The following is a 72,089-nucleotide window of genomic DNA, read 5'->3' as shown; positions in this document are numbered from 1 at the left end:
TTTGATTCTGGTGTTTGGCATATTAATTTTCTATGCATTTTTCCCTTGCATTGAACATTCACTGTAACTTTTTTATAGAAAGTTCTATGTGATTTATCAGACAATGAGAACTGAGGAGATAAGTTTTTGTGTAGGTTTGACTAGGACTTGAGCTGTGCTTCCTATTTTCTGTAACTATGCTTTCAGAGGCTAAATTTTTCTCTTGTGTTCTTATCTTTGTCATTATATTGATTCCATTTCTATTCCTACAACTAGTATCTAAATCTTAGACCCTGTCCATTATGCTGAAATGATTGACTAAATGAAAATATCAATAGAATAATTGATTTATCTTTGATCAATCAGCACATGACTTCAGGGTGCTGTTTTATACAAGACATGGAGTTATGTCAGATCTAGTAGAATACTTAATAAGTAAAATTAGAATGATGTCTGTAGCCATTTCAAACAGGCCAAAATGGATGGGAAAGCCTATCTTGATAAAGAATCCTCCTGAAGAGTTATATTCATAAAGTTAGGATGGATGGATCATTGGTCCATACATCATAAAATAGTTATTTCCTGATAACAAATCCTAAATCATTCATCATACTATATGTAATTTTTCTCAAAAGTGAAGGTCATATCTCTCTTGGTCCCCGTTCTATGTTCTGTATTTAGTATATGGAATGGCCTGGATCAGGTGTTCATAACTGTTTCTGAATCAGATAAGTAGGGAACTCTGTTTTATCCAATCAGAATCACAAGAATATTAGCCTGATGACAGAGGCACAGAATTCAAGAAGTCACAGTAGAATGTTAGCACCTATGTTCCTACAGCCACTTCATTTGGAATGAAAAAAAATTAGAAGGGGATAAATTGAAGCAATGAATTTTCATTGTTCATATCATAGGATGTCCCAGAGTCACTGACCAGGATTTTAGTAGAGTAAAAAGGGCACTGATAGTTTGTGAGGAGTTAGGAAATAATAAAATCTATGAATCCCACAGCTAACATATGCCTAGCGGTCATCATGAGCTGAAGCAGATGAGCGCAATATGTATTATCCGCTCTCAGAGACCTCACTCACTTATTCTGGGGTCATGGATTAGCTTCAGCGATCCTTGAGTCCCCAGATACTTTGTACACATGTATTTATGTGAGAAGAGTCATGGCTTTCATTATCATAATGAGATAATACTGTAATGTGGAAGAATAAGCAGGCAAATAACCCAATATCCTGTCCCTATTTGCAAAGGTCCCCCCTTCTTCCAGTTAGCAGATAAAAGATATACACTGTGAGGAAGAAAGCCAGACAGAGAGACAGAGCACTGATCTGACTCCTGGGGAGGAGGTAGAACAGAACCAATCATTAGCATGGGAAATTCTTAGTTTTCAATTTCTTTGAACTGCATCACTAGGTCCTATTTATATAACACAGAAATGATTGATCCTTCCTTCTATTTTTGTTTTGACATAAAATATCTACATAATGTAATAAATTATAAATTATCAACTAAAGTGTAATCATTGTCATTAAACACCTGCATCACAGAAATAATACAAAATATTTGAACTCTATAGAATTTTTTTTCATGGTCGACTTAGGAACTTGTGCAGATCTTAAAACTGGCATTTTAAATAATATTTCATGGAAGTGGATTCCTCCCTGCTTTCTAAATTTCAGACAATTTTCCCCACCACTCCCTCTTCCTTTACCTTTACTTACACTCTGGAGCAAAAAAAAAAGAAAAAAGAAAATATCCTGGCTGGGGGAAACCAAACTCTCTGGATCCCCTTTACCTGGAAAAGGGCAAGACTGCAAAAAGAATCGGCTATTACAGACTTTAAGCCTACAATTCAAGGCACCAGCAGAGAGTGTGTTTTTTCAAAGTCAGAGAGAGGTGGAAAATCATCATGAAGGAAAGGTCAGCAACTTCCCTGACCATGGCAGCCAAGTGTTGCTCACTAATTGGACCATTTACCTCCCAGAACTGTGACAGGGCTGTTCACCACAGTTCTCAGACCTTTAAACACCTCCACTGATAGGGTGGGTTATAAAAACAGAAAGATTCTGTTAATTAGTGCTAATTGATTCCACCTGGCATGACTTTCTACTTAACCATCTACAGGATGCCCTTCTCTTGGGAAGGTGGGAACATTTTGTATATTTTGTAAATAGCAAAAAGGCCTAAAGTAGTTAGGAAAAAATACATAATTTTAACAAGAAAAAACAATGACCCCTGGGCTTTTGTGTGGTGCTCTGACTCCTTGAATTTCACAGCCACTTATTTATTGGGACAGTTTCTCTATGCAGAATCCTTAGCAATTGCTAAGTGAAGTCAGGTTCTTTCTTAAAGGTAAGGGTAACCACAGAGTTTGTAAGAAGCTTCTAACACTTTTCTTATTAGACAATGCTGTTTTCTGGGAATGTAAAAGTCACATGCTATACATATCATATACTATTATGCATTACATTCTCCTACCTGGAATGCAGTATTTTTAAGTCAATAGTTTAATGCATGTTATAAAACTTCTGTTAATTATAATCCTGATTTTTCCTTCATATGTGACTGAAGGCACAAGTGCCAAATTCTATTATTCTTGTTCTAATTTCCACATTCATTAGTAGTACTTTCGCCCCCAGCAAGACATCACATTAGCAGGATGAATTTCATATATTTGGCAAAGGCATCCCTCTAGCTTGACTAGAAGTACTTGAAGAGAACATAATAAGTGAATAGCATTTGAATAGACATTCTAGAGAAAATTAATGTGGAAACAAGTTTCTGTACCTACAACATTAAAAGAAGTTAAAAGCTCATTAGGGAGCTAGCAACTTGTCAAAAAAAAAAATCCACCCAGATGTAATTTCTTTCTTCTCACTATTCTATCATGTGGGTGATAGTGTCTCAGATGTAGAAAATGACTATAAATTCATAGGATATAAAGTCTTCATCTTAGTTATTTTGCATCAAGTCCATGTACAAGTGCATCATAAGTCAGTTTGGGAGGAATTTTCTTTTTTACTAATGCTCAATTATTTAAAAAAGTGATAGATAATACTTGCCTAAATATGTTCTAAGAATAAATTGGTACATTTTTCTAAAAGGCAATTGACAGTGAAATGTATGCGTTTATCTGTATATATATACATACTATAATATATATCATAAACACATGCAAAATATGTCGTATCCTTTTTGACCTACTTGGAAGAAGATATTCTCTAATAGTACTATTATAGTATTATAGATCCTATACTGGGATATGTGTTCCCAAAGGTCCATGTGTCAAAGTTTGGTCCCCACCTATGGTACTCTTCGAAGATGGTGGACTTTTTAAAACCTGGGGTCTCATGGGAAGTCTTTAGGGTATTGCCCACATAGGTGATAGTGAGACATTGTTCCCGTCTACACTTTTTTTCCCTTTTATAGCATATTAGTTATACATAATTATTGGGTTCATTTTGACAAAATCATACATGCATGGAATTTGATTTACTCCATTTCAATCCCTGGTAACCCCCCCTTTCACTCACCTCTTCCCTCCCCTATTCTCCTTCTATTCTACTGGTCTTCCTTTCACTTGTTTATTTCTTTCTCTTTGGATTGGTGCTTTATAGATATGCATAAAGGTAGAATTCACAGTGGTATATTTATACATGAATATAGCATAATTTTGTTAAATTCCTTTCAAGTATCCTCTCCTTTCCTGTCCCTCCAAAATATCCAAATAACCCAATTAATAAATGGGCAAAAAACCTAAACGGACACTTCTCAAAATAAGAAATACAAATTGTCAACAAATATATGAAAACCTGTTCAACATCTCTAGCAATCAGGATAGTGTAAATCAAAACTTCACTAAGATTTTATCTTATTCTGCTCAGAATGGGAATCATCAAGAATACAAATAATAGGGGGCGATCAGCTAATAATAATAGGGGCAGGGCAGCTAGAGTCATCCACAGGCAGCCCTGCGCACTCCGGCGGTGGGCCCCGCCCACACAGCCAGCTTCTCCAGGTTCTCGGAACGGAACTGGCCCGCTGGTGAGAGCCTTTCTGACCAGAACAAGCTCCGAGTCCCGGAGCCAGTGCAGCTCAGCGTACACTGGCACGCAAGCAGATTCAGGGTCCAGACAGGGCAGCCAGAGACTTCCCCAAGTAGTCTGGACCCCTGCGGTGGGAGGTGCCGTTCAAGGCTAGCCTCTCGGAGCTGACCGCCCAGTGAGAGACTTTCTACATAGAACCAGCCACAAGCCCCCGAACCAACGTAGAGCCTCGATCCGCAAACAGCCTCTGGGATCAGGGCAGGGCAGCCAGACACCTCTTCAGGCGGCTCTGCCCACTCCGGCTGCAGGCTCTCTTCTCTGGGCGATCCAAGATGGCGGCCTAGAGGGAGACTGCACCCCCTGTCGCTCCAGAACCCAGGAGTTAAGAAGGGGAGGCACTGAGAGACTCGGACTGAAATAGAGCCACGGGTGAGTCTGCCCACTGGGTAAGGCTCGGCCTGGGGGGCAGGCCCAGATAGAGGTGGCTTATTGGAGCCGGGCAGGGCAGCTAGAGTCTTCCCAAGGTAGCCTTCCACACTCCGGCAGTGAGCTCCTCCCACACGGCCAGCTGCACGGTGCAGGCCCACAGTGAGAGCCTTTCCGCACAGAGCCAGTTCCAAATCGTGGAACCAGTAGGGGGCTAGGGGCAGTTTTCTTCGGATATGCTGCTTTATCAGATTCCTCCAAGACATCAGGCTACTGAAGGCTGGGAGGTGATACACTGGAAATCTACCGGGACACTATAAGCCAATAGCGGAAAACTGCAATATCTCAGGGTCCCACTGACAACTGACCAATATGAGAAAACAAGGGAAGAAAATGTCCCAAACAAACCTAGATACTACATCAATAAAACCCAATGACAGCACAGCAGAAGAAATGTCAGAAAGGGAGTTCAGAATGTACGTAATTAAAACGATCAGGGAAGCAAATGAGGAGATGAAAGAGCAAATGCAGGCATTGAAGGAGGAGATGAAAGAGCAAATGCAGGCATTAAATGATCGCACCAATCAACAGTTAAAAGACCAAATACGGGAAGCAAGAGATCATTTCAATAAAGAGTTAGAGATACTGAAAAAAAACCAAACTGAAATACTTGAAATGAAGGAAACAATAAACCAAGTTAAAAACTCCATAGAAAGCATAACCAATAGAATGGAGCACCTGGAAGACAGAACCTCAGACATTGAAGACAAATTATTTAATCTTGAAAGCAAAGTTGGCCAAACAGAAAAGATGGTAAGAAATCATGAACAGAATCTACAAGAATTATGGGATATCATGAAAAAGCCAAATTTAAGAATTATTGGGATTGAGGAAGGCTTAGAGAAACAAACCAAACGAATGAACAATCTATTCAATGAAATAATATCAGAAAATTTCCCAAATCTGAAGAATGAAATGGAAAACCTAATACAAGAGGCTTATAGAACTCCAAACATACAAAATTACAACAGACCCACACCAAGGCACATTATTATGAAAATACCTAACATACAAAATAAAGACAGAATTTTAAAGGCCGCGAGAGAAAAGAATCAAATTACATTCAGAGGGAAACCAATAAGAATATCAGCAGATTTTTCAATCCAGACCCTAAAAGCCAGAAGGGCCTGGAACAACATTTACCAAACCCTGAAAGAAAACGGATGCCAACCAAGAATCTTATACCCAGCAAAACTTACCTTCAAATTTGACGATGAAATAAGATCCTTCCATGATAAACAAAAGCTAAAGGAATTTACAAAAAGAAAGCCAGCATTACAGAACATTCTCAGCAAAATATTCCATGAGGAAGAGATGAAAACCAATGATGCAAATCAGCAACAGGAGGCGCTAGCCTAAAGGAATAGCCAAATAAAGGAGAAACTAAATCATGCCAAAAACAAATATGAGTCAATTGACTGGGAATACAAATCATATCACAATAATAACACTGAATGTTAATGGCCTGAATTCATCAATCAAAAGACACAGACTGGCAGATTGGATTCAAAAGAAAAATCCAACAATATGCTGCCTGCAAGAGACTCATCTCATAGAAAGAGACACCCATAGACTAAAGGTGAAAGGATGGGGAAAAACATACCATGCACACGGACACAGCAAAAAAGCTGGAGTATCCATCCTCATCTCAGATAATGTGGACTTCAAACCAAAACTAGTCAGAAGGGATAAAGAAGGACATTACATGCTGCTTAAGGGAAGCATAAATCAGCAAGACTTAACAATCATAAATATCTATGCCCCAAACATTGACTCATCCACGTACGTCAAACAAATCCTTCTCAATTCCAGAAATCAAATAGACCACAACACAATCATACTAGGCGATTTTAACACACCTCTCTCACCACTGGATAGATCGTCCAAACAAAAATTGAATAAAGAAACCATAGATCTCAATAACACAATCAACTATTTAGACTTAACAGACATATATAGAATATACCATCCAACAAAGAACAAATACACATTCTCCTCAGCAGCACATGGATCCTTCTCTAAAATAGACCATATTTTATGCCACAAAGCTACTGTTAGCAAATACAAGAAGAAAGAGATACTACCTTGTACTCTATCAGATCATAATGGATTGAAATTAGAAATAAATGACAGAATAAAAAACAGAAACTTCTCCAATACTTGGAGACTAAATAATACACTATTATACGATGAATGGATAACAGAAGACATCAGGAGGGAAATAAAAAAATTCTTAGAAGTAAACGAGAACAAAGACACATCATATCAAAATCTCTGGGACACTATGAAAGCAGTACTTAGAGGAAGATTTATTTCATGGGGCACATTCAGAAAAAGAAGTAGAAATCAACAAATAAACGACTTAACACTACAGCTCAAAACCATAGAAAAAGAAGAGCAGATCAATACCAAAAGTAGTAGAAGACAGGAAATAGTTAAAATCAGAGCCGAAATCAACGAAATCGAAACAAAAGAAACAATTGGAAAAATTAACAAAATAAATAGTTGGTTCTTTGAAAAAATAAATAAAATTGATAAACCCTTAGCCACACTAACAAAGAGAAAGAGGAAGAAAACTCAAATTACTAAAATTCGGAATGAACAAGGAAACATCACAACAGACACGAGTGAAATACAAAACATAATTAGAAGCTATTTCGAAAATCTATACTCCAACAAAACAGAAAACCTCAAAGACATCAACAAATTTCTAGAGACATATGAACTACCTAAACTGAACGAGGAGGACATACACAACTTAAATAAACCAATTTCAAGCAATGAAATAGAAGAGGTCATCAAAAGCCTACCAACAAAGAAAAGTCCAGGACCAGATGGGTTCTCAGCCGAGTTCTACAAAACCTTTAAAGAAGAGCTCATTCCAATACTCCTCAAACTATTCCATGAAATAGAAGAGGAGGGAACCCTCCCAAACTCGTTCTATGAAGCCAATATCACCCTGATACCTAAACCAGACAGAGACACATCGAGGAAGGAAAATTTCAGACCAATATCCTTAATGAACATCGATGCAAAAATTCTCAACAAAATTTTAGCAAATCGCATACAAATATATATTAAAAAGATAGTGCACCACGATCAAGTGGGTTTTATCCCAGGGATGCAAGGTTGGTTCAACATTCGGAAATCAATAAATGTCATTCACCATATCAACAGACTTAAAGTTAAGAATCACATGATTATTTCAATAGATGCAGAAAAAGCATTCGATAAAATACAGCATCCCTTCATGCTCAAAACACTAGAAAAAATTGGGGTAGTGGGAACATTCCTAAACATTATAAAGGCAATCTACGCTAAGCCCATGGCTAATATCATTCTAAATGGTGAAAAACTGAAAGCGTTCCCCCTAAAAACTGGAACAAGGCAGGGATGCCCTCGTTCACCACTTCTATTCAACATCGTCCTTGAGACTCTAGCCAGAGCAATCAGACAAACCAAAGAAATTAAAGGGATACGAATAGGAAAAGAAGAACTCAAACTATCCCTGTTCCCTGATGACATGATTATATATTTAGAGGAACCTGGAAATTCCACCAGAAAACTTTTAGAACTCATAAGTGAATTCAGTAAAGTAGGAGGTTACAAGATCAATGCTCATAAATCCAATGCATTTTTATACATAAGTGATGAATCTTCAGAAAGAGAAATTAGGAAAACTACCCCATTCACAATAGCATCGAAAAAAGTAAAATACTTGGGAATCAATCTCACAAAAGAGGTGAAAGACCTCTACAATGAGAACTACAGAACACTAAAGAAAGAAATTAAAGAAAACCCTAGAAGATGGAAAGATCTCCCATGTTCCTGGATAGGCAGAATTAATATCGTCAAAATGGCTATACTACCTAAAGTGCTATACAGATTCAATGCAATTCCAATTAAAATCCCAATGATGTACCTTGCAGAAATAGAGCAAGCAATTATGAAATTCATCTGGAAGAATAAAAAACCTAGAATAGCTAAAGTAATCCTCAGTAGCAAGAGCGAAGCAGGGGGTATTGCAATACCAGATCTTCAACTCTACTACAAAGCAATAGTAACAAAAACGGCATGGTATTGGTACCAAAATAGACAGGTAGATCAATGGTACAGAATAGAGGACATGGACACAAACCCAAATAAATACAATTTTCTCATACTAGACAAAGGGTCCAAAAATATGCAATGGAGAAAAGATAGCCTCTTCAACAAATGGTGCTGGGAAAACTGGAAAACCATATGCAACAGAATGAAATTAAACCCCTATCTCTCACCCTACACAAAACTCAACTCAAAATGGATCAAGGACCTTGGAATCAGACCAGAGACCCTGCATCTTATAGAAGAAAAAGTAGGTACAAATCTTCAACTTGTTGGCTTAGGATCAGACTTCCTTAACAGGACTCCCATAGCACAAGAAATAAAAGCAAGAATCAACAACTGGGATAGATTCAAACTAAAAAGCTTTCTCTCAGCAAAGGAAACTATCAGAAATGTGAAGAGAGAGCCTACAGAGTGGGAGAATATTTTTGCCAACCATACCTCAGATAGAGCGCTAATTTCCAGAATCTATAAGGAACTCAAAAAACTCTACACGAAGAATACAAATAATCCAATCAACAAATGGGCTAAGGAAATGAACAGACACTTCACAGAAGAAGATGTACAAGTAATCAACAGATATATGAAAAAATGTTCAACATCCCTAGTAATAAGAGAAATGCAAATCAAAACTACCCTAAGATTTCATCTCACCCCAATTAGAATGGCGATTATCAAGAACACAAGCAACAATAGGTGTTGGCGAGGATGTGGTGAAAAAGGAACACTCATACATTGCTGGTGGGGTTGCAAATTAGTGCAGCCACTCTGGAAAGCAGTGTGGAGATTCCTCAGAAACCTTGGAATGGAAACACCATTTGACCCAGCTATCCCACTCCTTGGCCTATACCCAAAGGACTTAAAATCAGCATACTACAGAGATACAGCCACATCAATGTTCATTGCTGCTCAATTCACCATAGCCAGATTGTGGAACCAACCTAGAAGCCCTTCAGTTGATGAATGGATAAAGAAACTGTGGCATATTTATACAATGGAATATTACTCCGCAATGAAGAATGATAAAATTATGGCATTTGTAGGCAAATGGATGAAATTGGAGAATATCATGCTAAGTGAGATAAGCCAATCTCAAAAAACTAAAGGACGAATGATCTCGCTGATAAGCGGATGAGGACATATAATGGGGGTGGGAGGGGTTAGCATTAGGTTTAGGGTTAGGTTTAGAGTTAGGCTAGGGAGAGCGGTAAGAATGAAGGAAAGAAGGACTGTATAAAGGGAAAAGGGTGGGAGGGGTGGGGGGGAAGGGAAAAAAAAGAAACATCATTACCCTATGTAAACGTAAAAAAATAAAAAAAAAAAGAATACAAATAATAATAAATGCTGATGAGGATTTGAGAAACCAAACACTCATACATTGTTGATAGTACTGCAAATTAATACGATCACTGTGGAAAGCAGTATGGAGATTTCTTTTAAAACTAGGAATGGAATCACCATTGGCTCAGCTATCCCACTCCTTGGTATTTATTCAAAAGAACTAAAATCAGCATATTACAGTGATACGGTCACATCAATATTTATAGCAGCACCATTCACAACAGCCAAGTTATGGAACCATCCAGGTAACCATCAATAGATGAATGGTTTAAGAAAATGTGATAGGTATACACAACGAAGTTTACTCAGCCAAACAGAAGAATGAAATTATGACATTTTCTGGTAAATGGATGGAACTGGAGAACCTCATACTAAGTGAAATAAGACAGAATGTCAGGGGTCAAGGGTTATTTTTGTTTGTTTGTTTTTCTTTCATATGTGGACACTTCTTTTCTTTCCTTTTGCTTCCTAAACATGAAGTAAAGTAGTCTTGCTTCACCATATGCTCCCTGCCTTTGTGGTCCCGTCACAATCAGTTGTTAGAAGCAACTAATCATGTAACTGGAATCTGCAAATCTGTGATCCAAAACAAACTTTTCTCTCTATAAGTTGATTATCTCAAGTGTTTGCTTTAGTGATAGAAAGTTAACACTATTGGCACAACTATTGGGCAACATACCCACATTAACATAGAAAGAAGTATATTTAAGTTATTATATAAGCCCAAACAATGCAAAAACTATCTCCCTTAATAAAAATAAATTAGGGAAATTAATGAATCATGTCAATTCTATCCAAAATAATATGTTTTATGTAGCAGAAATGATGATGCAAACTTATTTATACACATGAGGAGAAATCCAGAAAATTTTGTTCTAAAGAAAAAATAGTTTAAAATCATTATTTGTAATAATGTGTGTGCTGTATGTGTTGAGGGAGAAAAATAGAAAAACACATCTGAAAGAAACATTGTCAAAATGGTACTCACTGAAAGGAGATTGCTTTACTACCAAAAGCTAATATTTTAAATTTTTATTTACTATTTTAAGTTTAAAAAAAAATCTCTTTTTGTTCTACAGAGGAAATTCCACATGTAAGAAGCATGCACAGCTCAAAATAGTAAAATAATGGGGAAAAAAACGGTCTATGTAAGATTCTAAGTGTTATCCAAGATCAGATCCTGCAGTCTAGCAGCATGACACGCACAAAGATCCTTTCAGTCCTAATCAAGCCAGACTCATCACAATCAGTTGCTTCATACTCTGTTTGGAGCAGTCAGTTCCCTCCAGAGCTATACAGGCATTGAAACTTCCTTTTCAGGTTTGCAGTTTGGCAACCATTGTTAAGCAGTGCTCTCCTCCTTCACATTTCACCTATGTCTAATGACTCATTCAAACACCTGGGAAATGCCCTATTCATATAGAAATTATATATACTCAAATAAATAGATGGATTAGGATAAAGAATCTCCCAGTAAGGTAGCAGGGTAGACACAAGTCTAATTCCTGTCTTCCCAGATTCCCATTGAGAAAACAGAAAAAAAAATATAAAGTCAATCTCTGCCTCCAACAAATCTGGAAACTGGGGAAGTGAGATGGTCAAAACAAGGAAACATAAGAAATGTTTACTGCAAATGGGCAGATGGATAAACTGAAGGGAGGACAAAATATCATTTCTAAGAAGGAAATAAAGCCCATCAATATTCCCACTTGGAGGAGAAATGAATTAGAAGTAAGGGGTTCACGCAGCACATCTGGACACACAGGTGACTCAAAGCACTCAGTCTGGACCTCATGGACGTGACCTGGAGGGATAGGGATACTTCCAGCTCTTATGTTATTCCAAGGTCTGTACTTGGAGAGGATAAAAGAAGATGCCTATACCAGCTTTGTGGGACAGTAGCAAAGATGCAGAAGCAGCCCATTGAAAATGAAGAGTCTAAATTGAAAATGTAGTTTACATTAAATGTAAACCTTTCCTTACTAATAACCAATCTAGACAGAATCATTCTGAATCAGTTTTTTCAAAGCATTGACTTTCTTCTCTGTAATGCACATTAAAAAGGGTTACCCATGAAATAGAGGCAACTTGGAAAAATCAATAGATTTTCTTTTTAACAAGAAGTGTTATATGACAAATTCCTGAATAACATCTTCCACAGAATTCAAGAATGTGTGGTGCATGTGAGGCCATCAAAGAAAGTCATAAAGATACAACAGTCTGAGGTCAAGAAAGATCAAATGGAAACAAAAAGTTTAGTTGCCTAATTTAAAATTGTAATAGACACAAGGACTATACAACTGCATTGCCAGGAGCTGAAATAGAAAAGTAGAACACAAATAAAAGAAATTAGAAATTGTTCTGTAGCATAGAAGGGTAAATGAAGCTTAATAGGCAAAAGTAAAAACAAAAAAACACATAAAATAAATTGAATATATTCCATGCTTGTATGACTACATCAAAATGGATTCTACTGTCCCGTGTAAGTAAAAACAACCAATAAAAATATTGGAAGAGAAAGCTAGAAAAACTCTTCTACTTAAATTACAGATCCAAGAAATCAAGAAAAGGAAAAGAGACAATAATCTTTCAGTAATTTGTTAACAATCAGAAACAATAATCTATGGATCATCTAAGGAATGATAGTTCAACTCTCTTAATCCAAGGCCATTCATTACTTCTCACTTGGGAAAAACTCCTGGACCAGCCCACGAGATCATTCAAAATACAGCTGCTGCTTCCTCCTTGACCTACATCCAATCGCTGACACTCACCGTCATTCCTGGATTCACCCTCTCTGCTCAGCATATCCCCTTGCCCACAGTCTCTGCCAGACTCTGATCTCTCATTGGTACACATGTTCCTATTCCCCCATGAGCCTCTTGTGTTCTCCCATTTCTTTTCTTCCTGTTTCCACAGCACGACTTTTCAGAGAACACATTATTGTATTAATATATTTGCTTATTTTATGTTTCTTCTCAGTTGCTCCCCCAGGGCAGAGACATTGTGTTTTATTCTCTAATGGAGTACTTCTCTAGTAACATAATTTTTCTTTCCAAGAGGCATTAGGCAATGTCTGGAGCATCTTTTGATTAATATAATTTCATAGGAGAAAAGATGGTATTGACATACAGGAGGCAAGGGCCAGAAATACAGCTAACATCCTGCAATAGCCAGGAAAGATTTCCTCAACAAAGAAGAAATGCCCATCCCAAGTGTCCATGGTGCTGGGGTTGAGATACCCTGATGGAACCTCCAGCAACCAAGCAACCAGATCTCCAGCATTGTGTGTGTGTGTGTGTGTGTGTGTGTGTGTGTGTACATGCACACACAACCTTGGTATACCTTAAACATTAAAAATAAAACTTTTGAAAAAAAAATTTTTAAGTTGAGTATCTCAGAGGAAGGCTGAATAGAGGAAATAAATGCACACATAAATTCAAATGACTAATAAATATTCTTAAAGTGCTCAACATCTACTAGTAATAATTACACTATTTTCCTATACTATTTTTCCTACATAGGTAAAAACCTTAATAACAATTGAAATAATATTTATTCTCCATTTCATAGAACACACAGAATTGGAAATAGACACTCTCATATCCTTGTTGTGAAAAAGTGAGTATAAACTGTCTAGAGGGTAATTAGGTAGCACAAGGAGAAAGCTTCAAAAAACAGTGTATACTTTGATAAAGGGGATTTATTTCTAGCTATGTGTCCTAAGGAATCAATCACAGACGTTTAAAAAGATGCATGTTCAATGCTGTTCTTTACAGCATGATTTATAATAGTGAAAAATTGGAAACAATCTAAAGAACTGTCAATAAGAAATTAGTTTTTAAAATAAGAAACATATAAACTATGATGAAATTCAAGAGAGTGATTAGCAGACATACAAGAATTCCAAATCAAATTGGGAAAATGATCAGAGGGAAAAATAGACTCAAATTAATATACAATGTGACCTAAATTTGGTTAAAATATGTAAAGATAGGATGTTAAATTATACACATATGTATAGGAAAAGAAAATATATGCAAAGAAAAGGGCTAAAGTTCAAAGTAAAATTATATTACTGTAAACTAAGTCAATATTACAAAATAAGATCAAAGTGAATCAACTTTCCCTGACAGACATTAGAGCATTTTACCAAGTGGTGGTAAAATAATACATCTGTTGGGCCTCAGGAACAATCTAATAGAACTAAGGAACTGGATGGATATGCCAGAAATGAAATAAACTTATATGGATACAAAAATTCCACATTATCTGCAAATGCCTCTAGAATTAAATGAAGAAAGAATGGATAATTTATTAAGATAGTGTTGAGAAAATGGACTTATTGAATAGAAAAAAATAAAGAACATTGCTTTCCAAATATGTATAAAAGTTAATGCTGGCTAAATTAAATAAGTAAATGTAAAATTGTATTTTCAAAGTTAATAGGAAATATTGTTGATAAAAATTTTTCTGACATAGATAGGAAAAGAACTAAAACAAAACTTCAAAAGTGTACACTCCAAACTAAACAATTAGTTTAGTGAATTTGATTATATAAAATTTAACAGGTTTTGTCCATTCTTTAACAGCTTTTGGGGGGTATAATTGATATACAAAGAACTGCACATATTCGATGTATTCAGTTTGGTGCATTTATACAATTGCAAGCACCCTGTAACAGTGTCACCACAATCAAGATGATAAACATACTCAATACCTCCCTAAGTTACCTTGAATTCTTCATTTGTCTTTGTTTTTGAAACAAGAACACTTTACATGAGAACAACCCACTTACAAATTTTGAAGTGCACTATACCACATTTTCAAATGGAGGCACTGTGTTGTAGAGTAAATCTCTAGAATTTACTCATATAGGATAACCATTCAACAAAGTTTGTAGAAAAAATTCAGACTGGAAGAGAATATTTGTAATGTTCCAAATTCAAAGGATTAATAGAATAAGCACTAGAATTTTGGGAATGATTTTTTAAAAATTGCACTAATTTAAAAATAGGTAAATGATAGGAAAATAATCCACAAATAAGAAAACCTAAAAGTCAAACAAAATAGGAAAAAGTGCTCAAATTAAAAAGTAGTCAGTCATTCAGGAGTTCCACATCCAGGGATTTCACTAACCATAGATCAAAAATGTTCTTTAAAAAATTGCTTCCCTGCTAACCATGTAAAGATCTTGTTTTCTTATTATTATTTCCATGCAATATGGTATAACAGTTATTTACACAGCACTTAGATTGCAATATGTATTATAAATCACCTAGAGATGATTTAAATATACGGGAGGATGTACATAGGTTATATGCAAATGTTGTACTATTTTGTAGAAGGAATTTGAGCATTTTTTGATTTTGGTATCTGCTGTGGTGAGGAGTAGCAGAAGAGGAGATGTCTAGGAAAAAATTTCCTGAGGATGCCAAAGAAAGACTGTAATCAGAAAAATACAAATTACAGCAAATTGCACACCACAATACAAAAATTAGAGTCACAAAATTTAGAAAGCTGGAAAATGCCAAGTGTCAGCAAATGCATTTGCACTTCTGGTGAGAATGTAGACTTCCAACAGCAATTGGTAATATTGAATCAAATTTAAAATATTTGTGACAAAAATCTTCAAAGCTTTTACTGTTCGGTATAGTTCCTGAAATATTCGCAAACAAATGAATGAGAAAATATTTAAATAAAGCTAGAGAAGAGATTTCACAAGTAGCCCAGGGTACTTAATAAATTTGGTACCCAAATTTATCGAACAGATACAAACTGTTTGAAGGTAAAATGATGGAGAAATATTTAGGTAAAAATAACCTAAATAATACTCCTACAGCAATGGTAAGATCAAATTGAAGAGGGCTCAAGACAAAGTGAATTTCTAAACATAAAGTGTCAGTACATAACGAGAAAAGTTTCATAAAATGGTTGAACAACTGCAAACTTGTGTGCATGGGGGAATATCATCAAAATATAAAACCAAAAATGACAAACTATGAGCAGGAATTGACAAGCTAAACTAGGAGGGAAGAAGATTTTAACACAACTTTCCTAGTATTTTATAAATCAAGTAAACTAACAAAAACAATAACAACTTCACTGAAGTTACAGAAGATTAGAAAAACTTTAGCATGTGTTTTATCTAATATATATATTTAGGGCAATGTATCCATAACTTAAAGAATACACACTATTTTTAGGCATACCTGCACTATTTATGCAAATATGACAAAACCTAAGGATATAAATCAAAATTTATCAAAATAATCCCAAAGAAAATAGAAGAAAAAAAGAGTTAAATGAAAGAATAAATAATATGGAATATATTATACTAGAGTAGATGTAGTTTATAATATTCAATGTAGAATATATACAGAATATATTACATAGTAATAGCGAATATATAGTAAACATTATATATTGTAAATTTTTAATATGCATTTTATGTAATCTTACAGAATATCTAATTTATAGAGTATATTACAGAAGATCTAAATGACATAATATGTTCTTTGAAACAGGAGTACAAAATTGTGGCAATAAATGAGTAAGCAAAATTTGTCAGCACAATAAACGTATTATGAATGAAAAAATATAGATGCTACAGTGATAAAGATTAAGAAGAAAGAGTGAAATAGCACATCTGCTCTTCTTAGTTCCTGCTTTTCTCTATGGCATCCTGGCATTGTCACTTGGTCAAGATAACTCTTGATATATTCAGAAAGTTAGTGATTAGCAGGTTACTCTGTATGCCCCAGTCAGTGACCAGGTTGTATTCAACTGCCAGCCTTATTAAAAAAAGAAATTAAAACAAAATTTATGGAGTGTGTCTGGTTTGAGGTTAACACCATAATTGGTCATACTGCTACTCAAGACATTTTAAGAACTCTAGACTACAAAATGCAAATGGGTTTCCCTAGATGAGAATATATCTTTTGCCCATCTTTGGGATTTTTAGCCAAAGAGACCATGCAAGGCTCACAGGAAGGGAGGACCTGGAAGTCTGGATCTGACCTTCTATCCCTTGTTTTGTGTGTATTTTCCCTGCTATCCCTACAATGCATCTTTTGTTTTAATAAATCCTATTTGTGAGTATAATTTTATGTGGAGGTTCATGAGTTCTTCCAGTGAATCACTGAACTAGAGGATGGTCGTAGGACCCCTGAAAAAATTATAAACAGTTTGATGATAATAAATATGAAAATCTGAAGAAGTAAATTTTTAGACATTGTAGCTTAGAAAAACTAACACAGAAAGAGACAAAGAAACAAAATAGTTATACGGTTCTTTAAAAAAAAATAAGTCTTTAAATATCCAACCAATAAAACATTAACCCAGATATTTTTGCAAGTGATTTTATCAAAGCTTCAAGGAAAAGATAAATTTGGAAACTAGAAAAGTGAGACTATTCCAAATTATTTCAGGTTATTTGGATATGGTGTCAGCCAGACCTAGGTTTAGGTCTGAAGTCTGCCAAATTGCAATTCTGGAGTAATTATTCTAAACTGTATGACTCCTTCATCATCCATGCAACAAATATTTATTGGGCACAAAATATTTATTTGGCACCTGCTATGTGCCAAGCACATTTCTAGGTAGTTGGCGTATATTGGAGAACAAAACAGATGAAAACCCTTATCTTCAAGGAATTGGTGAGGGAGAATCATATGGAATGAGGATCCAGGTAATGACACATATGTGAAAGCTCTGGAAGGGGAACCAGGCAGAAGCAAGCATGAAGCAAGCATGATCACGAAAGGGAATAACAAGAGAATATTTGGAGTCCATGTCTTGGAAGGTTTGGCGTTGTAGGTCACTTGGTCTTTCATTTGTATGTAAATGTAATTATCATCTCCTGGAGAATATAAGCACACAAAAAGCACGACCTGACTTGTTTTGCAACAGGATCATGCTGGCATCTGTGTTTTTGGCAGACTGCAGAGGGATAAGGATGGAAGCAGAGAGACCAGTGATCCAAGCAGGTAATGGTGGTGGCTTGGAGGAGGGTGAGAGCTGAGCAGGTGGCAAGGCCGTTAGATGCTGAATATATTTACACAGTGTGGCTGATTGGATTCAGTGGTGGATCACTTGTTCAGTAGGTATGACACAAAGGAGTTCATCATGACCCCAATGTTTTTGACATGTGCAGTGAAGTTACTTTTAAGTGATGAGGAAAAGAGTGAGTGGAGTAGTTTAATGAAAACGCCCTAGATGTGAATGTTTTGAGAGGTCTATTGCATGTCCAAGTAGAGGTCTAAGTAGCTTTTGGTTATAGAATTCTAATATAAATTTGAAAAGTCATTTATAAATAGCATTTATAGATGGTTCTCTTTTGGGTTCTTTTTAGTTGTACTTGACAATAGAATCCATTTTGATTGAATTATGCAAGCATGGAATATATATTTTTTTCAATTAGAATCCCATTCTTGTGGATGTACGGGACAGTGGGATTCACTTAGATATTTTCATATACGTATTTAGGAAAATTATAAAGTCATGAGGCTATATGAGAGTATTGAGAAGGAAAATATAATCAATAAGAAAAGGAATCTAAGAACTGAGCCCTAGGGTACTCCAGCATTTAGAAGTCTGTAAATGGAAACAGCTAATTTGATCCTAGTGGAAGAGACCACAAGGTAAGTAGAAAAACACTTGTAAAGGTAAAAAGTGTACTAGTAAATTGAAAAAGGATAATGTCATCTAATTTGAGGCATTATGAAAACTGTAAGACATGTGGAGGATAAAATGACCTTCCCCATTTCTTTTTTTTTTTTTTTATAATTGTATACAAACGGGATACATGTTGTTTCTCTATTTGTACATGGAGTCAAGGCATACCATTTGTGTAATCATACGTTTACATAGGGCAATGATGTTTGATTCATTATTTTTTTTCCCTTCACCCCCACCCTCTCACCCCTCTTTTCCCTCTATACAGTCCTTCTTTCCTTCATTCTTACCACACTCCTTATCCCTAACCCTAAACCTAACTCTAACCCTAATGCTAACCCCTCCCACCCCCCATTATATGTCCTCATCCGCTTATCAGCGAGATCATTCGTCCTTTAGTATTTTGAGATTGGCTTATCTCACTTAGCATGATATTCTCCAATTTCATCCATTTGCCTGCAAATGCCATAATTTTATCATTCTTCATTGCGGAGTAATATTCCATTGTATATATATGCCACAGTTTCTTTATCCATTCATCAACTGAAGGGCATCTAGGTTGGTTCCACAATCTGGCTATGGTGAATTGAGCAGCAGTGAACATTGATGTGGCTGTATCTCTGTAGTATGCTCATTTTAAGTCCTTTGGGTATAGGCCAAGGAGTGGGATAGCTGGGTCAAATGGTGGTTCCTTTCCAAGCTTTCTGAGGAATCTCCATACTGCTTTCCAGAGTAGCTGCACTAATTTGCAACCCCACCAGCAATGTATGAGTGTTCCTTTTTCACCACATCCTCGCCAACACCTATTGTTGCTTGTGTTCTTGATAATCGCCATTCTAATTGGGGTGAGATGAAATCTTAGGGTAGTTTTGATTTGCATTTCCCTTATTACTAGGGATGTTGAACATTTTTTCATATATCTGTTGATTGCTTGTAGATCTTCTTCTGTAAAGTGTCTGATCATTTCCTTAGCCCATTTGTTGATTGGGTTATTTGTATTCTTGGTGTAGAGTTTTTTGAGTTCTTTATAGATTCTGGAAATTAGCACTCTATCTGAAGTATGGTTGGCAAAGATATTCTCCCACTCTGTAGGCTCTCTCTTCACATTGCTGATAGTTTCCTTTGCTGAGAGAAAGCTATTTAGTTTGAATCTATCCCACTTGTTGATTCTTGCTTTTATTTCTTGTGCTATGGGAGCCCTGTTGAGGAAGTCTGGTCCTAAGCCGACATGTTGAAGCTCTGGACCTACTATTTCTTCTATACGATGCAGGATCTCTGGTCTGATTGCGAGGTCCTTGATCCATTTTGAGTTGAGTTTTGTGTAGGGTGAGAGATAGGGGTTTAATTTCATTCTGTTGCATATGGTTTTCCAGTTTTCCCAGCACCATTTGTTGAAGAGGCTATCTTTTCTCCATTGCATATTTTTGGACCCTTTGTCTAGTATGAGAAAATTGTATTTATTTGGGTTTGTGTCCATGTCCTCTATTCTGTACCATTGATCTACCTGTCTATTTTGGTACCAATACCATGCCGTTTTTGTTACTATTGCTTTGTAGTAGAGTTGAAGATCTGGTATTGCGATACCCCCTGCTTCGCTCTTGCTACTGAGGATTACTTTAGCTATTCTACGTTTTTTATTCTTCCAGATGAATTTCATAATTGCTTGCTCTATTTCTGCAAGGTACATCATTGGGATTTTCATTGGAATTGCATTGAATCTGTATAGCACTTTAGGTAGTATGGCCATTTTGACAATATTAATTCTGCCTATCCAGGAACATGGGAGATCTTTCCATCTTCTAAGGTTTTCTTTAATTTCTTTCTTTAGTGTTCTGTAGTTCTCATTGTAGAGGTCTTTCACCTCTTTTGTGAGATTGATTCCCAAGTATTTTACTTTTTTCGATGCTATTGTGAATGGGGTAGTTTTCCAAATTTCTCTTTCTGAAGATTCATCACTTATGTACCTTCCCCATTTCTTTTACTTCTTTTATTTCACTTACATGTCCATACAGAGATTTTAATACAAATATATGTATACATACATGTTTATACATATGCATAACACCTATATATGTGTGTGCATATATATATACATATATAATGAACAATTAAAGATAGTGCAATATTGAATACACAGTGAATAAATGAGAGGAAAGGTAAGTGCTGTTCAAAATTGTTTTAAAAATTGTTTTCGGGGGCGATCCAAGATGGCGGACTAGAGGGGGACTGCATCCCCAGTGGCTCCAGAACCCAGGAGTTAAGAAGGGGAGGCATTGAGAGACTCGGACCAAAATAGAGCCACGGGTGAGTCTGCCCATTGGGTAAAGCTCGGCCCAGGTGGCAGGCCCAGATAGAGGTGGCTTATTGGAGCAGGGGAGGGCAGCTTAGAGTCTTCCACAGGCAGCCCTGCGCACTCCGGCGCTGGGCCCTTCCCACACAGCCAGCTTCTCCAGGTTCTCGGAGCAGGCCCCCTACTGAGAGCCTTTCTGATCAGAACAAGCTCCAAGTCCCGGAGCCAGCACTGCATACTCTGGCCGCAAGCGGCTTCAGGGACCAGGACAGGGCAGTCAGTGACCTCCACAAGCAGCCTGGACCCCTACGGTGGGAGGTGCCTTTCAAGGCTAGCTTCTTGGAACAAACCACCCAGTGAGAGCCTTTCTACATAGAGACAGCCACGAGTCCCCGAGCCAATGGAGAGCTTTGATCCACAAGCAGACTCTGGGATCAGGGCAGGGCAGCCAGAGACTTCTTCAGGCAGCTCTGCCCACTCCGGCGGCAGGTTCTTTCCACGGGGCGATCCAAGATGGCGGCCTAGAGTGTGACTGCATCTCCAGTCGCTCCAGAACACAGGTTCAAGAAGGGGAGGCATTGAGAGACTTGGACAAAAATAGAGTCACGGGGTGAGTGTCCCCCACTGGGCGAAACTTGGCCCGGGACCAGGCACAGATAGGGATGGCTTATCATAGCAGGATAGGGCAGCTAGAGTCTTCCCAAGGTAGCCTTCCACATTCTGGTGGTGGGATCCCCCCACACGACCAGCTGCATGGTGCAGGCCCCAGTGAGAGCCTTTCTGCACAGAGCCAGCTCCAAGCCCTGGAACCAGTAGTGGTAGGGGCAGCTTTCTTTGGAAGCACAGCATTATCAAGTTCCTCCAAGACTTCAGGCTACTGAAGGCTGGGAGGTGATACACTGCAAATCTACAGGGACACTATAAGCCAATAGAGGAAATCTGCAATATCTCAGGGTCCCACTGACATCTGACCAATATGAGAAAACAAGGGAGGAAAATGTCCCAAAAAAACCTAGATACTATATCAATAAAACCCAATGACAGCACAGCAGAAGAAATGTCAGAAAGGGAGTTCAGAATGTACATAATAAAAACAATCAGGGAAGCAAATGAGGAGATGAAAGAGCAAATGCAGGCATTAAATGATCGCACCAATCAACAGTTAAAAGACCAAATACGGGAAGCAAGAGATCATTTCAATAAAGAGTTAGAGATACTGAAAAAAAAACAAACTGAAATACTTGAAATGAAGGAAACAATAAACCAAGTTAAAAACTCCATAGAAAGCATAACCAATAGGATAGAACACCTGGAAGACCAGAACCTCAGACATTGAAGATGAAATATTTAATCTTGAAAACAAAGTTGGCCAAACAGAGAAGGTGGTAAGAAATCATGAACAGAATCTACAAGAATTATGGGATATCATGAAAAGGCCAAATTTGAGAATTATTGGTATTGAGGAAGGCTTAGAGAAACAAACCAAAGGAATGAACAATCTATTCAATGAAATAATATCAGAAAAATTCCCAAATCTGAAGAATGAAATGGAAAACCAAGTACAAGAAGCTTATAGGACTCCAAATACACAAAAATACAACAGACCCACACCAAGGCACATTATTATGAAAATACCTAACATATAAATAAAGACAGAATTTTAAAGGCCGCGAGAGAAAAGAATCAAATTACATTCAGAGGAAAACCAATAAGAATATCAGCAGGTTTTTCAATCCAGACCCTAAAAGCTAGAAGGGCCTGGAACAACATATACCAAGCCCTGAAAGAAAATGGATGCCAACCAAGAATCTTATACCCAGCAAAACTTACCTTCAAATTTGACGATAAAATAAGATCCTTCCATGATAAACAAAAGCTAAAGGAATTTACAAAAAGAAAGCCAGCATTACAGAACATTCTCAGCAAAATATTCCATGAGGAAGAGATGAAAAACAACGATGCAAATCAGCAATAGGAGGCGCTAGCCTAATGCAATAGCCAAATAAAGGAGAAACCAAATCATTTCAAAAAACAAATATGAGTCATATGACTGGGAATACAAATCATATCACAATAATAACCCTGAATGTTAATGGCCTGAACTCCTCAATCAAAAGACACAGACTGGCAGATTGGATTAAAAAGAAAAATCCAACAATATGCTGCCTGCAAGAGACTCATCTTATAGAAAGAGATACCCATAGACTAAAGGTAAAAGGATGGGGAAAAACATAACATGAACACAGACACAGCAAAAAAGCTGGAGTATCCATCCTCATTTCAGATAATGTGGACTTCAAACCAAAACTAGTCAGAAGGGATAAAGAAGGACATTACATGCTGCTTAAGGGAAGCATAAATCAGCAAGACATAACAATCATAAATATCTATGCCCCAAACATTGGCTCATCCACGTACGTCAAACAAATCCTTCTCAATTCCAGAAATCAAATAGACCAGAACACAATAATACTAGGCGATTTTAACACACCTCTCTCACCACTGGATAGATCGTCCAAACAAAAATTGAATAAAGAAACCATAGATCTTATTTCATTGAATGAAACTAAACCCATACCTCTCACCATGCACGAAACTAAACTCAAAATGGATTAAGGATCTCAGAATGAGACCAGTGACCTTGCATCTTATAGAAGAAAAAGTAGGTCCAGAGCTTCAACATGTCGGCTTAGGACCAGACTTCCTCAATAGGACTCCCATAGCACAAGAAATAAAAGCAAGAATTAATAACTGGGATAGATTCAAACTAAAAAGCTTTCTCTCAGCAAAGGAAACTATCAGCAATGCGAAGAAAGCCTACAGAGTGGGAGAAAATCTTTGCCAATCATACTTCAGACAGAGCACTAATCTCCAGAATCTATAAAAACTCAAAAAACTCTACACCAAGAATTCAAATAATCCAATCGACAAATGGGCTAAGGAAATGAATAGACACTTCACAGAAGAAGATCTACAAACAATCAACAAACGTATGGAAAAATGTTCAACATCTCTAGTAATAAAAGAAATGCAAATCAAAACCACCCTAAGATTCCATCTCACCCCAATTAGAATGGCAATTATCAAGAATACGAGCAACAACAGGTGTTGGGGAGGATGTGGGGAGAAAGGTACACTCATGCATTGCTGGTGGGGCTGCAAATTAGTGCAGCCACTCTGGAAAGCAGTGTGGAGACTCCTTAGAAAACTTGGAATGGAACCACCATTTGACCCAGCTATCCCACTCCTTGGCCTATACCCAAAGGACTTAAAATCAGCATATTACAGAGATACAGCCACATCAATGTTCATAGCTGCTCAGTTCACAATAGCCAGATTGTGGAATCAACCTAGATGTCCTTCAATTGATGAATGGATAAAGAAAATGTGGTATATATATACAATGGAATATTACTCAGCCATAAAGAATGATAAAATTATGGCATTTGCAGGCAAATGAATGAAACTGGAGAATATCATGCTAAGTGAGATAAGCCAATCTCAAAAAACCTAAGGAAGAATGATATCGCTAATAATTGGATGATGACACATAATGAGGGGTGGGAGGGGTTAGTGTTAGGGTTAGAGTTAGGTTTAGGGAGGGGGGCAAGAATGGAGGAAGGAAGGACTGTATAGAGGGAAAAGAGGGGTGGGAGGGATGGGGGGAGGGAAAAAATAACAGAATGAATCAAACAACATTACCCTATGTAAATTTATGATTACACAAATGGTATGCTTTTACGCCATGTACAGAGAAACAACATGTATCCCATTTGTTTACAATAATCAAAAAAAAAACAGTGAGAAATTAAAATAAAGCCTGTCACAAAAAAAAAAGGAAACCATAGATCTCCATAACACAATCAACAATTTAGACTTAACTGACATATAGAATATACCATCCAACAAGAACGAATCCACTTTCTTCTCAGCAGCACATGGATCCTTCTCTAAAATAGACCATATTTTATGCCACAAAGCTACTGTTAGCAAATACAAGAAGATAGAGATACTACCTTGTATTCTATCAGATCATAATGGATTGAAATTAGAAATAAATGACAGAATAAAAAACAGAAACTTCTCCAATACCTGGAGATTAAATAATACACTATTATATGATGAATGGATAACAGAAGATATCAGGAGGGAAATAAAAAAATTCTTAGAAGTAAACGAGAACAAAGACACATCATATCAAAATCTCTGGGACACTATGAAAGCAGTACTTAGAGGAAGATTTATTTCATGGGGCACATTCAGAAAAAGAAGTAGAAATCAACAAATAAATGTCTTAACACTACAGCTCAAAGCCCTAGAAAAAGAAGAGCAGACCAATACCAATAGTAGTAGAAGACAGGAAATAGTTAAAATCAGAGCCGAAATCAACGAAATTGAAACAAAAGAAACAATTGGAAAAATTAACAAAGTAAACAGTTGGTTCTTTGAAAAAATAAACAAAATTGATAAACCCTTAGCCACACTAACAAAGAGAAAGAGGGAGAAAACTCAAATTACTAAAATTCGGAATGAACAAGGAAACATCACAACAGACACGAGTGAAATACAAAACATAATTAGAAGCTATTTTGAAAATCTATACTCCAACAAAACAGAAAACCTCGAAGACTTCAACAAATTTCTAGAGACATATGAATTACCTAAACTGAACGGGGAGGACATACACAACTTAAATAAACCAATTTCAAGCAATGAAATAGAAGAGGTCATCAAAAGCCTACCAACAAAGAAAAGTCCAGGACCAGATGGGTTCTCAGCCGAGTTCTACAAAACCTTTAAAGAAGAGCTCATTCCAATACTCCTCAAACTATTCCATGAAATAGAAGAGGAGGGGACCTTCCCAAACTCATTCTATGAAGCCAATATCACCCTGATACCTAAACCAGACAGAGGCACATCGAGGAAAGAAAATTTCAGACCAACATCCTTAATGAACATCGACGCAAAAATTCTCAACAAAATTTTAGCAAAACGCATACAAATATATATTAAAAAGATAGTGCACCATGATCAAGTGGGTTTTATCCCAGGGATGCAAGGTTGGTTCAACATTCGGAAATCAATAAATGTCATTCACCATATCAACAGACTTAAAGTTAAGAATCACATGATTATTTCAATAGATGCATAAAAAGCATTCGATAAAATACAGCATCCCTTCATGCTCAAAACACTAGAAAAAATTGGGGTAGTGGGAACATTCCTTAACATTATAAAGGCAATCTACGCTAAGCCCATGGCTAATATCATTCTAAATGGTGAAAAACTGAAAGCGTTCCCCCTAAAAACTGGAACAAGGCAGGGATGCCCTCTTTCACCGCTTCTATTCAACATCGTCCTTGAGACTCTAGCCAGAGCAATTAGACAGACCAAAGAAATTAAAGGGATACGAATTGGAAAAGAAGAACTCAAACTATCCCTGTTCGCTGACGACATGATTATATATTTAGAGGAACCTGGAAATTCCACCAGAAAACTTTTAGAACTCATAAGTGAATTCAGTAAAGTAGCAGGTTACAAGATCAATGCTCATAAATCCAATGCATTTTTGTACATAAGTGATGAATCTTCAGAAAGAGAAATTAGGAAAACTACCCCATTCACAATAGCATCAAAAAAAATAAAATACTTGGGAATCAATCTCACAAAAGAGGTGAAAGACCTCTACAATGAGAACTACAGAACACTAAAGAAAGAAATTAAAAAAAACCTTAGAAGATGGAAAGATCTCCCATGTTCCTGGATAGGCAGAATTAATATTGTCAAAATGGCCATACTACCTAAAGTGCTATACAGATTCAATGCAATTCCAATTAAAATCCCAATGATGTACCTTGCAGAAATAGAGCAAGCAATTATGAAATTCATCTGGAAGAATAAAAAACGTAGAATAGCTAAAGTAATCCTCAGTAGCAAGAGCGAATCAGGGGGTATTGCAATACCAGATCTTCAACTCTACTACAAAGCAATAGTAACAAAAACGGCATGGTATTGGTACCAAAATAGACAGGTAGATCAATGGTACAGAATAGAGGACATGGACACAAACCCAAATAAATACAATTTTCTCATACTAGACAAAGGGTCCAAAAATATGCAATGGAGAAAAGATAGCCTCTTCAACAAATGGTGCTGGGAAAACTGGAAAACCATATGCAACAGAATGAAATTAAACCCCTATCTCTCACCCTACACAAAACTCAACTCAAAATGGATCAAGGACCTCGCAATCAGACCAGAGATCCTGCATCGTATAGAAGAAATAGTAGGTCCAAATCTTCAACATGTCGGCTTAGGACCAGACTTCCTCAACAGGGCTCCCATAGCACAAGAAATAAAATCAAGAATCAACAAGTGGGATAGATTCAAACTAAAAAACTTTCTCTCAGCAAAGGAAACTATCAGCAATGTGAAGAGAGAGCCTACAGAGTGGGAGAATATCTTTGCCAACCATACTTCAGATAGAGTGCTAATTTCCAGAATCTATAAAGAACTCAAAAAACTCTACACCAAGAATACAAATAACCCAATCAACAAATGGGCTAAGGAAATGATCAGACACTTTACAGAAGAAGATCTACAAGCAATCAACAGATATATGAAAAAATGTTCAACATCCCTAGTAATAAGGGAAATGCAAATCAAAACTACCCTAAGATTTCATCTCACCCCAATTAGAATGGCGATTATCAAGAACACAAGCAACAATAGGTGTTGGCGAGGATGTGGTGAAAAAGGAACACTCATACATTGCTGGTGGGGTTGCAAATTAGTGCAGCTACTCTGGAAAGCAGTATGGAGATTCCTCAGAAAGCTTGGAAAGGAACCACCATTTGACCCAGCTATCCCACTCCTTGGCCTATACCCAAAGGACTTAAAATCAGCGTACTACAGAGATACAGCCACATCAATGTTCACTGCTGCTCAATTCACCATAGCCAGATTGTGGAACCAACCTAGATGCCCTTCAGTTGATGAATGGATAAAGAAACTGTGGCATATATATACAATGGAATATTACTCTGCAATGAAGAATGATAAAATTATGGCATTTGCAGGCAAATGGATGAAATTGGAGAATATCATGCTAAGTGAGATAAGCCAATCTCAAAAAACTAAAGGACAAATGATCTCGCTGATAAGCGGATGAGGACATATAATGGGGGGTGGGAAGGGTTAGCATTAGATTTAGGGTTAGGTTTAGGGTTAGGGATAAGGAGTGTGGTAAGAATGAAGGAAAGAAGGACTGTATAGAGGGAAAAGAGGGGTGGGAGGGGTGGGAGGGAAGGGGAAAAAATAATGAATCAAACATCATTGCCCTATGTAAACATATGATTACACAAATGGTATGCCTTGACTCCTTGTACAAATAGAGAAACAACATGTATCCCATTTGTATACAATAATAATAAAAAATAAATAAATAAATAAATGAATAATAAGATTGTTATCATTTATTGGCAGTATATATCTAGGAAAACAAAGTAATTCATATATTTGAAAAATTCCTTATACTTCTCAGAAGTGGTTCATATTATGGAGAATAAGTACATGGACAATATTTTCATTTAAGTTTTATGTATCTTATTCAAACAAGAATAAGTGACCAAAAATGAAAGAATGCTTAAATGAATGAAAGATATTTACTCACTTGAATTAAGGTGGATTTTTGTTAAGTTTGTACCATATAGGGAAAACTGGTTTAATAGAAAAACATAAAACCCTGAAAATATAGATAAAATTGACATGATGACTAGCACTACATAAAAAAATAGAGAAAAAATTTCTTGGAAAGATACTAAATGATGTTTAGCTTAAATGTCAGGAAAGTTATTGCAAGAGTAATGCAAATATTGATGTCAGCTCATGCTTCGCTCTCCTTTAGTTATGTACCTACTATATTTCTACAACTGATACACAATCACAGGATTTTCAAAATTAAATTCATTATTAGTTCAAAAAGATAAATGTAGGCATGTGACATGTTTTCAGTGATGCTGTGGCATAACAATGGGGACCTAGGTTATCTATCAGGAAAAGCAGTATAGTTCAGTCATTGAGTACAACATAAACATACTTTGCTCATTAATCAGTATAAAGGTTGTGCAATGGTTCTGAAATTCTGCAAATTCATCAATACACTCAGAGTACTGAAGTCTCAAAGTATATAACAGCTGGTACTTGCATCACCCTGAGGACTCATGTCCCTGGAGATGCTCAGTCTCCATGATAACAAATCACTCTGTTTTCTCCAACCCCAACCAGAACGCGTGAATAAAATGTCTATGACTAACATTTCCAATGTAAAATCATTTTTTTATGTGTGTGGCACTGGGGATTGAACACAGGGCCTTGTACTTGCAAGGCAAGCACTCTACCAACTGAGCTATATCCCCAGCCCCAATATAAAATCAAACAGACATAAAATGTGAACATAATTTTATCTAAATTAAGGGTAGGTTCTTTATTTACATAAATAACTCAAAATGTAATAAGGCCAAGAATGAGAGAAAAGAATGAAACAAACAGAGAAAAGTGAACCAATTCACACATGGTGTTCTCAAAGCATTTACAACCTCCAAATAGGTCTTTTTTGACAGCACTTCTCCTCCTATAACTGAAAATAGCAACACTAAAAAGTGCGAGATGCATTTCAGTAAAAGTACAGGAGACTTCATGTATGGTTTGAAATCTATCAGTACAGAAACAACTGATAGTTCTTGTGACACCCAGAGTTTAAACTCCGCCTTGGTGAAGTTATTTCATGAAATAAGAGTTTGAATAAGAATGAGGAAGAAGTAGATAATAAGTGTACATCCTAGAAGCAAGTTCTCCAGAATCACTTTTTCCACATTTTAAAGTGATCACCACAGTAAATTCCCCTAGAATGTTTTGTGACTCAGCTTTCTGTTCTCAGTACTCCCTTTCTTTTCATTTAACTGTCCAGGAATGGAAGACTAAATTAATGACACATCAAAAAATCACAATAAGTGACTTCAAGAAAGCTTACATTGGATTTTTAAATAAAGGAAAACTAAAGCTTCCCCTCTAACTAGTAAAATAAACTATTATTCAAGTGCAGTAAATAACCTTTAACATTAGTAGGAAAGAATTTTAGATTAGGTTTTGCTCCCCTGATCAAACTCCTGAATCCTGCTTGGAATAATCAAGGAAAAAAATGATTCTAATGTAAATAGAAAATGAATTTTAAAAGGATACAAACAGAATCACCAAGGATAGAAAAAAGGATCATAGGAACAGAAACTAGGGTAACTTTAGGGACCTTGAGAATACTCATTTAATAATATAGTAATACTAGTAACAAGTACAATGAATAACAATAGCTTTTGTCCATTAAGAGAATGATGGCTTTCATCTGTTGAGCCAACACCACTTCCCATGCTAAGCACTGCTGTGTAGTGAGTCATTTCATGCTCACAATCCCTAGGAGGTGGTTAAGAAAAATGGAATATAATGAGAAACACCCCAAAATTTAAGTGGCAAGTGGCAGGAAGTCTTACTGCAGAACTGCTGTTAACCACAGTGACTCAATTCCCTTCAGTGGCACTGGCCACGGGATGGATGAGTTTCAGCCATTTTTTTGGCATTTTAGTTTCAAAGAACCAGGAAACACTGGAACCAGGAGTCCAAGAACTACTCTTACTTTCTTCTCTACCTCTAAAGGTTATACCAAGTATGATACACAGATGATTATTCCTGTGTATTTAAACACACATGATTATACACACAATCATACATACATGGTTTTTCATTTAGTTAAAATAACATATTCATAAGTTCCAGATAATAGATTCATTGTTCACTAAAGAAATTAGATTCTCACACACACACACACACACACACACACACACACATCACGCACAGCTGGGTATGAGGTGCGCACCAATCCCTAACCCCATCTAGGGAAGCCTGGAATGTCACCAAGAATAGATAAACCAAAGACTTAAGGAAGGATAAAGCAGTGTTCACCAAGCACCTCATATACCCAACCCTGGGCATTGTGCTTTAAAGACATTTTCATTCTGTGTTCAAAATATGCCCATGGTCTAGGTATGATTATCTCCTTTTTATGACTGAAAACATATATTTAGAGTGCTGCAGAAGCTGCCCAGGACTGCACAGCCAATCAGTGGACACAGCAGTAGTTCCACCTGGCTGGTGTTCTCTGCTTCCAAAGCTCTGGTCCTGTTCCCCAGGGGTCACTGCATGTACATCTATCAACCTTAAAAAATCAAGGCTGCACACTATTGGTGGAGCAGTCAGGTCATCCTCTCTAAAAAAGCCGAAGCTCCAATCCTACTTTGTTGTTTCTCAATCCTCAGACACACAGGAGCTAGTGAAGCCCTCACAGAGGCACAATGCTCTGATAAACCCACATGGTTCCAAAGAAGTCAGAGAAACTGAGGGGAACAAGCAAATTGGCACCAACCATTTTAAAGGAAAAGCAACAGTTCTATAACTCTCTTCTTCCCGTTCCCTGGTTCCCTGTCTTTTCTTCTTGTGCTGGATGTTTGTTTTATCATACTGATTACTCCTGCGGCTTCTAGGTTGTATTTAAATTTCTTTCTCATTTCTATTTGTGGCACTGCCTTTAGATTACATGGAATTGACATAGATGCAAACTGAAAACCAAAATTCAAACCAAATAAAAACTTTTTTTTCATGTGGGTTTTAGAAGCAGCAAAGATCCCACAGAGGTAAAGAAGAATGTAGAGTTGAGAATCTAATTCAAAAGGTAAAACCAGTTGAGAGCAAAGAGGAGGCCTGGGAGCTGCAGAGGAGGTGTCTGAGTGGATTTCCACATGATCAACAATGAAAGCAAAGTGAGCCAAAGCCAGCACTTGGGAGAACAAAACCGACTTCAAGCCAGTCTAGCAAAGAAAGTGGCAATAAAATGTTTAAAACTGTAGAAGTAAACATTCAAATTGAGCTTATAAACCAAACTGCATTAGGTCTAAAGTTCATCTTTTTCTCTCTTCTCAATTTCACTTTCCCTTAGGACTTCGAGTTGGGTTTTCTAAATTTAACCATAATTAGATATTTTCACTACATTTCTCTGTAATCTAATTTTTCTACAGTTCTTTAGAGCTCTTACAAGGAAAAAAAAAATTCACTCTGTAGTTTAAAGAGAAAACTGCACACAGTCTCTTCCTTATCCTGACTCTAAGATCTCCAACATGACAGCTGGGACTCTCAGCTGCTCACCTGCAGTGTGGGGAAAGTGAGACTTCTGTAAGAAAGCACCCCGGGAATTGCAGGACCTCGCCCCCAGGGACTGTCCTTATGAAGGATGGTGCACAATTAGGAACCTCTCTCTCCATATTCGATGCACCTCATTTGTGACCAACTCATTCAATCTCAAGGTAAACCTGACCCAGCCAAGTCAGGGTCCAACACACACACACACACACACACACACACACACACACACTGCTATATCTTCCCTAGACAACAAATCCACTGCCCCCAATCCTCACTTTTTAGCTCCCTCCAATTCAGTAGGAGAAAACACATTGTCATTCCATGTACAACAGTGACATTCCCCAGCTAGTCCATGAAACTGCAGTAGGACCCTCTGTCCAGTGAGTGGATATGTTCCAAGACCCCTAGTGAATAATACCAAATCCTAAAATTTGATACCTTTTCCATCTTTACTGAGCACTTATCACACACTGTGACTGTAACCTTTGCAATTTGAGGTGTGACAATGGAACTAATACACATTTTGTTTTCTTTCTTTACAATCTCTAAGAGATATGAGGTTCCTAGCAACCTCAGCATATGATTATTTTTTCTTTCCTTATAACGTTGAGAATTTTCATCTTTTCATTTAAAGGAAAGATGTTTATGAATTCTCTTTTGTATATCTGAATTGCTGGCATCACTGTTCTTGCATTTGGGAGTGACTAAGGAAAATAAACATTATTTGAACTCAAGTACAGCAATACCACGGCAGTCCATTTGATAACCCAGAGGGCTACAAAGTGACTACCAGGCAGGCGTTGTCTACTGTTAGGATTCAATGGCATGATCAAGTGGGATGGTGTCATATTTTGTAACACTACCCACAGCTTTGCACAATCTAAAAATTAATCAATTTTTGCTCTTTAATTGTATAAATTCCTTAAACATATTAAATAGTAACTCCTAAAACATTTTGGACAGTAACCTCTTATCAGACTGTAACAGATATATGCCCTGGAAACATTTTCTCCCTCCCAATCCAGAAGTTACCTTTACATTTTGTTTATTTATTTTTATTTTACTGTGCCGAAGCTTTTCAGTTTGACGTAGTAGTCCCTCTTGCTGCCTTTTGCTTTTGCTACCTGCCCTTTTGGTGTCACATTCGAAAGATCATTGCCAAGGCCAATGTCATAGAGTTTTCCTCCTATGCTGTCATCTACGAGTTTTATGGTGTCATATCTTTAAGTCATTAGTTAACTTTTGTGGATCCTATAAGGGTCTGATTTCCTTCTTTTGGAAGTGGATATCAGTTTTCCCAAGATTGATTAAAGATCAGTTTTCCTTTCCTACTGTGTGTTTTTATTGTTCTAGGGTGGAGTTTATTTCTGGGTTCTAGTCTGTTCCACTGGTCTGTGTATGACAATAGCATATTGTTTTGATTGTGATAGCTTTGTAACATAATTTGAAATCAGAAAGCATGATGCCTCCAGCTATATTCTTTTTTCTTTGGATATTCAAGGTCTTTTACAGTTGTGTCCAGATTTCAGAATCCTTTTTGCTATTTCTATGAAAAATGTCATTGAGTTTTGGATAGAGATTGCACTGAATCTGTAGATCTTCCTAAGTAGTATGGACACTTTTATTCCTCTTAAAATTTTCATTTTTAACTGTCAAACAATAATTGTATAGATTTATGGGATACAATGTGATGTTTTGATACATACATACATTGTGGAAAGATAAAATCAAGATAATTGAATAATTAATCACTTCATATACTTAACTTTTTCATGTGGTGAAAACATTTAAATGTACTTTTGAGTAATTTGAAAATATACAATGCATTACTACTTATTAAAGTCACCATTATGTGCAAACCAGTAAAACTTTTTTCCTACTGTTTACCCAAAACTTTGTGCCCTTTGATCGATAGCTCTTATTTCCCATTCACTCCCATCCCCCTGCATCTGGCAACCACCATTTTATTTTCCACTTCCATGAGTTTGATTAATTTATTTTTCATATTTTCATGGGTGCATATACTTGTACATAATGGAAATTTTAACACAATGAATTATTCCAATCCATGAACACAAGAGATGTTTCCATTTGTTTTTATCTTCTTTAATTTCTTTCATCTGTGTTTTACAGTTTTACAGGGTACTATTTTTTACCTCTTTGGTTAAATTTATTCTGAAGTATTTTATTTTGATGCTAGTGTAAATGGAATTGTCTTCTTAATTTGTTTTTCAGTTAATTTGTTGTTAATGTAAGAAAAGGCAACTAATTTTTGTAAATTGATTTTGTAGTCTTTAATTCTACTGAAGTCATTTATTAGTTTTAAGAGGTTTTTTGTGATTTAGGTTTTTTGCACATTAGGGTCATATCATCTGCAAACAGATACTTCCACTTCTTCATTTCTGATTTGGATGCCTTGTACTTCTTTTGTTTATTAATTGCACTTTCTAATACTTCCAGTACTAAGTAATTAGAGCAGGCAGCTTTGCCCTATACCTGATCCTAGAGGGAAAACTTTCAGTTCTTTCATAATGATCGTGTTATCTGTAGGCTTTTCATAAATGACCTTTCTTATGAGGAACTTTCTTCTACATTCATTTTGCTGAGAGTTTTTCTTTTTGTTTTTAACCATGAATGGATTTTGATCTTGTTGGTTTTTTTCTGCATTCAATGAGATGATAATGTTATTTTCATCTTAAATTCTATTAATGTGATGTATCTCATTGCTTGTTTTCATGTGTAAAAATCACCCCGGGAGTAAATCCCACTGGGTCCTGGTGTATGATCTTTCTAATGTGATGTTGAATTCAATATACTTGTGTTTTATTGTGGATTTTTGCATCCTTGTGTATCAGAGATGTTGGCCTTCAGTTTTTCTTTATTGTACTGTTCGAGACTTTGGTGTTATTAGAATGATGCTGGCTTCATATTATTTCTGTATTTTGAACAATTAAAGAAGAATTTGTATTAATTTTTCTTTGATCAAATTCAAACATGAAGCCATCTGACACTGTTAGATTACTACTAATTACTACTTCAATTTTCTCATTTGTTATTAGACTGTTCAGATTTTCTATTTCTTCTTGTTCAGTCAATAGGTTGTATGTTTCTAGGAATTCATTCATTTCTTCTATATTATCTATTTTTGACATAATTTTTTATAATATCCTTTATATGTCTGAGACATCTGTTTTAATCTATCCTCTTTTATTTCTCATTTTATTTCTATAAGTAAATCCTTCTGATTAAATGGTTTCTCTATAAGGTCACTGATAGCCAGTGTGCCTCTTCTCAGTCTTTGATGTGCTTTTACTCTTCTTACCAAAGTGGGTTTCCATGTGTCTTCAGTGCCTTGAATGCCTGACACATAGTTGTTCAAAAAGCAGTTCTAAAATTATTCAACAATTAAATAAGTAATTGAGAGAATGAACTTATAAGATACTTAAGATAATTCTTTTGTGTCTCTTATAAGATATTCAGCAATAAAGAGTTTCATGGACAAGTATTATTTGGATATAATCTTATGGCAATGCACACTTGCAAATTTGACAAATCAAAGCAGGTGATTCTGGGTACACATGACTTTAGCCAGCAAGTTATCTGTGACAATACATAAGGATATTGCAGTAACTAAGCTGTGATAAGAGGCAAACAGGTGGCAGTTGCTTGTGGTGAATTTGGCAGGAATACATGTTACCCAAACACGGAAGTTAATCATACAACATCCTCTCAAAAAGTGTCCTAATCCCGTTAGATCATCTAGAAGATGCAAAATACCTCCAAGTTGATTTCAAGTCCTCTATTTTCTGACCTCAACTCTGTGGTGAGGCATGATATGTTGAAGATCTACTGTGCAAAGTGCTACAGCTGCTGTTTTTAGATTTGCCTTCAGACTCAAAAGCCAATTCAGAAGTCAATCAGAAGGTAAGATGTGCTGATATTTGGAAGGCTTAGGTATGAAAATTTAATTATTTTCCATTTAGAGATGAAACATATTTGTTTAGTAGATATGTCACAAAGAATATTATACTGCATATTTATGGTATGTATGTACAATAAACACATTATGTATGTGAATACATATTTAGAATATAGTCTTCACAAACAGGATCAACTATTAACATTCTTATAATTCCATGTTTCTTCCTGTTTTCAAGATTAGCTGGTCCTTTTGACACTAGCAGGGGTTCTAATAACTGCTATTTTAAAAGAAGCTGGAAACAGGAAAATCTGATTTTATCACACTATGATTTAATCTCTCACAGACAAAGGTTCCATTGATTTTAGTGTATGCAGTGAACTGAACAATTCTAATACTCAGTTGATAGTGAAAGCATTGAAGACATATACTGCAAAAGTTTGATTAATTTAAAACAAAAAAAAAACTAAGCTATAAAAGACAACTGTTGTAAAATCTGGGCGGGGGGGGTGGGATATGTTTCTTTCCCTTTGAGGGATAGGCCAGGCTGGGGAAGTTGTCTATTTTTTTTTAAAGAATCCAATTTGTAAATTAAAATAGAGACATGTTTCTTGTTCTCTACTATCATATTTGATTGTGACCAAAAACAGCAATATTATCCACATCAGGATGTTGGGAGTGAGAGAGTTTGAGGAAGTCATTGTGGGGGAAAAAATATAAGAAATAGCAAAGAGATAGGGAGAAAAAAAAGACAGAAGGAAGAAAGAGTTCAGCAAGAAGAAACTGCATTTTTCAGTCTCAATAAAATACTGTGTAGTAAACTTTCAAGAAAATGAAAAAAAAAAGTGATACATTCAAGACAAAAGATTATAAACTGTGATGCATCTTTGCAGTTGAATGTGGCTCAGAATGATGCTAGTTTAAAAGAAAATGAGGGAGAAAGTTAATGTATTTTTATCCTTAAGATGTGCTTTAATTCTTTCAATTAACTGATTTGAATGATAGTCGTAAATAACTAATGAGCTGCAGATGTCCAACTCCAAAATTGCAAGTAAGAAAAACATGGTTTATCAGTTCTTTCCCAAAAAAGATAGGAGTTTATCTCCCCTTCTTTTCACATAAGCTCTGCTGTCTTTGTGAAATATCTCTGGCTCCATCTTCAGAGAAGTAATGTGTGCGCAGCCTTGAAAGAGAGGCTGATCTATAAAAGCAGAGACCAGTTTATCAAAGCAATTCTGCACACAGCCTTCCTTTGCAATGTAGACCAAATTCCTAGATCGCCTCGACACAAAGAGACAGACTTGATTTCCTAACCGTGGTTTTCAATGCTGAAATTATTCTTGCAAGGTGATAATATATTTGCTTCCAAGATAAATGCATAAACTATTTGGAAAGAACTCTTATAGTGGAAGATACTGTTAGACAATGTGCATGCTGCCAGAGTTTGCTGGGATGTTTCAGAAGAGGACAAACAATAGCAAGGCAGGCTACAGTGACCGGACAGAGAGCTTAAAGGGTTCAAATGTCTTTGAATGGTTATTAATCATCTTGGCAGACTGAAGTTGAACTTCAGGATTCCACTTCAGTTCGGAATTCAATAGTACCATTCTAGTATCCTAACCAAGCAAAGAATGTACCAGTGACCTGCCCAATGACTACTGAAGCCCTGAGTGCCCACTGTTGGCTCATAAAGGAACCTCAGTCATCACACCTAACATGGTTTGGCTGACACATTGACAGCTTGCTGCCTTCAGCTTGTTCTGAAAACTATGTGGGGTTCTATCCCCAGAATTTAGAATTTTTCAGACAAGAAGTCAGGTGGTGTTCAAGGTTAAAGAATACAAGAGAACAGAAACCTAGATTTGCTTTTCCCCACATGAGGCCAACACTGAAACAGATTTAAACTGTTAAGTTCACAATTACGAGGCTAGCATGGCTTTTAGTGGTACCTCATATAACAGACCAGGGAATCTTTATAGGATATCTTTAAAAAGCCATCCCACAGTGATTCACCAGACACTCACAGGCAATAATGAAAGTGCCTGCCTTACTATTTCCAATAACCAAAATTTAAATCCAAGCAAGTCAATAGTTATATTATTTATGCTCTTCAATAAAAACTAATTAAAGCTACTTAAGTTTTTAGTGATGGTCCGGGAAATGTAATTGAGCAAGTTCAGATTTAGCAGGCAATTAATTGAGTTCTCGATAAGGATCTGAATGAAGAACGAATCAATTGTTTCCAGATTCAAGCTCATTTGTCCTCCCCGCAACACACACACACACACACAACCAGCCTCCATCTGTAAGAAGGCAAGGAGGGAAACCTCGATCCCAAGTTCTGTGTTCTTATCTCAGTCTCTGAAAAATAAAAAATTAAAGCATTGTTGGGAACCCTCAGAGATGGTACTTGAGATGAGATCTGCTTTTAATTTTTCAGTGAGGTTACAATTTCTTAAAAATGTAAATGGTGGCAAATGCCCATTTTAGAACATGAAGAGAAGAAAAAATTAGTCATAAGATGTTTAGGTCACTTTTAGCTCCCAATTTATTTTCTCTAAAGCTGCCTAGAAAACACTCTTGTTCTATTTTTAAAATGTCTTTGCATTCACAAAAGGCCAGGGCACATGCTTTCTGCTGGCTGCTGTGAAGGAACATTCAAATTCTGGCAAACTGCTGCTTTCATCTGGTCCTTGAACAATGAAACTATTCTGAAATGCCGATGGCATCTTGGGGAAAATAAGACATACCCCCAAATATAGAAAATAAGTTTAGTTTAATGTTAGGATGTAATGGTTAATATCCCCGGGAAAAGGTAGAGTCCTAGACGCCGCCCAACATTCCAGAATTAAGATGATACATAAATCTTGCCAGTATCTATCCAGTGATGCTGTGTTGCCAGTACAAGAAACCATGTGATGACTAACATCAGATTTCTCCAGTGCTCAACCTAATGAATAGTAGTGGTGCTTGACAATGCAGCATAATGCTAGGGGTAGAAGGGAGACATCAATTAAATTCACAGAAGCATACTTTAGGTTTGCTTCATAGGATTTTTTTTTTCCCTTCAAATAAGCTATGTTCTCTGGCAGAAAACATGCAGTTCAGTTCAGATCAAAATCGTCATTCATTCCTAATTGTCCATTTTTGCTCCCAATTCACAAGCAAGACCATTGAAGCCACATATTGCTTTGGTAACACCCAACTCCTCCTTGGCCCACAAGAACCTCCCTGTTGATCTTAACTTACTGGAATCTCTTGTGTCTTTTATCTGGAAGAACCATCCAATGCCTGGTGATAGTCCTTCTATTGCCTTTAGGATGGTTAGCATCACACAAAGCTAAATACTTCCTAACATGCACACAGTACCAAGATCAATGACCATCTGCTCTCATGCAATGGAAACACAACATGGCAAGAAATGATGTAGGCAAGGAATGATTAATATCATATCCAGGGAAGTCTGGAGCATTTCAGGAAAGCAAACAATGTGTTTCATTTTTAGAGGAGTAAATCATGACAATATTTTTTTTCTCCATGGTTAAATTACAATACCCTTGAGGCTCATAACATTATGTGGTAGCTTATATAATTTTGTGTGAGTCTTCCAAATCAGTATATTGTTTTACAATATTATGTACCCAGAAGGTGATATTGATTGGGTACTTAATTGAAATTATTTCCCCAAGAGATTTTTCAGTTTTCTTTTCCATAGGGGGTTGTTCCAATACAGTAGTTTCTGGCATTACAAATTCTCTATCTGTGTTAGTTTGCTTTTTATCACTGTAACCAAAATACCTGACAAGAACAACTCAGAGACCATTTTTGGGCTCATGGTTTCAGAAGTTCAGTCCATAGTCAGTCAACTTCATTACTCTGGGCCTAAGAAGAGACAGAATATCATGATTGAAGGGAATGGTAGAAGAAAGCCACTCAGGTCACAGCGGCCAGGAAGTGGAAAGACAGAGCAATGAGTTAAGTACAAGATATAATACTCCCAGTGCTTTATCCAATAACACACAATGTGTCTATAGTCCCACCCAGCAATCCATTCAAATTTTGGATTCATCAAATAGACTTATCCACTGATGAGGTTCTAGACCTCATGATCTAAAAATTCCACCTCTGAACTTTCTGCATTGGGGACCATGCTTCCAAACCATGAGCTTTTCGGGGGACATTTTTAGATCCAAACCATAGCACTTCCTTTGGAAATAACCCTGATGGTTCTTGGTATTTGCAAAGTGAAATATTGTTAAAGCCCCAATTTGATTTCATTATCTGAGAAAGAGAGAACACACTAGTGTCCACACCCCAAGAGGATCTTCCTTTCTTATTTGATGTAGGTCCTCATCTAATCATCACAAAAAAATGCAAAGAATAGGAAGAAAGTGGAATCTGCAAGTTGGTATGTTTAAGAAAGTCAATCTTTTGGTTCAGTTTCCTCCAATATAACTAGAGTCAAAAATCATTTTTCAGTGTGTAACTGCTTGTAGCTCTTTCCTTTCTGAGGCACATTGAATTATTTTACTCATTTTTGAAGATCATGAAATGTTACATACATGTAGTGATAGTGTCACATGCGGAATAAAAGAGAGTGTAGGCTTCTGCTGATGCACACATTTAAATAGATAAATTCCGTTGGAAATAAACTCCCTAAGGCTTATTAACGTGTATCTTATTCATTGAAGGAAAATTGGATAATTCTGATATTATCTGGTTGACAGAGTTTAGAGCAGGATTTCCAAACTTGTCACTTGACATTGGGGCCAGATAATCTTGGGTTTAGGGTTTGACATATCCATTATGTAATATTTAGCAGCATCTCTGGCCAATAGCCACTAGATGCCAGTAGCACCATCCCCCTGTGACAACTAAAAATATCTCCAAATATCTCCAAATATCTTGCCACATATGCCCTGGCTGGGGACACCAAAATCACCCTGCTTAAGCACCACTCTAGTGCTATTATGAAAAAAGAAGTCTAAACAAAATATATCATTGATAGGCTGATGTCACCTGATTCCAGGTAGTCAGCCAAGAAATCTAAAGATCAGTCCATGGAAATTTTCTTCCAAAATAATTACAACTAATAATAACAAAACTACAATTTTAATAGTCCATAATTAACACTTTTTTACTCGAATTCTCCATATGCATGTTACCCTGTGTTATGCACTTCACAGAAGTAATTTTATGTCTCAGAAATCTCACAAAGAAATAATGCAGGTCTGTGTTTATAAATGTGGGATAAAGGCTTGATAATATTTGGGATTTGTCCTGGTTTGTATAGCCAGGGAGCAGGGATTTCAGTTTCTGTCCTTCAATTTCACATGTGTTCTCTCATTTTCAGCATATGACTACTGTGTGCCTGCAGTTTGCTAAACTGGAATCAGAGTAACATATGACAGATGCCTTGCTATGAAGCTGAGAATCAGCTTGGTAGAAGCCAAGGCATATGGCAGGGCTAGAGCAATGCCATCTCTCCTTAACTCAGCTTGGTTCGCCTTCGAATTCTGCTCATGCTCTGGTGGCTTCCAGAGCTAACAGCCCTATTTTAGTCATCTTTCCATTGCTGTAACCAAAATGCCTTTCAAGAATGACTTAGAGGAGGGAAAAGTTATTTTGAGCTCACTATTTCAGAGAGTCAGTCCATGGTCAGTCAGCTCCATCTCTGGGCCCAAGGTGAAGTAGAACATCATGGCAGAAGGGCATGACAGAGGAAAACTTCTCAGTACATGACAACTGGCAAGCAGAGAGAGAACGAATTGCCAGGGACAAAATATAAACCCCAAAGACACTCCCGTAGTGACCTACTTTCTCCAACCACAACTTACCTGCCCATACTCACCACCCAGTTCTCCTTTCAAACTATTAATCTGTCAAATGAATTAATCCACTGACTCATCTTGGTCCATGGAGTTAAGAGTAAAGGCAGAATTTTCTTACTAGGATTAGGTCAGGAGTCTTGCCTCTGTCTCCTATTGAAGGAACCACACTGATCTTCACAGTACAGAGTCAGTCCTGGCTGTTACCTCCTTGGAATCTGGTGCCTTACTGAAAGTGTGTGGGGGGAGGGGGCTGGGCCCCATCTACTCAAAGTTCTTTCCAGCTCTGAAACTCTGTCTGCAGCTCATCATTGTGCTAATTAGAGTAAGCAGCCGACACAATCTGTCTGGCTAATGATGTTATGTGATATGGACAGAGAAATCAGGCCATGAGTGGGCTTATTAGTAATCATTAGCATATGTGCCTGCAGCTGTTTACCTGCTTCGGCTGAAGGCATCCCCCATTAATGCTTCTCTCACCATTACCTGAGCACCGGGCCACACAGTATCCCATCAACGCTGAGCATGAGCAGGTACTCACATTGCCGAACATACATACTCCCATCCTTACACTACAGTTGGAATAGTTTGTACAAATTTTTCTACTCATCCTATTGCTGTTCTTCAGAGAGTATAGGCCCTTGCTGCTCAAGGTGGGTCCCTAGACCAGCAACATAGGCCTTGCTCTGAAGCTTGTTAGTAATATGACTCTCAGACCCCATCCCAGACCCATTGGATCAGAGTCTGCACTTTAAGGAGAACAATTCATGGTCATTTTAATATTTAAGAAGGGATAGTTTGGTTCTAAGACAAGCACCTTGTCACAAGGTATTAGTCTTTCTTTTAGAGATTTTGGTGGTCTTAATAAAATTTAATTCTCATTGGAAATAGTTGTTATGAATTAAACTGCCATCCCTCCTCCAAAAAACAAATTCATATGATAAAGTCTTCATACCCAGTATCTAAGAATGTGACCTTATTTGGAAATAGTGTCCTTGCAGATGTAGTTAATTAACATGAGGTTATGCTGGGGAAAGGTAGACCCTTAATCCAATGTGACTGGGAAATATGGACATGAGGGAACAACCGCACATGAACATAAAGGCAGAGGCCATGGAGCTGCATCTACAAATCAAGGAATAACAAATATTTCCAGCAAAACGCAGGAGTTAACAGAGAAGCCTGTAACAGATTCTCCACGGCCTCAAAAAGAACCAAACCTGCCAACACTTTGATCTTGGTTTTTTGGTCTCCAGGACTGTAAGACAATAGATTTCTGTTACCTACACTACCCACTTTTCAATATTGTGTTATAGAAAACTAATGCAGTTACCTGATGGATATTGACTCCAGAAACTGGAGATAGTTGACACTTGTAAAGTTTTTCTTAAAGGCACTGCACTCCCTGAGTATCAGAAAGAAGATAAAGAAATCCAGCCACCAAAAGAAAAAAAGTATTCCTTCTGTTACATGTTCTGAGAGAATGGTTCTGAGCCTCCCTGGGTCAGACAACTTCCTGCTGAGGTGCTTATCTCTGTCCTCTAATAACTCTTTGCCTTCTTGAAAGTTGTACACAAGTTCTATCTGTGTTTAGTTTTTTCTAAGTTAACCTAATTGTCATAGACTTATTGGTGTCTAAGCAGAATGGAATCAGGGATGCAGTGATACCTGTAATAGCAATGACAATTTAAAGTTGTAATTTTGCACAGACTAGCAGTAACCAGGTTGTTTTAAAACAGTAAGTACGGCATGTTTAAGAAACTTTGTCACTCCTCATCCAGTATGTAGTTCTTACTGGTCACTCTTTTAACAGTGACTCAGAACCTAATTTATTATTTATGTGGCTTGATAGTTTTTTGCTACTTTTAAAAAAAAATCATGACATAACAACGTTGTGCTGGAAACTTTAAATATATGGAAAAATGCCTCAAACCCCACAAATCTATTTTATACACATCTACAACATAAAGAAATTAAGATAAATAAATTGTCTAGAGTCTCAAAGAAAGTATTAAAACCTTTCCATACTCTGTATCCATAACAACTGTCTTACATTTGTTTACCCATATCATAGAACCACCTTTACCCAGGGAGGAAATCCAATAATGGTGAATAGTGGTGAATAGAAATCTAAGGATGAGGTTTAAAATTAAACCTCCTACCTCTTCCTCTCTTCTAAGCCCTAGCACTGATAAACTCTCATGCAAGAATAAAAGGAATCTGATGGCTAAGATGGGTGAAAATGTGACATTCGGACCACCTGCTGCAGTCAGTCTCCAGGTGTTGGATTTGGGTCATTTTAGAAAGTGACAGTCTGAATAGGACAAGGTAGAGAAGTGTTGTAGAATCCGTGGAAGCCAGTCCCCCATGGCAGAATTATGGCCTCTCAGCAAGCAAGAGTGAGGCAGTCATTTGCAGTTCATGCCTGGGTCTGCCAGCCTCTTCCCACCTCTGAGCCCATTTCCTCATGTATAAAATGGAGTTACAATGGTATCTATATGTCAAGGTTCTCATGACTATCAAATGAGATGCAGGTACTTGGCATTGGTGGTCAGACCCTACATTGTCCCACTTGGAGGACCTGAGTCCTCTGAGACCCTCAGTATTAGTAGTCCATTTCTCTGGAGTACCTTTTGAGACAAAACTGGGTGGTGGTCCCAGGTCATGAGAAATGATCCCCAAACAGCCTTTCTTGCAAGCCCTGATTCAGCCTAGACCTGAGTTCCTACTCTATCTACTCTCTTACGGAAAGGATTTTAAGACATTCTCATTAGAAATTCAGCATTTGGTTATTTCATGTACAATGGTGATCATTTTTCCAGAGATCTCAGGGATCCAGCATTCCAAAACACCCTGCTTATTGGGTTTGGCTGCCTCTCCTGACTGGCTTTATTAGGTCCAGTTAATGTCACAGGCTACACTTATGTGGCTGTGCTTGCTGATCGTTATTTCAAATGACCTAATAGTTACATTAAGATGCCATAACTGAAATGTATAAAGAAAAGCATGACTTATTGACATGCATAAATTACCACAAGTTCAATTTCCTATAGTCTTTGTTGTGTTTATCAGAATGGAAAACCATTCCGGTTTTTCTCTACTAGTTCATAGGCTCAAATAGCTGATGGAAACAAGTCCATGCCAACTTTGCAGGAACCTTGGGTATGTGTCCTGCAGGTAGGATTTGACCCTCAATTCTTGATTGTTAAGGAGTAATGGGGATCCAAGATGGCGGCCTAGAGGGAGACTGCACCCCCAGTCGCTCCAGAACCCAGGAGTTAAGAAGGGGAGGCATTGAGAGACTCGGACTGAAATAGAGCCACGGGTGAGTCTGCCCACTGGGTAAAGCTCGGCCCGGGTGGCAGGCCCAGATAGAGGTGGCTTATTGGAGCCAAGCAGGGCAGCTAGAGTCTTCCCAAGGTAGCCTTCCACACTCCGGCAGTGGGCTCCTCCCACACAGCCAGCTGCACGGTGCAGGCCCAGAGTGAGAGCATTTCCGCACAGAGCCAGTTCCAAACCGTGGAACCAGTAGGGGGCTAGGGGCAGTTTTCTTCGGATACGCTATTTTATCAGATTCCTCCAAGACATCAGGCTACTGAAGATTGGGAGCTGATACACTGGAAATCTACCGGGACACTATAAGCCAATAGTGGAAAACTGCAATATCTCAGGGTCCCACTGACAACTGACCAATATGAGAAAACAAGGGAAGAAAATGTCCCAAACAAACCTAGATACTACATCAATAATACCCAATGACAGCACAGCAGAAGAAATGTCAGAAAGGGAGTTCAGAATGTACGTAATTAAAACGATCAGGGAAGCTAATGAGGAGATGAAAGAGCAAATGCAGGCATTGAAGGAGGAGATGAAAGAGCAAATGCAGGCATTAAATGATCGCACCAATCAACAGTTAAAAGACCAAATACGGGAAGCAAGAGGTCATTTCAATAAAGAGTTAGAGATACTGAAAAAAAAACAAACTGAAATACTTGAAATGAAGGAAACAATAAACCAAGTTAAAAACTCCATAGAAAGCATAACCAATAGGATAGAACACCTGAAAGACAGAACCTCAGACATTGAAGACAAATTATTTAATCTTGAAAGCAAAGTTGGCCAAACAGAAAAGATGGTAAGAAATCATAATCTACAAGAATTATGGGATATCATGAAAAGGCCAAATTTAAGAATTATTGGGATTGAGGAAGGCTTAGAGAAACAAACCAAAGGAATGAACAATCTATTCAATGAAATAATAACAGAAAATTTCCCAAATCTGAAGAATGAAATGGAAAACCAAGTACAAGAGGCTTATAGAACTCCAAACATACAAAATTACAACAGACCCACACCAAGGCACATTATTATGAAAATACCTAACATACAAAATAAAGACAGAATTTTAAAGGCCACGAGAGAAAAGAATCAAATTACATTCAGAGGGAAACCAATAAGAATATCAGCAGATTTTTCAATCCAGACCCTAAAAGCTAGAAGGGCCTGGAACAACATATACCAAACCCTGAAAGAAAACGGATGCCAACCAAGAATCTTATACCCAGCAAAACTTACCTTCAAATTTGACGATGAAATAAGATCCTTCCATGATAAACAAAAGCTAAAGGAATTTACAAAAAGAAAGCCAACATTACAGAACATTCTCAGCAAAATATTCCAGGAGGAAGAGATGAAAAACAACGATGCAAATCAGCAACAGGAGGTGCTAGCCTAAAGGAATAGCCAAATAAAGGAGAAACCAAATCATGTCAAAAACAAATATGAGTCAATTGACTGGGAATACAAATCATATCACAATAATAACCCTGAATGTTAATGGCCTGAATTCATCAATCAAAAGACACAGACTAGCAGATTGGATTAAAAAGAAAAATCCAACAATATGCTGCCTGCAAGAGACTCATCTCATAGAAAGAGACACCCATAGACTAAAGGTGAAAGGATGGGGAAAAACATACCATGCACACGGACACAGCAAAAAAGCTGTAGTATCCATCTTCATTTCAGATAATGTGGACTTCAAACCAAAACTAGTCAGAAGGGATAAAGAAGGACATTACAACTGCTTAAGGGAAGCATAAATCAGCAAGACATAACAATCATAAATATCTATGCCCCAAACAGTGGCTAATCCACGTACGTCAAACAAATCCTTCTCAATTCCAGAAATCAAATAGACCACAACACAATAATACTAGGTCATTTTAACACACCTCTCTCACCACTGGATAGATCGTCCAAACAAAAATTGAATAAAGAAACTATAGATCTCAACAACACAATCAGCAATTTAGACTTAACAGACATATATAGAATATACCATCCAACAAAGAACGAATACACTTTCTTCTCAGCAGCACATGGATCCTTCTCTAAAATAGACCATATTTTATGCCACAAAGCTACTGTTAGCAAATACAAGAAGATAGAGATACTACCTTGTCCTCTATCAGATCATAATGGATTGAAATTAGAAATAAATGACAGAATAAAAAAAAGAAACTTCTCCAATACCTGGAGACTAAATAATACACTGTTATATGATGAATGGATAACAGAAGACATCAGGAGGGAAATAAAAAAATTCTTAGAAGTAAACGAGAACAAAGACACATCATATCAAAATCTCTGGGACACTATGAAAGCAGTACTTAGAGGAAGATTTATTTCATGGGGCACATTCAGAAAAAGAAGTAGAAATCAACAAATAAATGTCTTAACACTACAGCTCAAAGCGCTAGAAAAAGAAGAGCAGACCAATACCAAAAGTAGTAGAAGACAGGAAATAGTTAAAATCAGAGCCGAAATCAACGAAATTGAAACAAAAGAAACAATTGGAAAAATTAACAAAATAAATAGTTGGTTCTTTGAAAAAATAAATAAAATTGATAAACCCTTAGCCACACTAACAAGAGGAAGAGGGAGAAAACTCAAATTACTAAAATTCAGAATGAACAAGGAAACATCACAACAGACACGAGTGAAATACAAAACATAATTAGAAGCTATTTTGAAAATCTATTCTCCAACAAAACAGAAAACCTCGAAGACATCAACAAATTTCTAGAGACATATGAACTACCTAAACTGAACGGGGAGGACATACACAACTTAAATAAACCAATTTCAAGCAATGAAATAGAAGAGGTCATCAAAAGCCTACCAACAAAGAAAAGTCCAGGACCCAGATGGGTTCTCAGCCGAGTTCTACAAAACCTTTAAAGAAGAGCTCATTCCAATACCCCTCAAACTATTCCATGAAATAGAAGAGGAGGGAACCCTCCCAAACTCGTTCTATGAAGCCAATATCACCCTGATACCTAAACCAGACAGAGACACATCGAGGAAAGAAAATTTCAGACCAATATCCTTAATGAACATCAACGCAAAAATTCTCAACAAAATTTTAGCAAATCGCATACAAATATATATTAAAAAGATAGTGCACCACGATCAAGTGGGTTATATCCCAGGGATGCAAGGTTGGTTCAACATCTGGAAATCAATAAATGTCATTCACCATATCAACAGACTTAAAGTTAAGAATCACATGATTATTTCAATAGATGCAGAAAAAGCATTTGATAAAATACAGCATCCCTTCATGCTCAAAACACTAGAAAAAATTGGGGTAGTGGGAACATTCCTAAACATTATAAAGGCAATCTACGCTAAGCCCATGGCTAATATCATTCTAAATGGTGAAAAACTGAAAGCGTTCCCCCTAAAAACTGGAACAAGGCAGGGATGCCCTCTTTCACCACTTCTATTCAACATCGTCCTTGAGACTCTAGCCAGAGCAATCAGACAAACCAAAGAAATTAAAGGGATACGAATTGGAAAAGAAGAACTCAAACTATCCCTGTTCCCTGATGACATGATTATATATTTAGAGGAACCTGGAAATTCCACCAGAAAACTTTTAGAACTCATAAGTGAATTCAGTAAAGTAGCAGGTTACAAGATCAATGCTCATAAATCCAATGCATTTTTGTACATAAGTGATGAATCTTCAGAAAGAGAAATTAGGAAAACTACCCCATTCACAATAGCATCAAAAAAAATAAAATACTTGGGAATCAATCTCACAAAAGAGGTGAAAGACCTCTACAATGAGAACTACAGAACACTAAAGAAAGAAATTAAAGAAAACCTTAGAAGATGAAAAGATCTGCCATGTTCCTGGATAGGCAGGATTAATATCGTCAAAATGGCTATACTACCTAAAGTGCTATACAGATTCAATGCAATTCCAATTAAAATCCCAATGATGTACCTTGCAGAAATAGAGCAAGCAATTATGAAATTCATCTGGAAGAATAAAAAACCTAGAATAGCTAAAGCAATCCTAAGTAGCAAGAACAAAGCAGGGGGTATTGCAATACCAGATCTTCAACTCTACTACAAAACAATAGTAACAAAAACGGCATGGTATTGGTACCAAAATAGACAGGTAGATCAATGGTACAGAATAGAGGACATGGACACAAACCCAAATAAATTCAATTTTCTCATACTAGACAAAGGTTCCAAAAATATGCAATGGAGAAAAGATAGCCTCTTCAACAAATGGTGCTGGGAAAACTGGAAAACCATATGCAACAGAATGAAATTAAACCCCTATCTCTCACCCTACACAAAACTCAACTCAAATGGATCAAGGACCTCGGAATCAGACCAGAGACCCTGCATCTTATAGAAGAAAAAGTAGGTCCAAATCTTCAACTTGTTGGCTTAGGATCAGACTTCCTCAACAGGGCTCCCATAGCACAAGAAATAAAAGCAAGAATCAACAAGTGGGATAGATTCAAACTAAAAAGCTTTCTCTCAGCAAAGGAAACTATCAGCAATGTGAAGAGAGAGCCTACAGAGTGGGAGAATATTTTTGCCAACCATACCTCAGATAGAGTGCTAATTTCCAGAATCTATAAAGAACTCAAAAAACTCTACACCAAGAATACAAATAACCCAATCAACAAATGGGCTAAGGAAATGAACAGACACTTCACAGAAGAAGATGTACAAGTAATCAACAGATATATGAAAAAATGTTCAACATCCCTAGTAATAAGGGAAATGCAAATCAAAACTACCCTAAGATTTCATCTCACCCCAATTAGAATGGCGATTATCAAGAATACAAGCAACAATAGGTGTTGGCGAGGATGTGGTGAAAAAGGAACACTCATACATTGCTGGTGGGGTTGCAAATTAGTGCAGCCACTCTGGAAAACAGTGTGGAGATTCCTCAGAAAGCTTGGAATGGAAACGCCATTTGACCCAGCTATCCCACTCCTTGGCCTATACCCAAAGGACTTAAAATCAGCATACTACAGAGATACAGCCACATCAATGTTCATTGCTGCTCAATTCACCATAGCCAGATTGTGGAACCAACCTAGATGCCCTTCAGTTGATGAATGGATAAAGAAACTGTGGCATATATATACAATGGAATATTACTCTGCAATGAAGAATGATAAAATTATGGCATTTGTAGGCAAATGGTCGAAATTGGAGAATATCATGCTAAGTGAGATAAGCCAATCTCAAAAACTAAAGGACGAATGATCTCGCTGATAAGCGGATGAGGACATATAATGGGGGGTGGGAAGGGTTAGCATTAGGTTTAGGGTTAGGTATAGAGTTAGGCTAAGGAGAGCGGTAAGAATGAAGGAAAGAAGGACTGTATAGAGGGAAAAGATGGGTGGGAGGGGTGGGGGGGAAGGGAAAAAAAATAAACATCATTACCCTATGTAAACGTAAAAAAAAGAAAAAAAAAAGAATGAATAGAAAAGAAGAATAATGAATAGAGACTTCAAAGAGTGAACTTGGACACTGCATATCAATGCCAACATTTTCACTAGTCTATAGGAAAATGAAAATAGTAAAAACTTGAAGCAAATATTTGAAAATTAAGTTTATTTGATTTAAATGTTTATGCTAGTAGGACAGTCTGTATTTTTTATGTTATAATGTTCTTTTATGAAATAATCTAATAATAAATAATAATTGTCACTCTTTAAAAAAAAAAAAGGAGTAATGGGCATTTATTTCTTGATAAAACCAACATAATTTGCAGCTTTGTTCTTGAGAATAGGTTTAAATGCAACTAAAAATGTTGTATTCTCCTGAATTTCTAAATCTTTAAGTATCCAGATATGCTTTAGTTCATATTTAGTAGCTCAAATATGTTTTGTAAATGTTTTTTTAAAACATACTCTTTTAAGAGAAAAAAAGTAAAGAAAACTTCAGTCTCATGGTAGAATTTTCCTGCTTAAGCACTCTAGTTATGTTTTTTATGAAATTTGTTTACCTAGATAGGGACATAAACTATTGAGGCAGAAAGATGCTTTCTGAGTAAAATGACAAAAGGTAGCATGAATCAAAATTGCCTTGAATTCATGTGGTTTTTTTTTTTATCATGGTAGGTTGGAAATCTTTATCTTCATGGAATATATTTAAGTTTTACAGCAGAAGAATGCCACTCACACTAGGTATCTTTGGGTCTTCCAAATAGACAACAATTTCAGCAATGCCAGAATTTATATCCTTTGGCTCAACGCTAAATGATCTGCAGAGTCCTTATGGGAAGAACAGTGGCCTATGATGCCAGATGTTTCTCTGGAATGATCAGCTGGGATAGGCCGCCTGTTTCCACAAGCAGTAGAAGTCTGTTTCTCATGCCATGTTTAGAATCCTCCCTCCATAGAGGGACCTGCTTGACCCCAAGTTCTGGGTCTCCTTTCTGCACCAAAATCTCTTAGACTTGCTCAGAAAGGATTCTCTGTAGACAAACACAATTTCCCTTCATGCCTGCATTCATTTACAAACTCAATACCTTAATTTAACAAAATTTATCTCTTAATTTAACTCTTAATTTATCTCATTTCTAAACCTTAAGCAGATATAAAACTTTCCTCCACCCCTGTTTGGTTATCACAGCCAACTTTTTCTTCCCTTTTCCTCATCTTAATTTTTAGCACATCATATTCTTTTTGATATTTCTTCTTATTCTATTTTTTACAGTTTCTTCATTCTAAAATTCAAGAAATTATGAAAATTAAATGAAAAACATGACATAAAAGATACATTTTCATTTGCTAAGCTTGCCAGGTGAGACAATACGGCTAAAAGGGCCTCACAAGAACTCCAGAATTTAGAGAGTTGGTGCTCTCTGAACAATGAGAACACTTGACACAGGGCCCCAACTTGGGCTCAGCCCAAAGTCATTATATACCAATAGGAGATCCCTGGGTAGACAAACCTACTCTTAGTTGACTAACCTCTGGAATCCATGTAATGATATATACAAAATACATACATTTTTTTAATATTTCATATAAGTATAAGAAACACTTTTAAATATCATATACTTACATAAAATTCATATATCTAAGTGATAGTTACATGAGGGTAGAGCTATATATGTATAGCAGGTATCCCATCCCATAACATTATGGATATTGTCCTATAAATAACAATTTATAAATCATCCAAGATAAATTATATGTTTAGTCAGGTTTCTAAATTTGACTTTAAGATACTATTGATGTGAAATGCCTCACTACCTTTGAAAAATCACTGGTAATCACCAAACCACATCCAAAAGAGGTGAGCTTAAAGCTTTCAATATTATAAGTTCTAGATTTTGCAAGGGAAATGCCTTACAACTATACTGTGCTTTCTCTGACCTAAATTCCAGGCTGAGTCATGTAATTAAGATGTAAGCTTAACATTTCTACACAATTTTTTGCAAGTCTAGAGACTGAGACCAATGATTAATGTTTTGAATTAACAGCTCGGGGGATAGAGACATCTGTCAAGCTTTAACAACAGCTTTCTAAAATAAAATGCTTTACTTGGGGACAATAACTAATAAATGTCAGATTCAGTCTCTGTGTCTTTCTTCACCTGGACCTGTGGCTGCCTCTAGGCATGTGACATTTAAAATCAGCTTTGCCTCCCCTCTTTAAAAAATAAATAATAAGTACCCAATGAAAGAGATACAAGTTCATTCAAAGATTTCATATTTAACAATTATGTTTTTCTTTAACTTGTATGTTTATAACAAATAAATTCAATGATTTTACCAAGTCTACAAAACTGTACACATATAGGCAAAATTTTCAACAGATTGACATAAAGTATCTGTAAATATGATGTTCAAGAACTTACAGTGTCTAATCTTTGAGGAAAGCACAACCTGTTCTGAGTGAAATGCCTCCCTCATTCTCAAGGCAACCTTTCCATATTTAAAGCACCTTCAGGGAAATGTCACAATCGTTCCTTAGACCTGAAACTCAATGCTTTTTTAGTTCTAGTGCCTGATGTGACCTCCTGGTTAAGAGCAAGTGTTCCCAATAAGGCAGATGTAGATTCCAATTCTTTACTCTCTGTATGAACTTGGACACATATTTTAAATATTTGAGATTTTACTTTCCTCATAAATGCACATAATATAAAATATCAATACCTAGCTACCAGGTCTCCATACAGTCATTATTCCCAAGATTATCTGCATGCCCTAAATGCTCTGTGAAGGGATGTAATGAGTCTAGGCTATGCTCTATGAGGGCTTATGTTTGGCCTATTCCTACCTGCCTCTTCTTCTGTGGGAAGTCGCACACCCATGTGGAAAAGAACTTCTCAGTTACTTCCCACAGGTCTCACCACTTTGATCACCCAGATGCTCTAGAGTAGACAGAACTTTACCATCTTCCACAGTATTTGTTTACCTGAGAAGAGTGAGCACAGACCTGGAGAATAAAAGTTTCTTTTTTGACATATAAATTATTGCAAAACCAAAGCTTCTCCAAATGGCCAATCATAGCAAAATTGCAGCCAGACCTGAGGCATCCAATATCCAGTGGGGAATAAAACCTACTTTATTATATCCATAATTTATCCATTATTTATATGACATATTCACAAACACACGTACACTAAAACCTCAATCAATGTTTCACAAAATTGTCTGGACATAAAAAGCATTTGGAGAGCTTGTTTATCATGTAGATTCCAGGGCCTCAACCTCTTAGATTCAGTAGGGTTGTTTCAGGGTTCAGAAATTTGTATTTTTAATAAGTACACTAAGTACTTCTAATAATTTTGATCCATGAGAAACACTGCCCCTTCAGTATATTCTGTCAAAAGTACCTCTGATACTTTATTATGGACACATCTTCTTTGTCATATGCAGAAGAACAAAGGAAATTGTTAAAGAATAGTGAAGAGGTTGGGAAGATAACAGAGTTGAGCTAGGCACAAATCTCAACTCCTCTACAGTGATATGCAGCTGATCAGAGAGACAGCTGTCAGAGGAAATGCACTAAGGTATACTATTGTACAGTTTGGACAATCACAAACTTGGAGGGACTCAGAAACACTGAGATAGAATAATATAGGAAAGAATTTGTTAACCTTAAATATTGACCAGAGAATGTCAGTGGGAAGAAGTAACAAAGAGAGAAAGAGGGGGAAACAACGCTGACAAGCTTTGTAGAAAAGCTGTGGTAGAAAAGAAAGTCAGAATAGGTTAAACTAAAGCAGAATCTGCAAAGCCACTTAATGAGGGAGAAGTGCACAACTTGTCTAATATGGTTGGCCAAAAATTGTGCCAGGCAGCCATCCTATAGAGACCATACCTCCGGCTACCTCTCTAGTAAGAATTAAATCTATATTGCTTTATCCCATCTACAGACAGCAGAAAATACTATATAGGGAATGACTTTGAAATGGGATCACTGCTAGATGACAGCTGTTGAAGTGTCCATTCCTCACTGCTGACAGTGTGGTACGTGAATTTGAACACTTAGTAATAAAGAAGAGAAAATAAGTAACTGTGATCAGAATATACAAGAAATCTGGGGAGGACATGAAAAGACAAAACTTAAAAATCACTGGGACCAAAGAGAGATCTTATATAAAAAAAAAAACTAAAGGCATGAATAACTTTTTCTGCAAAATAATTTCAGAAAGTTTTCTAATTCTTGGGAATGAGGTGCATCAAGATAGGGTAAATGAGGATATATTCAGAACACCAAATAAACAAGATCAAGTGAGGATATATTCAGAACACCAAATAGACAAGATCTTCTTCACAACATATTACCATTAAAATACCTAACATACAAAATGTGAAGAGAATTTTAAAAACCTCTAGAGAAAATTATCACATCATATTTAGAAATACACTAATTAAAATTGTTTTCATTTTTCAGCAAAGCCTCTAAAAGCCAGGAGGGCCTGAAATACTTCATTCCAAACATAATTTCCAATGGAGATTTCTATATCCAGCAAAGTTATCCTTCATAATTGAATTTGTAATAAAAATCGGCCAAGACAAGTATAAACAAAGAATTCATGATTACTAAGTCAGTATTACAGAAAATACTTAAAGAAACACTTCATACAGACATTAACAAACTTTAGAGATCCCAAATGGATAAGTCTCATTAGAAAAGTAGCTAAGCAAATCAGAATTAAGATCAAATCAAACATTAGAAATAATTCAAAAAGGTAGGAAATAATAAACATACTATAATGTTACTGAATATGAATTCTCTCAACTCCCCAAATAAAAGACATGGTTTTTCAGATTGGATTAAAAAGCAAGACTTTATTACAAAGAAAGTATTAGCAAATACAAAAATAAATTGAAATAATTCCTTGAATCTTACCAGATCATAAGGAAATAAAATTTGAAATTAACAGTAAGAAAAACTACTGAAATTACATAAACTCATGGAGAGTGAATACACCTCTGAGTGGGTCATAGAAGATCACAGAGGAGAAATTTTAAAAATCTTAGACCCAAATGAGAATAAATATAAAATATATCAAAATCTCTGGGACACTATGAAAGTGGTTCTAAGTTGTAAGTTTATAACTATACGTGCCTACATTTAAAAAAACCTGAAAGATACCAAATAAACAACATAATGATTGCATCTCAAGGTCTTAAAAAATGAAAACAAAAATATTCCAAAGCCAGTAAGAGAAAAGAAATAGTAAAGATCAGAGCTGAAATCAATGAAATAGAGAATAAATATTTTTTAAAAACAATCAATATAATGAAGAATTGATTCTGTGAAAAGATAAACAAAATTGTTAAAACCCATAGCCAAACTAGCCCACCCCCAACAAAAAGAGGAAAAAGATAGAAAGTAATAAAAATTAGTGATCAATCATCATTGAAATCCAAAGGATCATTAGGGGATATTTTGAAAACATATACTACAATAAATTGGAAAATGTAGAAAAAATGGATAAAATAGTAGGCATATATGACCTACTAAAACTAAAATAAGAGAATATAGAAGTCCTAAACAGATCAATAACAAGCAATGAAATGAAAGCAGAAATAGAATATCTTCCAACATAGAAAAACCCAGAACCAGATCCAGATGAATTGTAAGCTGAAATTCACCAGACTTTTACAGAAGAACAAATACTAATGCTCCTCAAATTATTCCATGAAATAGGAAGGTAGAGAAGGGGAACACATCCAATTTATTCTATGAAACACTTATCACCCTGGTACCAAAACCAGAAAAGAACACAACAAGAAAGCGAAGTACAGACCAATATCCTCAATGAACACAGATGCAAAAATCCTTAATAAAATACTAGCAAACTGGGTTGGGATGTAGCTCAGTAGCAAAGCACTTGCCTTGCATGCATGAAGCCCTGGGTTTGATCCCCAGTTCCAACAACAACAAAAAAAAGAACCCCACCAAAAAAAAAAAAAAAAAAAAAAAAAAAAAAATTCAACAACACTTTAAGAAGATTGTATATCATGATGAAGGTGGTTTCCTTCCATGGATGTAGGATGTTTCAACATATGCACATCAATAACTGTAACTCATCACATAAGTAGAATCAAGGACAAAAGTCATATGATCATCTTAATATATGCAGAAAAAAGCCTTTGATCAAATTTAGCACTCATTCATGTTAAAAGTATTAAAGATGGGCTGGGGATATAGCTCAGTTGGTAGAGTGCTTGCCTCACAAGAACAAGGCCCTGGGTTCAATCCCCAGCATTGAAAAAAAAAAAAAATTAAAGAAAGTAAGGATACTAGGAACTTACTTCAATTTTATAAAAGTATATATATTTAGAGAATTCAAAAGTCAACATCATACTGAATGGAGAAAAACTCTCAACACTTCTATTCAGTATAGTACTTGAAATTCTAGTCAGAGAAATTAGGCAAGAGAAGGAAATAAAAAGGACACAAACAGGAAAGTAAAAATTCAAATTGTTTTGCAGATGATATGATCTTATACTTAAACAATCCAGAAAGTTCCACCATAAGACTTCTAGAGCTGACAAATTCGCAAAATAGCAGGATTCAAAATCAACATACAAAAACTAATAGCTTTTTTATTCACCAATGAAAAAACCTGCTGAAAAAGAAATCAGAAAAACAATTCCATTGATAAAAGTTTTCAAAAAATAAAATAACATAATCAAAGAAGTGAAAGCCCTCTACCTTGAAAGTTACAGACCACTAAAAAAACACTACATGTAAAGACTTTCCTTGTTTATAAATGGGCAGAATTAATATTGTTAAATTGGCCATATTACCAAAAGTTAAGAAACCCTCTTCAAAATACCAATGGCATTCTTCTTTGCAGAATTAGAAAAAAAAAAAAAATAGTCCTAAAACTCATAGGAAGAATAAAAGACCCAGAATAACCAAAGTAATTCTGAACAAAGAGTAATGCTGGAAGCATCACAATACCTGATTTCAAACTATACTATAGAGTCCTACTAACAAAAACTACATGATACTGGCATGAAAACAGACACACAGACCAATCAAATAAAATAGAAGGTACAGAGACAAACCCACAGAAATACAGTCATCTGATCCTTAACAAAGGTGTCAAAAACGTATGTTGGAGGAAAGCCTGTTTAACAAATAGTGCTGGGGAGACTGGATATCCACATGTAAAAGAATGAAACATCTTTATCTCTCATCCTGAACAAAAAGGAACTCAATGTGGATCAAAGACCTAGGGATTAGATCAGAAACATTGCAACTGACGGAAGAAAACAGGGAAAATACTCCAACACACAGGTGCAGGCAACGACTCCCTCAGTAGGACTCCTAAAGCTCAGGAAATAAAACCAAGTAGTAATAAATGGGATAGCATCAAATTTAAGAAGTTCTGCACAGCGAAAGAAACAATTAAGGGCAGGAAGAGAGAGCCTACAGAACGGGAGAAAAATCTTTTCCAGCAACTCATCTGACAGAGGATTCTTTGTTACAAATATCTGCAGGAAATTAATCTCAACTATAATAATAAAAGAAAATCAGTGGAGGAATTGGGGAAGACACACATGCCAGATGGAGACCCACGGACAAAGTGGGCCATCAACAGTAGGTTCCCCTGCCCTCACTTGTAAACAAGACACCTGTATAGGCTGAGGACACGTACAAGAGATGCATTTTAGATGATCTCTAAGATTCTTCGCTAGTCTAATATTCAACGATGTGCTACTCTTTCTTTGAATGGAATCACACTGTGAGTGAACTTTCCAAACCAGTATATTTTATTTTCTGATATTTTATTTTATGCACCAGATAAGGAAAATGATGACCTGAAATGTGTGGTGAGAACAGTAATCAAGGACACCACAAAAATTTCCCCAGTTATAGAAGTACAGATAGCTTGAATTAGAGTATTTTTCACAATAATTCCCTGGGAAATACATGCAGTCTTGTGATCTCTGCAGATGCCTCTAGGCAGCTCTACCTTAATTTTGAGTATGATTTCCTAGGAGAAATTTGAAACTGCTTTGAACAAAGTTTAAAAAATTCTGCCACTACCGGGGAAAGTATCAAAATTTAAAAATAAATGCTGTATATTACCATACAGCATATATTCCACATATTACAATTTATATTCGAAAATGAAATGTTTAAAGACTTTCTTAGCATGATTAAGAAGAAGCAAGCAATAAAAAGCATTGAATAAAAACTAGCTTCTTTTCATAAAGAAGATATTTTCTTGTAATGACTTTCTGACAAAATTAACTAATGCCTGGACCAGTGCATTAAGAAATAATGTAATTCTCACTGTGATACTTTCCAACCAGAATATGACATTTCACATGGCCATCCCTCTGGGGAGATAAAATTTACTGGTTGAAATATGTGAGCAGATATATTTTTCATTTCATAATAATTAAAACTATTTTTATTTCTTCACACAGAATCAATGGCATTTTTATTACATTTAATCTTGCAAATAAAAGAGGGAAAAAAACTAATTTTTTTAACTAGATCCCAGGGCAATCAGCCTCAAAATTTCCTTGGGTGTTCACAGATCCCCATGGTCAACTTGTAAAAATAATAAATGACCCAACATCAATCTCATCCTTATGGAACCTGCATAGGTTTGTAAAGGCAGGAGCAAGAAGACACGATTCAAGAGTATATCTCCAATAACACCCCAGGGCAGGTGATCTATCAAAGTTATTCCAAAATAGGAAAAACTGACAGTTCAATTTCACATCAAAGTCCTTGGGGGAAAACTGATTGAATGATAACAAATACTACCTGTTTTTATTGTGTGTGTAATCAATATGCTGTGCACCTTTCATAACAGTCATAAGTTTACATTAAATACGAGTACATCACAGGTCTGCATGATTAGCATTCACTGGTTATATGGTAATTGAGCCAAAATTGAATTCTAGTCTTTTTGTGTTATAATTTGGATCTGGAATGTACACCAAAATCTTCTGCGTTGAAAACTTAGTGTCCTGTGCAGCAATATCCAAAGGTGGGGCTTTTAGGAAATAGTTGGATCATAAGAGCTCTAATCTCATCTGTGGATTAATCCATTGGAATAGATTAATAATTTGAATAAACTACTAGAAGGAGTTGAAAAGGGTTGGCAGGTAGAGCATGGTTGGAGGTAATAGATCACTGGATACATGTCCTTGGGGACTATAGCTTGTCCCTTGTCCTTTCCTCTCCCTCTCTCTCTCTTCCCTCTTCCTGACTGCTATAAATTGAACAGCTTTCCTCCACCACACCCTTCCATCATGATGTTCTACCTCCCCTCAATCCCAACACAATGGAGTCAGCAAACCATAGACTAGAACTTCTGAAACTATGAGCCAAAATAAAACTTTTCTTCTCTAAGTTGTTCATCTCAGGTATTTTGGTCACAGCAATGCAAAGCTAACTAACATACCATGCTTCTCTGAGTATCTTTCTGGTTTGCTCATGTTGCCTCCCCAGTTCAGAGGTAAAGATACTGAACACAAACTCCATATACAAAAGGTTACACAGAGAGGAGAGAACCATGCGGCAGTTACATGCTGGAAATAAAAATACATGGCAAACATCTAAAAATGGCCTGGCAGGACTGCAGCAAAAGGGCCCGAGAGGCCTGCTACAGGTCATCCTGAACCTTGGGTCCAGGTCCAGTAGTATTTTGCCAAGGCTTAGAGCTCAAGTTGAGTGGCCAGAAACATGAATCAAGTGAATCAGATCTTAAAAGCCAAAAACGACAAGCCACTGCTGTCTTCTTCTACTGAGTATAAAGCAAGAGGTTATGAACTCACGCAGGAGTTAGTTAGGTTAAAGAGAAAGGGGAAAGAACTAGCAGTTCTAAACACTAATCAGTTATTGGGACCGATTTTACAATTGGTGAGACCTTCATCTTTCAGAGTGGGGAAGTCTCTTCTTCCCTGAAGTTGAGAGCAATTACTAGCTGCATGGCTACGGTTCTGTTCTGAGTATGTCATGTTTCACATATAAAAAGCCCATTTTTCAAATTCTTTTATCAGACCCCCTGCTAGATTACTCTCCTCACACATTAAAAGGAAGAAGATTGAAATGTGGAATGCTTTGAGGTCAAAAGAGCCAGCAATGAACAGCAAGGTAAGACAGATGATTCCTGGCTCAGGTCCCTTGAAACAGGAACCCTTTTACATGATTTCTTTTTAAACTAAAAATAATACTTCCTTTTCTCACCTTTTCATTGAAACAAAAGCAATAAGTATTCCTTAAAGAATTGTAAAACATGGAGAATTTAAAAGAGTGACAGAAATCCACATTCGTACCAGTCTGATCTATCAATGTTGTACTTATTATTGTGACTTTGCAGAAGTTTATTTCTGAAAATGCTGTATGTGTGTGAGTGAAGCTCCAAGAAAGCTTTGTTTAAAAACAACAGAGTGCGTATCTAGGCTATAAGCTTAGGAAAGATCTTTTTTGAACTCCACTGCCTTGTAAATTGGAGGTAGCCATATCCCACTCCTGCTGAGGTTAAGTACATATGTAAACTAAGGGCACAAGGGAATGAGCCTAGTGCTTATAAGAGGTTGTGAACTCACAAACAGGAATTCCCTTCACTCCCATGGGAGCACCTTCACAGGGCTTCACTAACATCTATTTGGCTCCCACCAGTGTTCTTGTAAGTGTTATTTCTCACATAGTAGTTTCCTGGTGTGAACTTTCTAGATTTATATCTTATCTCCTTTGGATCAGCTACTCTGTGCCTTACAATATGGAAATATCTAGTTTAATATGTTTGACTGCAACACTCTACCAGCGAAAGAAATCTTAAGCAAAACTTCAGGACTTCCTAACCATGCTCCCCATCCCACCCCACCCTGCTTGGACTGTCATTTTGTTCACTATCAAATTCTACATTTTGGTAATACCTAGATATGCTGGAACAAATTCAGATGAAACACAACAGGAAGAGGAAATTCCAGTTGTGCTACATGTGAAAGAGTTGAAGAATTTTTGCTAAGGAGGCAAGAAAAAGATTCAGGAAACTATATGATCATTGCCTTCAAGGAGTTTATTTTATAGCATTTAACACTGAGTAATTTCCCACAGTCTTTAGTGACTGTTACTGCAGATCTGGGGGAAATTACTAGAGAGTAATTTCTAGGGAGTAATTTCCCCCAAGTCTGTAGTAACACTGCACTAAGGACTTGATAGAGGGCTTTGGAAGCCATTTCCTCAGCTGTGCACCCAAGAGAACTACAGCTGGTGTCCCCCGACTCTAAAGCCCAGGGGTTCTAAGAACTGGAGAGATTTGGAATCAAGGGTCCATGACCAATGAAAAATATTGACAATGCCCAAGAATCCATGGGTTGACATCATGATAGCCTGTGAGCTACAGGAAACGACCTGTCTGCACAGTTACTGCCTGTGTCAGAACAGAAATGGCAAATGATATAAAATATAAATATGTTGATTTTATCCCACATTCTCTCATTTTAATTTGACCTCCAAATGAGCAAGACTGAGGCAGATAAATATATATATATGCATACATATTATATATATATGATAAATACATATTATGTTTAATTATGCATAACATGATATAAATATACAAATATTATATAATGCATATATATAATGCAAAATAAGGAGTATTAGAGCATTGTAGTCAGAATTCTCTAGAGGAACAGAACCAATAGAATATATGTGTGTGTGTGTGCATTTAAATTATAAATAATGCATATATAAATATATATGAATTATAAATCTATGCATTTATTTATGAGATTTATTAGATTGTCTTACACAATCAGAGGCTGAATAGTTCTATAATGGCATCTGCAGGCTGGGAAGCTGGGGAAACCAGTGACTGCTCATTCCAAGAAACTGGAAGCCTTAGATCAAGAGAGACCAATGATACAGCCCCAGTCTAAGCCTAAAAGCCTAGAATGGCCCTCCACAGCCATTGGTGCAAGTCTGCTAAGGAATCTGGAGTGTGATATCATCCCGAGGTGACAGAAGCAGCAGAAAGTACCAAGAGGTGTTGAGTGTGCACACATGTGGGAGCTTCCTCTTTTTGTTCCATTCAGTCCCCCAGCCTATTGAACAGTGCTGGGCATGTTCAAGGTAGGTCTTCCCCAATTGTCTCTAGAAACCACTTCACAACACACCCAGAAGTATGCTTTACTAGATTTTCCAAGTGTCAAGTGTCTCACAATCCAGTCAAATTGACAACCAAGATTAACTATTGCAATTGTCTTAACTTGATCTATATTGTCTCCTGGGCTAGGACTAGGATCACTGAGTAGAAGTCACAAGAGAACACATTTATGTTGAATGTAAAAAAGTATGTAGAAAAATCAAAAGTTAGACCATGTTGCCAGTGTAGGCAGTGAGTTCATTATGGGTACAGCGAGCAGAGGCTGTGATCACTTAGTAGAAATGTAATAGAGATTACATTATGACCTCACACTTGTACCAGTATTAAGTTAACCTTGAGGTTTTCTTTCCATGTGAGAAGTTATGTAATTCTCAACACTACCATAAAAGAAGGAACCTCAATGGAGAAAACTTAAGGTAGGTGGCATGATCTGACTCTTTTCCTGACTCATAAGTTTTGCACATTTGGGATGATTCTTCAGCATGTTCTTAAATGCCCATCAAACTCATTCAGGTAAAATAAGACAGTTTTCCTTATATACCTGATTGAAATGCTACTCTAGTCTCTTTTTTGAAATCATCAATGTTTTAACAGACTTTAACTTCAGCCCATGCCTCCCATGCTGAGGAAACAGAAGCAAGGTGTGTAATACCCCTGAGACTGGGCTGCTCCTTGGAATCTCATCTCTACTGGGAGATCTCAGGAACCCTAGGCAGTTGGGTATACCACTTCCAGTCAGCCTGTACAGCTAAGGTAGCATGACCACCTGGGCCCTGCCCTGTATGCAGACAGCTTGTAGGCAAGCAAAAGCCATTTGTTACCTCACACAGTTTTTGCATAACTCCATTTGCTTATGAAACATGGCATGTGTCCAGTTCTTTGTCCTTGTTCTTATACAACACAATGAATATATCATTCCATTAGCCACAGCTTAGAGCCGATTTCACTGTCATCATCCGTTTAGGGCTTAATAGTGTTTACCGAGGCTTTCACAGAGTTCTTTGTGACATGCGGCAGAAGCCAGCCTAGCAACTGTAGCTAACGGGCCGGGAGCAGAGCCGTGCCAATGTAAAAATCACTGGTTTACAGCATCTCAAGACATTTGGCGGGTGTGCTCTGAAAAATCCAAAGGTTCTAACAAAAGAAAATAAACTGCTAGGGACAAAGATGGACAAAGGAAATAACAAGAAATATACTGAGAAGCATTATGGTTTTTAGCAGCCTCGGGTGAGGAGGAGGAAGGAGGGGAAAGAAGGCAATGTGCCCCACTTGTTGGACCACACGTGGGAGTTGATGTCAAGACAAAAGCATTAGCACTTGGTAATCGTCGCCCACAGGGACTTGGTGTGATTCAGAGATGTCTGAGCAGGGGCTGGTGGATATAATCAGATGGGCCCCACAGGCCCACCCCTGTGGCCAGTGAGACCCTGCTGTGCATCCAGGCTTTCTGGTCATATTAATCTCATCCAGGCCCTTCTGCCACCAAACACATTTGAGCTAATTCCTTGATTTTCCTTGCCAAACCCCATTTGTGGGTTGGGTTCTCAGAATATTCACTCTCACCTTAGCATGATTTAAATTGGCCGTTCTTTTTTCCTACAGTCGTGTTCTGCTTCGTCTTCATCCCTCCAGTGACAGAATAGAAGAACACCTTCTCTACCCTTGGCAATTCCAGACACAACAAACCCATGTCTGGGTTCAAGGGCAGGACAGAAATGTTAGAAGTAAATGTTTCCACGAGTTATCTGCATACCCTGAAGCCCACACTAATTAAATAGGAACGTTCTAGAAAATCATACTTTATAACCCTTTTCTCAGGTTTTTTAGGTATTAGACATTTTGTGTTTCTTTGCCCTTGTTCCTATCCTACCCAAAAGAAAAGAGCCACATCTTGGAAGTGAAGATAAGTCTAGTTCTCACTTAGAGTCTACGGTCATGATGACTATGTTTGATGTTCTAATTCATCTTGGGAAGATTTTTTCTGGTAAAGGGGGGCAACCAGGAGGGAAGAGCTATACAAATAGGCAGTTTTAACCTTGAATTTCTACTTTCATTCGAACTGCTTGAAAACTGTCTTGCTGGTACATCCCTGAAGCAAACAGAAACTCCTATGGAAAGCGAGGCATGTGGTCCCCAAGCCCTCAGATCTCTTGAGTATCATCACCATGTTGTAGAAGATGGTTTTCATTTCCTGTTTGTATCTTATGTTCTCTCGACCTGTTCCTTTAATTTAATTTGTTGAGATCCAATTTCCTCATCATTAAAATTGAATTAACAGAACCTACAGCTCCTCTGGCTGACTGAGCTTTCTAGATCTGTCCACTGCCCTATGGAACCAGACCTGGACTTGGAGTCATTAAGTGTGAGCTCAGATACTCTGGTCTCCACCCTTGACTTCTGCTACAGCTTCAGTGCTGGACACACATCCATGAGGACAACTTTCCCGATCCTATCTTTCATTCCCCATCACCATGGTTACTGATCTCACAGTTGTTCTTGCTCTAGTTTTTTTCAGGTTGTGCCTACCTCCCAATATCCAAAAGAAATTTTCTGTTATACTCTGACAGGAATGTAATACTGAGTGGTCAGAATCAGTGCTGACTTTCAGATGGTGGGAAAGCCCTGGAGATCTGGGGGAAGAGAATTTGATCCAGCTCCTGGCTCTTGGCTAGAGGGGATCAGGACAGTGTCGCACTGCCACCTAGGGGAAGGAGTCCCCAAGAGCAGGCTGCTGAGTGGACCGCCTGCCTTCGGCTTTCTTCTCTGCCTCCTTTGCCTGTGGGCTGGACTGGATCTTTGGAGGAATACTGTCCTTGGAGAGTGAGGAGCTCAGGGGAGCTTTCACCAATTAGAATGGGGAAACTTTTATCATGATCTCTACATTGGGAGAGGGGAGTAAGATTTTTGTGTGGAAAGTAAATCAACACATAGAGGAGAGGGTGAGTATGCAGACTAGGGATAAAATCCTCAGGTCTCAGATACCACGGAGTAGCCACTTCTATCTGGTCCTGGAGAGTTTCCTCCTGGGGAATGTGGAAAACATCATCTCACAAATGATTAAGTGGATCAATACAGGGATAATGCTTGACCCAGCCTGATGCAGGCAGGCACTCAGTAAACCAAGACAATTGAAATTATCTATGACTTTATGTTCTTCCAATGTGTCTGCATGTCCTAGAAGTGGGACCTTCTATAAAAGATAGATGCAAAAAGCTTTATCATGATGAATGAAGTCTCTTAGCTGCCTTAAATTTAGAGAAGCTAGACATACATTAACAGAGATGTCTGTCCTCCAGCACAGATCCTGGTCTGACATTGTCTTTGTCCCAGCTGTGGGGAGCCTGAGCTAAGCAAGGATAGTACTAGACTTGCCATGCAGAGGAGGCACAAGCCCTGTCACAGTGGTCCCTGCATTGACACCCAAAAATGACAATCTAGCCTCGGAATTGGTGAACCAGAGCTAGGGAGTAAGCGGTTCAACAGTGACTCTTAACCAACAAGTTCCTGTATTTCAAGGTGCATTCAGCAGGAGACCACTGCACACCAATGCCCACAGTGGTGCTGAGCTACTATCAAATCTCAAGCAGACTTCATTCTGGAACAGGTGCACCCAGCTTGCAGGGAACCTCGAAAGGTTACTGTGAAGTGGAACAAGAAGGACAAAGCTGAGGGCAAGAATTAGGATCCTGGAGCCAAAATGACCAAGTGTCTCCTAATTTGTATCATGGATATGGATGAGGTGGGAAGCATGTGAGAACTAGAGTTTCAGGGCTCAGAAGAATTGGGGACCTGTGTATTGTGTAGACTGGAGTGATGCTGCCACAGAAAAGAAGTACAAAAGCCAAGAAAGAAAGAAGCATGGAACAGATGCTTCCCTAGCACCTTCAGAGGGGCTGTGGCCCTGCCAGCATCTTGCTCTCTGACCCGCAGCATCCTGAACTGTGATACAATTAATTTCTGTTACTTAAACCACCCAATCTGTGGTAGTTTGCTACGGAAGCCTGTTTCCATCAGCTTTTTTGATGCTATGACTAAAGGATCTGACCAGCACAATTATAGAGGTGGAAAGGTTTATTTGAGGGCTCATGGCTTCAGAGGTCTTGGTCCATAGAAGGTGGGCTCCATTCCTCGGGGCTTGAGGTGAGGCAGAACATTATGGCAGAAAAGCGTGGCAGAGTGAAGTAATTCACATCATCATGAAGCAGAGAGAGAGAGAGAGAGAGAGAGAGAGATTCCACTCTCCAGATATAAAATATATACCCAAAAGCCACGTCACAATTCCAATCTCCTCTGGCCACACCCTATCACTTCAGTAACCACTCAGTTAATCCCTATCAGGAGGTTAAATCACTGATTAAGTAAAGACTCTCACAACTCAATCACTTCTCCTCTAAACCTTCTTGCATTGTCTCACACATGAGCTCTTGGGGGTCACCTTGCATCCAAACCATGACACAGCCCTAGAAAACTAATACAACTTCCAAGATCACTTCAGTGACTGGAGCAAGATTAGGTAAGTGTGAAGCTGGAGCAGACACAGCAGCAAGGGAGCTGGGGAAAGTTGATGACAGTGTGGAGCATCACACCCAGAACTTGAAGTTGAAGCAACAATATTGCTATTGTTTATGAATCCTCATTTTCATCAGGACTTGAGGATAGTGCATCTCTGCTCCATTTAATGTCCCTAGGATGTTTGAAGGCTGAGGTGGAACCATCTGGAAGCTCTTGCTCAAATGCCTGGCAGTTCCTGCAGGCTGTTGGTATGGTCAACTCATTCAGGGCTGTTGGTGGGAAGAGCTGCCCATGGCCTCTCATGTGGCTTCAGCTTAATCACAACATGAGAGCCAGTTTTCAAGGATGAAGGTCTCAAAAGAGATAAGAGAGAAAGATACAGAGATTGAGAAAGATGTACAGGAAGAGAGACAAAGGCAGAGAAAGAGAGAAAGGCACAGAAACACAAAGAGGAGAGACAGAGAGAGGCAGAGACAGAAAGGTAGACACACAAAGAGAAAGAGAGAGAGAGCAACATAGAGGAAGAGTCTGAGTGGGAAAGAGGGACAGATAGAGAAACAGAGCCAGGAGAAACCTATAACCAATCTCAGATGTCATTCTGCACCCTTCCATTCACCTTTTTGGTCAAAGTAGACCCAAGTCCACTCAGATTCAAGGGAAAACCACCTCTCATTCTTGAGAATAAATCACAAGTTTCTGGAAGAAAACATGGCCCCAGAAATATCACCCATGATCATTTTTTGAAAAGACATTTGCCACAACCATGCTCTGGATTTCATAGAGATTCACATTAATGTATTAATACATTAAGAAGATTTTAAGTGGTGAGTGGATATTGGAAGTGTTCAGTGCAAAGGTTATAGAAAAAGTAATTTGCTCTGTTAAACAGAGAAGAGATGAAAAAAAAATAACTTTATTTTGCAAAGAAAGACAGATCCTTCCCAGTTCTATTTCAGGCGCTTTTTCTCATGAACAATCAGCTTCCATTGTCCATGAGTTCATTCAGCATTGTACTTTATTCATGCTGAATCTCACTTCCAACTTCCTTTTCTGTATTATCTCATATTTAAATAATTCCCTCCTAGCTCAAATACTCAATGAGAATAAATGTGGTGGGTTGTCAAAATGACTCAATCGATCTGGAAAAAAAATTATTCCAAATTATTGAGAATAAGGGCTTCTATAAACTCTTGGGTGTACCAACTTTGCTGTTTTAATGGTGGCATTTTAGCAGCATTCAAATTCATTGAATCAAGTCTACTTAGATACCCTAAATTATATCCTCTGGTTCAGCATAAGATTAGAGTAGATTTTAGTTTGCTTCTTTGTCATCCAAGTCATATACCAATGAGCTAACACCAATTCTACTTCTTCCCCTATCCCCTCCACCTCCCAACTTTCTAAGAATCAACCAATGAGCACCAAGCTTGAAAGAAGAAGACAGAATATTTCTAGTTTCTTTTCTATAGGTGTCCACACAGTACAAAATGAAAAAAATATGTACACCGAATAAACAGTGGAATGTAAATCTCACTACCTGCTCTGAGTTCCAATCATCAAATTCTGCCCACCTCCCCACAGTGGGACACCAATGTTATCAATAATGAATGCATGAAGAGATATATATCTTATTGATATAAATGAGAACATGCTTTATTCTCACCTGCTCCTGTGATCACTTTTTGACATCAAATCTTAGAGATAAGAACAGAGAAAGATACAGAGATTGAGAGACCCTTATCAGACCCTAAAAAGCTGCCATATTGCTTTTCCTGGCTGCCTGGCATTCCATGGTATGAAAGATGTAGACAGACCACTATGGGGGATGATTTGATTGTTTCATGCTTTAGACCTTCAGCCTCATGGAAGAGTTCTTTCTTGTTTGGATGACATCAGTCTGAATGGTGCTGCCTTCCCAGTTGCCAAGGAAACAATGGCAAGAGGCAGAATCTGGAAAGATGTTCAGGGTAGATTTGCTGCTATATTGAAGCTGTGAGAAGCACCCATTTTCCTCTAATTGAACTGTACAGAGAACAGGAGGAAATATCTACAGAAAATCATCATGGTCACTATTGTAAAGAGTTCACTTTGACTCTCAGAATTTTGACAACCCGTAGGAGATTCCTGGTTCCTGGGGGGAATATCGCTTACTCTCAAATATACTTCTGCATTTTAAGTTGCTGAGGAATTGTCTGCCTGTGGATTATCCACTGCAGTCAGACACACCATTGTTCAGACCCCAGGTCTTATTGTCTCAGTTAACTCCATCTTTGCAATCACAAGTGATGAGTGGCAGAGCCCTTGTCATCCCCTTCCCTTTGCCTCTTTGTGAGGAAGGGTCTAAACTTATACAGAATTGCAGGTGCCGTAGAATTGTGCCTCAATTTCCTCTTCTAGAAAGGTTGAGATGAGGGCAGAACAGAATGACCTCCTTGATACAACTCTGTGAGCAGAAATCCTGAAGTTTACACAGTGTATGTGGTTTAAGGTTAGAGTTAAAGCTAGGAAGTTTGAGGATAGGAACAGTAAGTGTTCTATGGTACCAATAACCTGCCCTTCTTGACTTGAGTTTGAGATGATAAGAGGAGAGAACTGAGATAGAGTAGTGAGGCTGGAACAGCTAAGCATTCTGGTTTTCTGAAACAGTCATCGCCAAAAGTATCCACATTTTGCCATACTAATTGACAGTTGACTCAGAATAAAATGAAGTGATAGGATCTCTTCCCTCTCTTGCCCGGTTACATGAGGCAGATCTTGGATTTAGATTTCAAAGTCACGTTTACTCTAATTCAAATTCTAAGCTGTCCTACAAACAGTAAAATGGTGATCTATGAGCCATACTGAGTTCACAAAAGCCTTCGGTTTGTTGGATGCAGAATTTTCAAAAATACTGTTAAGTCTTTAGTCTGTCCTGCCTCTCCAGTCCATGTGAGTTCCATATGAAGAATAATTATTTCCCACAGGTAAGATATCTCTCTGTCCAATGTGTCAGGAATTAGGATAGGGTTGGTCTCCTCATTCTCCTCACTGTTTCTTAGGGTTCAGCAGGAAGTTGGAGCCCTCAGCTCATATTCTGGAATGAATTGAGCTGTGAGACTTCTCCAAATGGGTGGCATTGGTATGTTATATAAATAAAGGGAATACTGATTTCCTGAATGAACAGATAGAGATAACTGCACTTACCTCCTAAGGCTGCCATGAGACTTAAGATGATTAAGACAAAGGACCTAGTACCTAGTCTGGCATGACGGGGGATAAGAAAACAAATGTCCCACTCCACTTCTCTCATCCTTGACCCTCAGTAACTGTCAAAAATGTCTCACAATGAATATCTTGTATTCTAGTATATCTCCTCAGGTTCCACAAAAGTCTCCCTCCTACCAGGCAGCACCATTAGTCAGGCAACTTGATAACAAGAACAGGTTCTTGGTATAAAGAAATCGAAATGAAGTAAAGGAAGACACAAAAGTCAGGACTTCAGCCAGAGTTCTGCTTTCCAGCTCTGAGGTAAAACATCTCCTGACATATTCTTGCTTAGACCATGGGAAGCAAGGGGGTGGCTGCTGACATTTTGAGGGGCCAGTAAACATTTTTCTCAGCTATCTGGCCAAGCAGAAACAGCTTTTGTTCTTATTTGACAGAAAGCACTGATGCTTCGTTAGGTTTTAGGAAGAATTCAGTGCTGTGTGTGTAGGTTCAATGAGCTCCCATCCAAATGGTGCTCATACTAGACTTTGGCTCACACCGATTGCCCAAAAACATAGCTACAGAAGGGGATTTCAATAGTCCTACTATTATAGGACTTCTGATAGGTGAATTGATTATTACATTTGGATTTGGACCCTGTTCGTGACCAATTTCCTAACACTGACAGGGAGACTTCTTAGTCCTCAGCCTTTTCAGGAGGACAAACTGAAATTATCATGGTGCACCATTAAAACTCATAGGCCACAATGAAAACTGGGGAAGAGAAGGTTAGGAGGGCTCAACCCTGGATGTCTATGACCAGCCAGGGACTGTCACTGGTCATCCTGAGAGGCGGGCATGATCCATATCCCCATGGCTCCATTACTCACCGCCTGGTTTCCTGTGACTCACAAGATCACTGAGCACATGGCAAGAGAGAGGGATGGATTCCCAGAGGTCACCTTCTCTCCCTAAATTGATGTCATACACTCTTTCTAGTTCTGGCCTCTCTTTCTCTCACCTAAATTATGTTTTTTTCTCAGTTGCAACAATTAGAAGTCTTGTAACTCAAATTCTTGAGGAAGGACTTCATGCAAATAAATTGATCCAGTTTCTTCAGCTACTCTTAGAACAGTGCCATTTGATAGAGATATAATGTGAGTCATATATATAATATTTCTGGAGCCATATAGTTAAAGCAAAAAGAAACAAAGTCAGTTAATTTCAATAATTTATTTTTTAGTCCAATATGTTTAAAGTATTACCTTTTAACATGCAAAATTATTAAAAATATTAATTAGAACCAGGGGTGTAGCTCAGTGGGAGAGCACTTGCCCACCTTACAGAAGACCTTGGGTTCCATTCTCATCACCACAAAAAGAATAAATTAAAAAAATAGTCATAAAATTTTCAAATGCTAATTCTAAATTCATTATTTACTTTAAGCTTACATACATGTCAGTTCAGATAGTCACACGTTTAAGAGACTTCAGTGACTAGTGGCCACTGGCTACCATATT

The sequence above is a fragment of the Sciurus carolinensis genome, chromosome 8 (assembly GCF_902686445.1).
Source record: "Sciurus carolinensis chromosome 8, mSciCar1.2, whole genome shotgun sequence".
NCBI classification, from domain to species: domain Eukaryota; kingdom Metazoa; phylum Chordata; class Mammalia; order Rodentia; family Sciuridae; genus Sciurus; species Sciurus carolinensis.
The sequence above is the reverse complement of the archived record's forward strand: the minus strand, read 5'-3'. Positions refer to the sequence as shown.